The sequence below is a fragment of the Enoplosus armatus genome, chromosome 4 (assembly GCF_043641665.1).
Source record: "Enoplosus armatus isolate fEnoArm2 chromosome 4, fEnoArm2.hap1, whole genome shotgun sequence".
Classification (NCBI taxonomy): Eukaryota; Metazoa; Chordata; class Actinopteri; order Centrarchiformes; family Enoplosidae; genus Enoplosus; species Enoplosus armatus.
Window position 1 is genome coordinate 19,899,815 of NC_092183.1, and position 72,089 is coordinate 19,971,903.

The 72,089-nt window shown below is 42.2% G+C and overlaps 1 protein-coding gene across 7 annotated transcripts; it reads left to right on the forward strand.

The window, feature by feature from the left end:
- Nucleotides 1–1,363: 1,363 nt before the first annotated feature.
- pbx3b (pre-B-cell leukemia homeobox 3b) lies at nt 1,364–56,539 on the forward strand. Of its 7 annotated transcripts, none has more exons than XM_070903960.1 (10): nt 1,364–1,560; nt 2,205–2,278; nt 44,989–45,230; nt 46,241–46,431; nt 47,491–47,626; nt 48,435–48,464; nt 52,500–52,665; nt 53,787–53,899; nt 54,699–54,788; nt 56,447–56,539. In XM_070903960.1, exons 1-10 carry the CDS (start codon nt 1,364–1,366, stop codon nt 56,537–56,539), a joined length of 1,332 nt encoding a protein of 443 aa, XP_070760061.1. The 7 variants fall into 7 exon arrangements, with proteins under 7 accessions (XP_070760061.1, XP_070760062.1, XP_070760063.1 ...); XM_070903961.1 differs by lacking the exon at nt 48,435–48,464 and adding an exon at nt 55,731–55,739; XM_070903962.1 differs by lacking the exon at nt 48,435–48,464.
- The last annotated feature ends 15,550 nt before the right edge of the window (nt 56,540–72,089 follow it).

A 72,089-nucleotide genomic window follows, 5' to 3' on the forward strand; every position in this document is an offset into this window, starting at 1 on the left:
AAACTGTATAAAAACTCTCATTATGCATTTGCCTGTGTTGTCGCAGGGCTGACTCTTTATTGTTTGCTAGAGAATATGCACATAGCTGCACGTGCACGCGTGAGGAAACGAGGATACCGCCGCCGCCGCTGCGAGGAAGAGAGAGGGGACTCTGCCGCGCTTTCATCATTATAATCACCATCCGAAGTACTCGCTCTTAACATTTTGTTTTTCGGTGTTCAGGCGAGAAGTGACAAGAATATAGACCCCTCCTCTGCAGGGCGGAGCGTGCATTTTCATTTCGTATTTTGTATTTCTTTTTTTTTTTTTTTTTTTGTCTTCCTCTCTCCTACCCCCTGTTCCCTGCTCTGACACGTCTGCACTGAGTGAGTGGCATTGGCACACTGTCAATCGCTCACCACCGCTGCCATCAAACAACATAAAACACACACACAGGCAGAGGCTGGAGCTCATAAATTTCAGCAGGGGCAAAGATATTTATTTTTTTTGTTGCGCATCGCCTTTATACAGCGTTGTACGCTCATTAATTCTCTTCTCGCGGTCGCTTCTTCTTCTTCTTTTTTTTTTTTTTCTAAACAGAAATCTCCCAACTTTTTTTTTTTTTGTACATTTCATATTTAATTTTTTTTTTGTTTTTTTTTTACAGTCACATTTGGACACCTTATGCCGCAGATTTTTCTTCTTCTTCTAATGCTGTCAGTTGTAGCGGGAGTCATTTCTGCACATTTATAGTTGGCAACACCTGCAAGATTTCTCTTCTCTTTTTTTTTTGAATTTGTTTACACGTTTCCACATTGGATATTTTTTTTTGTTGCCGGTGCGTTCACGGGGAGGATTTTGGACATTCTTTTTTTTTTTTTTTTTTTTGGAGAGGAAATGCGCCGGGAATCCCACGAAGAGCGCTAATAAATGAGAGATCACCGAGGAGCGTTTCTGTCTACAGCACCCGTCAAACCCCAGAGAAAAAGACACACTGGCATGAGGATTCGTGCGGGAGACGATGGACCGTCAGTTTTGACCAAGAAGTGTTAAGAAGAAGATTTATGCATTTTTCTACAAACATAGTCACGCGTTTCGGCACTTTGGACCGCGCGTAAAAATAAAAAAAAAAGGCGAGAGGACAGCGAGAACTTGGACACAAGAATTTACGCAAAAACATCACCGCAAGGCTTTTTATTAAAGAAAAAAAAAAAGCGTGTGTGTGTGTGTGTGCGTGTGTGTTTGTGTGTGTGTGTGTGCTCCCCATCGCTGAAGAAACCACACAGACGTGCATCCCAGTTGTCTGCGGCACATGTTCTAGCCGATATCGTATATGAGTTTTTCAATTTGCGTGGCTCAGTGCACAGACTCTTTAGCGGCTACCATGGACGATCAAGCCCGGATCATGCAGTCCATCGGCGGTGTCAGTCTGGCCGGCCACTCGGTACAAGGAGGCATGGCACTGCCGCCTCCACATGGACACGACGGGACAGACGGGGACGGAAGAAAGCAAGACATTGGTGACATTCTCCATCAAATAATGACCATAACTGATCAAAGTCTGGACGAGGCGCAAGCAAAGTTGGTTGATTTATATGTTTTATTAACTTCGTCCCCGACCCCCCCCCCCCCCCCTCCCCTCCCCTCACCTCTAAACGCTGAACGCATCATTATTGAGATGTGGCCCGCTTAACTTAACTCCCCCATGCATAACAATAGGCTGGAGAGGCTTTAATGATAATCTTCCACTGAGGTGTATTTACTGCCTCGCAAAGCTTGAACACATGAGAAAGTTGTCACTGAGGGAACAACAACGTTTTTATATTTAAGCTGCTTGTGTGCCAACGTGACCCTGAATGAGCTGCTCAAAAAGTTTGAGTGCACACATGTCTTCTCGTGAATGTTCACATATCTGCAAAACTAGAAGTGGTGCTGAAAAATCCAATCCCTGTCATTATATACATGAGTTGTCATTGGCCATTGTATTCATAAAGGAGCATTATTGCAATTATCAGATACTTTTATTTAGTTTGTTTTCAACGAAATACTGTGGTAAAGTAGCAAATAATACATTTTGGGAAACGTGTGGATTTGGAACATTGCAAAGCATGACAGGGCGACAGCTAAACTTAAAATCTTCAATAATCTATTTACCTGTTAATATCTAACATGTGATTCATCAGTGAACTTATTTCAGTACTTTATCTTGTCTTATACTGAAACAGGAAACATGGACTGAACTGTCACAGAATGAAACCAGCACTCTTCAGCGTTCTCTGTGAAATCAAAGAAAAGACAGGTAAGATCTTTATCTAAAAAATATCATAGCATGAACTCAAAGAAAGAATAATAGCGGAGCCTCAACACAATAGCACACAGACATTTTCTTTTACCTCAGAGTGATCCGGTGGCAGCCTGCATCCAGGTTACAGGGGACCTCTGCCCACATGAATCAATCACTGTTTGTTTTTTTGTTTTTTTTTGAATATGTCATTGTGCCACACACAAAGAGTCCTGTTGTCACAGCAGATGTAGATTTCCGCTGAAGATGCTCCTCCAGCACTGGTTGCTTGGATTTAAACAGAAAGTGCGCTCCAGCTTTCACCCTGCACCAACCCTGGCACTGAACAGGATGGGGAAATCCCGCAGCATATGCTCCACATAGCTGAGATCACAATGAATTCACGCTTTCTAAACTGACAACAATAGTCACGTTTTCAACATATGAAGGCAACTACGCTCTCGATCAATAATTGTATTGCAGTTGCATGCAGGCTCCTGTCTCGCGAATGTGGACAGTCAGTCCAGGTTAAAAAGCAAATAATAGAATCATCTGGGGAGGAAATGATTGCAAAAAAAAGATATTTTGAAAAAGAAATTGAAAAAAATAGTTTTGTTGCATGTTGCTCTATTTAAGTCTGCAGATATCTACGACCAGGGTTGAAAACTTTCAGTGTGTGTGCGCACATATGCACACATATATGACAGACTGACTGAAATGATTGCTAATGTTTTGTTGTCTTATAACCGTTCTTACAGCTCAAACCTTTCTGTAGTATATTTTTTAAAAAGTCACCGTTGTACAAACACATTGCTGTTTTACACCTTTCCCCACAAAGTTTATGGGACATAATAAACTGCATCCCTTGAAATTCTTAAATGAAGACATAATTGTTGTATTTAGCGATAACAGCTTTTTACACACCATGTTTATTATGCCTTGCAATTATGTGATTGTTCTGCTCTTGAGTGTAGACGCAAAGTGAACAGATGCTTCAAATATTCAAACTGCTTTACATCACTATTTATTTCCCAAGTGATGCGTGTATCTCTCAGTCAAAGAACAAAAATAAGAATACAAAGAGAACAATGGTGTGGGTTTGCTGTAATTTAGCAGACCTGATGCCTTGTCAGATTTGTGACCTTTGCGCGGTTTATGAGGAAATTGGCTTGGGAGAGATCATAAAAGTTTATGAACTTCCCCAACACAGGTGGCGTCCACAGGGGCAGGCAGAGGGTCCACAGTCTAGCCGAGGTGCTCTGCCGTGTGTGTGTGTGTGTGTGTGTGTGTGCCTGTTGAGTTTAGACAATGAAAGAGAAAGAGCAAGAAACACAGAGGACGCAGATCACACATCACACAAGATGCCGGCTTTTATTTTGTGTGTTTTTCCAGTACAGAAGCATTGCTGCATCTGTAGACCTCAGAGGTAAAGACGATTGAAGACTGAAGTGATTTTATTTTCAAACTTAAGTCTTACTAAAACCCTGCTCCGATGCCAGGGTTGCTCTGCAAGTTACTTTATTCGGATGTTTCACCAGTTTGTTTGTTTGAACTTGTACGACGGCTCCGGTTGGAATGTTTCTGCTGTGAGCTGAGCTCTCAAGTTTCAAAAAAAAGACTCTCAACGTAGCATGAAAAAGACAAAAAAATGTAAATAAGTATATGTACATGTACATGTGAGAGAGAGAGAGAGTGTGTATTCGCACTGTGGACTAAGCGTGTGTGAGAAAGAGATGAGATAGAGGAGGAGAGGGAGAACAAGTGTGTGTGTGTGTGTGTGTGTGTGTGTGCATGGTTAACCTGTGGTTTAGAGTCACAGCCTCCCCCTCTTAGCCATTGACAGAGCTCAGCTGGTCCGGTGGCCTTGCTGACCGGCCTGTTTTTCCAGCACACAGTGAGCCTTTCACTGGCTTGCTGTAGCATCGTCCACAGGGCTTCCTTGGCCCTTTCATGTCCCTTCAGAGGGCACAGGGGCCGCTGTCTTTTAGCCATGGGATCCACCGTTGGCTGAAAATGACTTTTAATAATACATTTGAAAGCGGTCCAAGAATCATCGGTGTAATCACTGCGCGCATGTATCATGTTATTGGGACGCGTTGTCTAGTGTGCAGACGAGTAGTGAGTCCAGGGTTCAGCTTCAAAGCTTTCTGTTAGAAGGATTATTTTGTGATCAGAGGTGAGACAAAATCAAAGTGGTGAGAGCGATCTCGCTCTGGATTTTCTTCGTTTTTCCGTAGAGAAGAGGTGAAGAAGTGCATTTCCTAGTAATAGCCAGATATTTTGAAGACTTTTCTGGGTGTTTGGAAGTTTCTGGCACTCTTCTAACTGTTATTGTAGAGCTACAGCATATTTCTGCATTGCTAATGCCCTAGAAGTATTAATTCACTTTGATATGCTAATTAGAGAGCATTATGCAAGAAATGAGATTAAGTGGCAGCATGAAGTCATTTGCCTGTCACTAAATTGAGTGTTTTTAGCAGGAGGGTTCCCCCCCCCCACAAATTTTCTTGGTTTTGCATTTAGATAAGCTAAATGTGAGATTCAGTTGGCAAGTGGTGCTCTTTGTCCTTCAATGTGTGAAGTTTTTCTTTTGGTACGTACATAAAAAAAAAAATGGCAATTAAAATGTTTTATTCTCTCATGTTTCTAGCTGTTTCCGGACAAAGGATACGTTCAGATTGTACCTTTCCCCCCTGCAGGCTTGCATGACAAGACAATGAATGCATTGAGCGAAAATTGCCCGCGATTCAGATGAGTTTTGCAGTTATTCCTCTGTGCTGGGTTTGTTTTATCCTGCTGGCTACTCCCTTGTCTTGCTCTCATGCTCGGAAGAGAGGCTCACAGCAGCAGCAGCAGCGGGAGCGGCAAGAATAACAAAGGTGAAAGATTACCTCCATATGGTATTTCTGACCAGGAAAAGAGAGGTTCTGTAGCAAGACTCCTCTTTGATGTGAGGTTTAATCAATAGAAAGAGATTACAGAAAACTATTACAGGCTAAATCACGGAGTGCCACAGCGAGGCTTAGCCCTCTCCACAGCTCTCTCAGCTGCATGGCGCTTCTTTTGGCTGCGTATTGACTTGTTGTTTTCCTGACCTTTGACTCATCAGGTTCAGAAACAGGGGGTCTGGGAGAGGTAGCGGAGGGAGAGACAGAGAGAGAGAGAGAGAGAGAGAGAGAGAGAGTGTGGCAGATTCAGGCTGATAAATGCTCCGACCCAGTGTTTATAGCAGTGGATTAGGGAGGGACTACACTCGCAGTCCGAGCCAATGTCGGCGTTTTGCTGCACATGTTTGATTTGGCTTCTGAAAACCGCTAAACATGCTTTCATGTATGTTTATTGGTCTGTCTGCGACATATGTAATGTTCAGCTAGGAAAAGACTGTGTTAATTAAATACAGTTCAGGATGAGCCCGTAATTAACCACATGCAAGGCTGACTAAAAGCATTACCTGGAGTAAATAGAGTTAGGACTGAGGAGGTAAGCATTTCTGAAATCTACAGGGAACATTAATTTCAATGTTCCCTGACAAAGTTAATGACCCCTCTCATTCCAATTAGGTTATTATTATTAATTCCAATTTATTATTAGTATTATTATCATTATTATTGTTATTATTATTATTATTATTATTATTATTATAGCAGCTGCAGCTAAAATAAAAAACAACATCAACCTTACAAGCCAAGGAACAAAAATATATTTTGATTGACTTTATTTTTCTACCTTGTGGGTTTTCTTGGTGCTGAAAAAAGCGCCAGTAAATGCATGACAGAGAACAGAAAGCTATTCAGCAGGAGAGACAATTGACTTTGGCTGCTTTTTGTCTCAGAGAGCCCCAGTGATGCGGCTGCAGTGACTAGATAGTGTTGTGCCGAATAGCTCGCGCACAGCTGGGTTCCTGACTGGCTCAATGGCAGGGCCACTAGTGCTTCCTCCTCTAAAGCACGAGGGGGACCGGGGAAGATGTGGCTATTATCTAAGTAGCTCCCAAATACCCTCCATTTCCCCATCAGTAAAGATGAAAAGAAGGAGAGCCAGACAAAGAGGAAGGGGGGGGGGGGGGTAAAAAAACAAGAGTATACATATCAGTTTCATTTGGAAGGGGAAATGCTTTTGTGCTGTGAAGGGAGATGCCTCTGCTCCGGTGCTGCCTGGTATCTGCTCGCACGGCTCCTCAAATCTGTTTTTTTTTTCGTACGATGATTCAGTGCTGTCCCTCCATCTGCACACACGAGCACCCATCTTGCAAACGTCTCCCTCGTTCCCCCTCCATCGCTCCGAGCTCTTTCTGCGGGGGCTCCTGCGCGATCAACAGCTCATAATTGTTTTTTGCACATACGTTATGCAAATGAGTCTTTATGGCAACTGGCATAACAATTAGCATCCTCCAACAATATTTTAGTAGGTTAATTGCGAAATTTCTGAATTGTACATCTGAGTTGTTAATTAGGCATGACAGAGGTGGTGAAATAGTTATCTTCAGGCAGTGGCAGCCAGCAGAGGCTGCTTGGGATGCAAAAGGGAAGGATTGATTGAAATGAGTGTAGAGCAGTAGGAACGTGGTTGTTGGGAGACTCTCTGCACCCCTTTTGCTTTTTGAGGCATCTTTCTGTGGCTGAATGTACAAATATAAACCTGAAGCAAACTATAACCCCCTGCAGAAATACACTGCACTTTTGTCTCTTAAGTTAGGTAAATAGAGACGAGCTAGCGAGGATTGTTTTCATGCATCACTGGAGCTGCACTCCTGTCAAACCAGTGAGCGACCTTTGACCTGCAGGACACAGTTAAACCAAATGCTCCTTTTTTTTTTTTACAAGGTGCAATATGCAGTTTTCACTGCTTTAGATAAAGTTACTGCCAACAACACACACTTTTAATATTTCACACTTTCCATCTTATGAGGCATAATTAAAGTAATAATAGAAGTCAAATATGTGCTTCCTTATGACAGTAATGTTTAACATCAAAAAGCCGTCAACCTGTGTTAATGAAACAAAGTAAAAATAACTCTTTAATGTAAAAATGTATTTATGGTTACGATTAAGGTTAGGGCAGTGTGCATATACAGTCAGATATTACTTTTATTTATTTACAGCCAAAAAAAAAAAAAGGGAGAAAATCGCTTTTTTTCTTTTAACTTGAACTTTCCCCTGAGTCTCCTGTGTCATGACGTTGATTACAGTGTCACTGGATGGCCGAGTCTATGTAATGCCATAGAGCCGGTTATTAGTGTAAAAAGGGTTAGAGTGAAAGACTGGTGCAAAGCAAGTCCTCTCTCAGTAATGACTCTGCTATTTATAGGTCCCTATTTCATTAGCTCTAGTGTTTCAGGGAAGAGTTTTCCTCATGGGACAATAGACACCATGATGTTCATTTGCTCTGTACACATTACATGTGGACAACTAAATGACTTATCATGTGTGAGTGCAGGAACACGGAAAACAATCCTGCTTTTGTCACTTTTTTTGCATTTACTCAAGTAACCTTTTCTGTATTTAATCTTTTTGATAGATATGCTGTTACTTAAATTTGCCTCCTATATTTTAGACTGTTTTGTAATGTGTGTGTGTGTGTGTGTGTGTGTGTGGAGGTGCTTCTCCTACAGGTGATGGATTTCTGTAGATAAAGCGATAGAAGGAATTAGAGGCAGAAGTCAGTAAATGTACACACTTTAAAATATCATTTGTAATATTTTGACACTGCAGCTGTCTGTAGCTTGTTGCTTGACAAAAACAGAGTGATACATTGTTGTCACCTTTCTTTGCGTTACACAAGATTGTTTTCCAAAAACAGTAAAAAAAAAAGAAAAAAAAGAAAAAAAAAAAGGAGTCTGTGCTGTCTTTTCCTCATTTGCAAGCCTGAAAATGAAGCCCCTCTCCCCATTGTTCCATATGCCATTGTTCCACATGTTTCATACATTAGAATGATATATTGAAGGCAGAAATGGGAAAAAGACTGCAATGCAATGAAATTTTAATCAGCGTCTTCTGCTGCTTTAATAAGGCAAATAATTCTTATTGGCTGCTGTGTTAAGATTTCTAATATTTAATTCATAACAAACCTTGCATTATTCTGCTTTAGCCCTAAGACAAGCTCCACTCTGCTGCCTGCCAAAAGGCAACTATGGGGGGAAGAAAAAAGACATAAAGGGAACTGCACACTGAGCATTGTCCTCATCAGTTGTGGCATAATACTCTCACATTGTTTTGATATTGTTTGTGAATTTAAATGTATATTTAAAATCCTTTTCAATAATCCGGTTGCTGGAGCTAATGACAGAGAAAGTGAACCGCTTCTCCTGGTGATCAGCGCAAAGCACCTGAACATTTTCTAATTTTGTCAGCGGTCAGTAAAGTATGACCATTCGTTCCCATCCTTTTATTTTCTTAAGCCCTTGAAGTTCATTTCTGTGCCTGAAGTAATGGAAAGATGGCGAGGGGCCAGCAGCTAGGTGCTGGCTCATGTTACAGTGAAACGGCGGGCCCTGTTTTCGTCTCCCGGTGAAATGGCTTAATTGGTGTCAGAGCCCCAGGGATAAAGGCCTCTTGCTCTGAAACACAGCCACACAGGCCCTGTCTTCCCTCAAACCAGGAGGAACGGCCGGCGTCTGCTGGTGAATGAGGACTAAGCCGTGGCATAACAATACCAAATGATGTTTGGGATGACAGAAATTAATATGCGCTTGCTCCCAGAAAGCTATGATTAATGACGGCGAGCAGGGGAATGCTGTCCCTCCTTTTTGCTCCTCTTTGATGGGGACTGAAAAGCAAAAAAAAAAAAGAAAAAAAAAAGAAAAAGAAAGAAAAAAAGAAGCACACCCAAAAAAAGGCTGGTTTCTCCTCTCTTTAGAAAGTGGAGGTCATCCAAAGTACATTACTGCTATTCTTCTCTTGCTTTTTCCTCAAGCAGGAGGCAGGACAGGACTGAGCGCTTGTAATGAATTTTGGAATGATTCACTAACATTGTGAGCCAGTGCATTGTCCCGTGGCATGTGGCTCAAAGAGACACATACCTGTGTCATAACGGTAATAATTAACTGAATGTCACACTGATAATTACAGGTACGTATTTTTTCTCTCAAAAAGAAGCAGTTGTAATTCTAAGTTCACAACTAACTGATGCTCTTACGGCGTCTTCTTCTCATGTGGAATTTTAGACACACACATCGATTCAGAGCCAAATGTGTGAACAAAATGGTGGTGTGCTGTTGCCATGATAATGATCTGTATCTGTTGTGTCCTAGGAGGAGACACATGAATATTTAATTGTGTCTGCTAGAGAGATCCCCAGACCCTTCTGTTCATTTCTTACTTTCTCTAATGCGTTTCCACCCTCCCAGGTACTTCCTCTCTAAGTAATGGAGAATTAAAGCGTGCGTTAAAATGATATAAATTGCAATGTAAGGGATTTGTAAGGACATTTGTCTCCGCACAATATGGTTGAAAATTCAAATGGCAAGTTTTGACAACGGACATTCTGCTGACACGGCATGTTTGCCTCACGTTGGCTCCTCAAATAAGCATTTTCTCTGTCAGGGTGACTGATATATATTAAGCATGCACTTTTTACATCACTGTACTCTCTGGAAGATGATGTGGCTGCGAGGATATGAGTTTTAAACAGTGAACGAGTTCCCCTCATATTGATCTATTTGTGTTGCCGGAGTGGCAGGTGCTATACGAAGACTGTGTCAGCTTTGATTGTTTGTGTCAGTGATCCGAGCCGACACTGAGCTCTCTTACTGTTCGTCACTGCACTTGCTTCCTCTTGATGAATGGCAGCACGCTGCACAGATCCTCAGAAAAACTCATGTCTACGCTGCCTCACCAGCCCTGTGAATCAGCGTTGGTCTGCAGAGGTTATTTATCACTCATGTACTGAGATTTCTTAATGCTAAATTGTGGGACATACCCCATACCCAAGGAAATGTCCAGAGGGTTGTTTTCAGTCTTTTAATGCAATTATGTAAAAGCTCTCCATGTGAATGTGAACATCAGTTGTGGAGAGACAGGAGGTGTGGTTCCTCTCCTTCTCTAAATATTCAAGATTAGCTCTTAACCTGTGTGTGTGTGTGTTGGCAGGCCCGCTAGGTTGTGGCGTGAAGGTGAGGTGCGTGATGCTCGGAGCCTCTGTAAGTATGCAGAGCACGGCGGGCCTCTCGCGGGTGCTGAAGGAGAGCCTGGAGTGGCAGAGTTAATTTATTTAATGACTGAGCGTCTTATATCTCCCCAGCCCTGATTAGAATCCATGCTTGATGAGGGAAGCGATAGAGGGGTGTGCACTGCCCCTAGGCCCTAGCACGTACATTCATGGTTTTCTTTCTCCAGTGCTTTTTTTCCCTACCCCCCCCCCAATCCACTGGGTTTTGCAAAAAAAAGGAAAAGTGTACCATCGAATATGAAAATTTCCACTTCTGTCTGTTGCAATATTTTGTGCTTTTGTCTGAACGTGTGATCATTTTGTTGCACATTGACAGGAAATGCAGCTGTGAGGCTGATTAAATGTGTGTGTGTGTGTGTGTGTGTGTGCGTGTGTGTATGTGTGTCTTGCTCCGTGATAAAGACGAAGTGCTGTGGAGCTCTATGAACGTGGGAAAGCCAAACAGAGTGTGTCACTTTGGCAGCATCGGCTGTCAGCATTGGGGAGCTGCAGTTGTAAAAACCATGACCTTCCTCTTTGCCAGCATGTCTTTTGCAGAGCCAAAGCGCTGCCCTGTAGATCTGGGCTGGCTGTGGGAGGGAATACAAACACAGAGAAAGGACAGACAGTGGAAAAAAACGGTAAGAGCCATAATTGTGAAGAGGGGGTGTGTGTGTGTGTGTGGGGGGGGTGGTTGAAGTAATGAAATACTTCTTGGAGCTATCATGACTGAGAAGGTGAGGGAGGGAAAGCGAGAGGACTGGCGAAGAGGGAAAAAATACTCCTCGGCTTCTAACATTTCCATGAGCCATCATCAGTAATGCCGCAGCAGCCTCACAAACCAGAAATTATTTCTTCAGGCGTCGCTGTCAAGTGTTATTCAAATAACACCAGCCTCACATTTGAATAACAGCCGACATTTTGAATTAATTAATCAGACAAGATAGTCTGGGCCTTTTCTCATTAGTCTACAGGTCAGGCTGGGGAAGATATATGCGCTGGTGATGATATACTTGTCTTTAATAGTGATTTATGGAGATTTTGGATTGTACTCGATTTGTCAAAGGGCCTGGTAGCAGAAAAACAGGACAGTGCATATTTCATTACCTAATCTTTGATACGTTCCGTGATGCTAAAAGATACAATCCCGTTGTTTAGATGTGCAGGAAGCTCTTTTATGTTCACTCGTCTTGAGTGAAGAGGCGCACGCACACACACTCGTCTTCTTTTTTTCTTTTTTTTTTTGCATGCACGCACGCACACACACACACACACACACACGCACACACACACATTTAATCTCCTCTCATAGACCTCTCCCATTTTACTTTTCCTATGCAATTAAGCAAGGACTGTAAATTATAACTGTGTCGTACTTTAATTATCATGGTGTAAAAATAGAGTTCCTGTCTTTGAGAGGATTTCATTAACTTACTCAATATTCCATGTCAGCTCAGAGAATCACAGGATTGCAGTGAGGTTTGTGTTTAATATGCTTTGAATCAAGTGTGTTATTTATCGAGACGTTATTTAAACTTGGTAGGAAAGTATTAAAAGAATAGCAGGTTTACATAGAAATGTATACTTTATTTCTTCATTGGTGGATTCCCCTTACTATTGTTTACCAGCTGGTGTGACATTTTATTTTGAGTGCACATAGGGTAGTGTGTGTGGTCATGGAGGTGTAAATGAAGATGTATATTTTTAAAAGGATAATGAGTGCTAACAGTGTAGTGTCACCTGCTTTATTAGGTGTTAAATATTCATGAACACATACAGTTTACCAACTCTACCTATTTTTATTTTTATTATTTTACATGCACAGGTTTTTAATTATCCCGAGTTGACATGCAGCACATGCAGTATGCATCTGTGATTTTGTGCTAGTCCAGGTGTGTGTATGTGTGTGTGTGAGAGAGAGTGTATATGTGTATGTGTGCACAAGTGTCAGGAAGCTATGAGCTGTTGCCATTCCGGTGAGCAGCCCACACAAAATGCACCAACACCAGTGTGACAAAACATTCAAATAAATTGCTGTCAGGCTGCCGAAACACCAAGTGCAGCGATTTTTATCTGACATGTGGAAGACCCAGACATGCAGTCCTGACAAGTAGCGCCGGAGCACCTGTGAGAGACGGGCGATAAAAATCAGGATATGCCTGATCCTCGGCATAACAATACCTATCATTACTTGATATTATTACTCTTCTTTAAGAGAGAGCTCAAGATGGAAAGATACGCAATGAGCTGGCTTTTTTTAAAGTCTGGATAATAAATGATCTCAGGCCGTCGTTTGCGTAGACGCACTTAAAATTTGCAGTGAAATTGAATTATGCAGTCTGATGGCATATCAACAGGTACTGAACGGGCTTTTATGTGCATGCAGAATTGTTTATTACTTGGAGCAAACTGCCATGTTTTTTTTTTTTTTTTGTCTGCAGGCTCATTGTAAACAAAGTCCAAGGTTAGGACATTTATTTATTCTAGTCCAGCATTGTTGTTCACAGGTGTCTTATTTAGAGAACACAATCAAATTCATATGTGCAATAACTGTGTAGGATTTATGTATATTTTCTTTTCAAATGACACAACTTTTCATTTGTAATTTTTCCTGTACGTTGCACGGTTAAAAAAGCGGAAAACATATCATGATAAATTCAAATTTAGTCCAAAATCCTAACGGCAGATGACACTGATTGACTTTGTTTGACTTTTTAGAGGCACAAATAAATACTAAGAGAGCCTGTGTTGCTCCACTTATTTTCATTGAGTCTACAAAATTGACTCAGTAATTCTTAAATCCAATTGAGAAGCGTAAAAAAAATGCTTTTCAGAGACAAAGGACTCACTGTGGAATGCGCCATCCATTCTCTACAGTATTGTTATTTTCTCCGTTATAGGTTACTAATGAGGAATCGGCCCTCATTATGATTTTAAGGATGAGAGAGGAAAGCTTTTAATTAATGATATGTAAATGGTTCTGAATTGATTATGTTAGAATATCAAGAGAGATGGGTAGAAGCTGTGGTGTAATATATTTTAATTAAGAATTAATTAAAAATGATGGCAATTTTATAGAGGCTCACAGAAAATAGAAGAATTTATTCTCTGTCACAAGTAAATCCGCCCTTGATTAAATAAACAGACACATGCTGTATTCATTGAAGAGTTATATTTATACTTTGCCAGGAAGAATTATCCCGATTATTAAAAAAAAAGGATCAGTGCGGTGTGTCAGTGGTCGACCACAAGCTGGGTTCTCTGGGGTTAATGGTGATTTATCTCATTCCTAATTCATGAGATCCTCCTGGTCTGTGTTAGGTGGATCAATAAAGCTGTGTTTCCTTTTTGAATTCAGTGTCTACAATTAGATTTGCAACGTGGAACACAATTATAAGTAAGACATGAATGCGTGTTTTTATCACTTGTGGCAAGTGGATGTGCACCCCCCAAAAAGATATCAATCTGTTTATGAGGTAAAAAGATTTGTGTGAAAAAGATGAGTTGCGACGAGACGTGGACCCTAGTTAACCTTTTTAATTGCTATCTGCTTTCTTTCATTCATTCTTCAGGGCAGAGGGAAACAGAAGACGCTCGCTGCATTAACTGCGCGCTGCGCTATTAAAGGGAGAGAGGTCTTTGTTTTCTGCTAACGGTGGCATGCATGCTCTGTGCTAAACTCCGCGATCAATGGCAGAGAGGCTGCTATCACAGCACACGGAGCAGGCGTAGCTCAGGGGGGAGGGAAGGGGGGTCCCTGGTGGTTCATTTTGATTGGAGCGCAGAGTTTTGTGTTGAAAGGCGAGGGAGAGACAGGCTGTTGGAAGCAAATCCCCCTGGATCAGTTAGAGCTTTGCAACAAAAACACCTTGATATTCCTGGGAACATTTGCTTAGGAAAAAGAATGAATTTAAATAAACGGGCAACGAGAGAACGAAATGATCTAAAGCATTTCTGAAGGTTTGTGCGTTCAGAGAAAGCTTGTGTATCACAGGCTTAGAATTAATTTAGAAACCACATTTCAAATCACAGTAAATCGCTGCAGTGCAAAAAGGGGAAATCGATGTAACTGTGTTTTGTCAATATGTTGTTCCACCTTCCTTAAGAGCTTTTCTAAAATAATGAAAATATATGGTAGAAGATGGTGTGATGATACTATAGGTTGACTAGCAGACAGAGGCAGTGTGTGTGTGTGTGTGTGTGGCAGCGGATAGCCTTTATGAGCTAACCAATCTGTTATGGGCGTCAGGGAGGATGTGCTGCTTGAGATGGAGGGAGGGTTGAATGGATTATTAGTCCCGAGTCCCCCCATAGCAGGTCACATGTAAAGGCTTAGAGGCATCACAAACATGTGGGCACACACACACACACACATCAAATGTCTGCGTGCGCACACACCCATACACACACACGATGTGTAGAGGGACGCGCGATCAGAAAAACATGCAGGGGCACAGACGTGTGCATGCATGCATATATGCGGAGCATGTACGCCAATGGCTGGCAGAGCATCTTCTTTTTGACACCTGCAACTAGTTGCAATACATCACTGTCAGGATCGCTTTCTCCACCTATCCGCATTTGTGCGTTAGTTATCCGCGGAGGCCTTCGTCAAAAAGTTGAGCAGTCTTGACACCAGCTCCCTGGTGGGAACAGGAAAGGTGAAGTTGTGCTGGGAGGTGCCACGGTGGGCTCAGAGAGTGGGCTGTACTCTCCGCGCCCAACAGCATCCTAATGACAACTGAAGAGAGAGAGATGGTGGTTTAACATACAAATATTATGCCACAGTTAATCCTGTGATAATGTGCTGTATTTATGAAATGAAGGCCCAGAAATGATGTAATAAAAAACCAGGTTGAGGTTTGTTTTGTTTAGGGCCTCTTGTGGTGAATGTATGCGCTTGTGTAATCGACAGTGAGTGTGGCCGTTGAGGAGGAAGTGAGGGCACGGCGCCTCCTGTGTGAGCTCACTGTGGAGATGAGGGGAGTCTGCCAGTGGCACTGCTAGCGGTGAGCACCAACAGCTCCGGCCACGACAGAAGAGAGGAGGTGGGGAGTAAAGGGGGGAGGGGGTGTGTGGGGGGGGGGGTCAGTGTCTGAACTGGCTGATGGGAGCCAGAACATGAAACAATGCCGGGGGAACGTCTGGTGGGTTCGCTGCACAGAATTACAAGCGAGGGAGCAGGCCTGCTGAGGCAATTACAGCTTAATGGGGTCATTTGGAAGGCAATTGCCAGGGGTTAATGTAGTATGGAGAGATGAGGTGAGATTGAAGTGAAATTTTTTGGCTAGAAAATGTGTTCAAATGAAAAGAGAGCAGGCAGACAAGTTGTGCACTGATAGGGTGGGAGGTTGATTGGGGGAACAGGAATGCAGGCTTTCACTGCCACACAGATAGACGCGAGGCCTGGCCGCTCACTCGTCTGAACACCAGCGCAGGGTTAGAATGTCCACGAGCGTGTCCACACAGGTGCCCTTTCTCCTGTCTACGTCTTCAAGCCTGTGCACACTTTTCTGGCCTCTCCTCGCTGCCTAAACCACGAACAAGAGCCCCACTGTTCTACTCGTCCTGCTGAACACCGTCTGCTCTGCTCACAGACATGCCTCGCGGTGGTTTTTCTTTTGTCTTGAATTACCTGTGATATCATTTCCTGCGTTGGGAACAGCAACCAGCAGGACACGAAATAGGGAGCAAAGCTGTTTTTAAGTGATACAGAGAAAGATGTGTCGGAGAAACTACACGAGGCACCTCAGAGAACGAGGATAAAAAGGATAATTATGCGTTGTTACGTTAGCCAGTTCATTACCTTAATTGCCCAACATAATCCAGTGTTGGAAGGGTGCACTGGAGCTTTGGGAAGGAGTCTTTGCCAGGACCTCCTAGCCCAGGTCTCATCTGCCTGATCCCCTGATCTGTAGCAAGCAGGCCGATCGTGCTAAACTTTGATCAAAGCCAAACTTATTTAAGGTCAGCCATGTGAAATCCCCTGGGAGCCGCCGTGTTCACCGAAGCGGACTGCAGTATAGGAAGTAGTACAGCACCGTGCCTTGCTGCTGCTGCCTGTGACCGTGCTGGATCACTGGACAGCAATAGCATTATCATCAGCCCTTTCAAGTCTTCAGCATTTTTTCGCGATTATGCTCAACAGTGGAACTTAACATCATCCATGGGTGGAGATTCCTTGAGAGTCCGCTCTCTCTCTCTCTCTCTCTTACCCTTCTCTGTCTGTCTTTCTCTCCCTCTCCCTCTCTCACTTTCTGTCATCTCTGTGAAGTCTATGTCCCCCCTCCCCTTCCTCTCTGCACAGGGTTTTGGCCAAGAGCCGGCCACTTCACTGAGGCAGATTTTCCCAGGCTCCCCAAAGACTATTTTACCAGGATTCCCATTAGGTCTTTACCCATTACCAATGTTCCAAATCATTTACAGAAGAATCTATTTACTTTACGTGGCAATGGATTAATTTGACATGGCTTGCTCTATAGAAACTCAGCATTTAACATGCACTTTCCCCCAATTGAAGCTCTTACTGTATTTCCTATGTTTGGTGTATTTCTATCTGTTGCAGCGGCGATTGTCTCGCACGTGCCTTCTAATCGTCCACACACTATGCTTTCCATCACAGTACAATATTGCACAATGTGGAGGTGGTGGAGCATTGTGTCAGTGCTGCAGGAAAAACAAGTATGATGCAACTCTGTTGTCATTTAAGAGTGACAAATAGACAGTGGCAGACCATCAGAAAGGGGGAGAGAGTGGAATGGTGTCGCTGACAAACTGCTATGACCTTTGGGTCCTTTGGCCTCCAGAGTGCAAGGCACATACAGTGTTTACCTCCGGTCAGCAGCAGCGTGAACATGCCGGTCCCCCATGGAGGAAAGCCCGGCCTACTGCACTCATCACATTTGAATCGTCAAAATCAATAATCAGTCAGATAACCTTCAGTCAAATTGGACGCGTGTGTCTGGAATAAGATAAAAAAAAGGGGGCGGCAGAGTCTGTATGTCTTTTTACATTTTAAAATACTATTAGTTGGCCATGCTAAATCATACTTAATTCACAAACGGTCCATAAAGCAAAGCCTTTACAACAGCAAAAGAGAGCGCCTGAAGCTACTGCGCAGTTTTCCTTCCTCGATTCCATGTCACCAAAGCATCCCATCAAAGCCTGCCTCCTTCCTGTTGTAAGGTAGGAAAAAAAAAAAATCAATGCCGCAATCTTTTCTTTTTGCCTCCTCCAATCCGTAATTGAAATGGAAAATCAAATGAACGGCAAGCAGATAATTGTTTTATCAATATTCCCTGCCTGCCCTACAAGGGTCAGTGCAGAATGATCATGAGTCGGGGATATGACGAGGACAAAATGTGAAATTGAACAGCTAGGAGGCAATAAATCAGCCTTGACAACTAAGAGTGACCAGCATGTAGCTGCAGCAGGCAGCTCTCCCTTCAGAATTTGTCCTAAAGCTGTCTACACTAAATGGGGAATATTCATCTCATTATTGTTGCACTTAATATTGCTATCAAATATTATTCTTAGAGTCCAGACGGGAAGTCAAGGTCACTCGTGCTATTATTGTTGTCATTGTTAGTGTGTGATATTGAGGGTATAATAGAGGGCAAAGCCATATGGTCGGCTAGGCTTATGAAGAGGCAAAGACTAAATTTAGTCATTTGTTAAAGTTGAGGAAAGAAGTGGTTTGCTGCGTGGTTTCATTCTGACATGTGCGCGACTATTACTGCTGCTTATAAATAGCTATGAAATGCTGAAAACCAAGTCTTGTACAAAAACACTAAGAGCGTAACAATGGCATCAACAATTTTCTGACGGATAATGTACCAGTTTCTTACGTTGGCCACTTGTCAGGTTTCGCTGTCAAGCTGTTGATGTTTGCGATACTGTGTGTTAGCTTGAGCCGGGAAAATAAGAATGAATATTGGATTAATTCAACCATCAGTCCAAACGGTAACAGTGTGCAGAACACACAGTTTTTTGCGTTCATAAGCAGTAAATCAACATTCAATAAATGGTTTATTGCGCACTATAATGTTGTTGTAAGCAGATGATAAATGTTTATCAATGTATCTGTTATCAACTATAACTCCTGTGGGCACCCATAAGTGGATTCTGGTGTAAGACAGTGTAAGACACAGTTATAATAATATATGTCAACAATAACAATAATGTCGTTATTGGAGAAGTTATACTTGCTGAAAAATACTGTACATTAATGAACACCTCAAGCGTCCTTATATTTGCTTACAATTACATTTACCATTTATGGAATGTTTGTATACTGCTTATGAATGTGAAATTAAACTAAATTAAAAATTGTTACCGCCCAAACTCCAAAAATATTCAGTTTACTAAGCTACAAGCAGCAAGTCGTCATAGTTTACTAGCTGGAGCTGGATAATATTTGGCATTTATGCTTAAAAAATGACTGAAATTATAAATCGAATAGTGAAATAGTTGCGTTTTAGTTTTCTGTCCATCAATGAATGACTAATTGTTTCAGCTCCACCAGCTTATTCTTGCTTCTCCTCCATTATATGTCTTTAAATAAACCCATCGTGCCAGCTTTCCAAGTCTTGTAAAAACTGCAGATAAAACTGTTGCCAGGAAATCGACATCCTAAATCATGTGACGTCCCTTCCCATCTGGCTCATCCAGTTGCAAGGCATTGACAAAAATATGAAATTGATTTGGTTGAAGGGTGTTAAAGAGCCGACAGGAGAATGTCACAAACAATGAATGGTCACAGCTTGGAGGAAAATCAATGACAGAGGTTGAAGCCAGTCTAGAACGCTACTTGGCAGCGTTACACTCTTCCTGGAAAAGAGCTGTCTTCTGGCCTTGGTTGTCTGATCAAAAGGGAAACTTGATAGGTTTAATGAAGGAAGCTCCAATAAAACTGACAAATGAAATATAGACATTGCAGCAAAGATTGACTTCAGTGTAGGTGGCAGTTATGCGCACTGTTTGAAATTCATTTTTAATTTGCGTCTGTGGGATGACGTTCTACACCCATGCTTCATATACATATAGATAGATTATAATGCAGAATCACAGTGATGCCCTGGTAGCTTGTAGGGCAGTAGTTGTCACCTTGTAAAGCCTATATGTACTATAATGTACACATCGTCATAGTGTTTGCAGTACAATTTTACAATTCAGGGATATGTAACCGTATAAATCGTACTGGCCTAGAGTTAACAGATGAGAAAAATGTCTGCATTTTACACAAGTTATGTAAATTTTACTGTGTAGATTATGATCCTTGGAAGGAGTGGGAAAAAATGAATTGGCAGAGTGTCTTTCAAGTGGACAAAGTGATGAAAATCCCCCCTACTTTGTTGGGATTGCAGTTGTAAGCTTTGCACCATATGCTACTTTCCTCTTTAGCTGGGATTATGCCATCATTATTGCTGATAAAAGCTGTTTACTGCCTTGGCTCCAAATCGATGCTCGGGGCGCTCTGAAACTGGCATTCCCTCTCCAGAAGAGTTCATTCCATGCCAGCTGCTCAGGATTCAACCCCCTTTGTTTAAGATTTCACAGTTTTTGTAATGTTTATTTTCTATTTAGCTTCTACCCCCCCTTCCTTCACACATGAGGTTTTTCCCTGCATTAGCATATGTTTGCGACAATTTGACATTTACATTTGATTTGCTTACAGCAGATTGAAGGTGTCTGAGACATGGTTATACAATACTCTTGGAGCTACAGTGCTAGTTAACGCAGCAGAGGCTGGAAAATACAAATAATAAGGCCTGCTTTGAGATGTTTTCGGTACCAAAACGCAACCGTGGCATTGAAAAGGCTCTGAATTTGGAACAATATCCTAAAGGCTCCCTTCTCACAGTGCTACCAATCAATGGCATAATCAGTCAATGCAGATTCAGCCCGACAGCTGTGTTAAGATAACAACTGGTTCTCATGACTATAGCGGCCCCAATGACCTTGTGTGCCTCAAATTAATAATGTAAAATCAACACAAGACAACCACCCCCCTGGTTCCCATGCAGACAATGATGAACTACCTTTTCGCCTCACCATCAAAGGCCACTCAGACTAAGTCATGTTTCAAGGCACAGACCATAATGTCATGCTTTTTTTTTTTCAACTTAGGCTCCATGTCCCTTAAATAATGTCTCTCACTCTTCCTCTACAGCTCCCTAGTACCAAGGGAAATCATACTGATCAATATTTCCCATTTTAGAGGAACTGCAGCAAACATTCACACAGGATTTACTGTAGCCCGCTGTTAGACTTTAATCAAGCTATAATTTAGATCCAGCAAACAAAAGGTTGTGTTGAAAATAAATGAAAAGTCTATTCGATCTTACAGATTTAGTCTTTTATCTGGTTTATTACCTTAGCCCCTCCTAGCCTCACGGATGATGTTATATTTTATCTATCTATCTATCTATCTATCTATCTATCTATCTATCTATTTTTACATTTACTTATTTTCCAGCAACTGTGTGTGTTGGTGTTCATGCATGTGCTTGCATGCATTCATAATGTCTTCACAGGGCATAAATCAGAGCATGCTATCTCAGTACTTCTTTATATTGGTCAAGGGCCATTGAGCAAAACAGCTTAATGCGCCCTTAACCATTTCAGTCGTGGCAGGAAGTGGAAAGACTGCTGACTGGCTGACACTGGGGGCCAACACCCTCTGCAGTCTGTTTTTCGTTTAATAAAGTCTGTCGTATTTCTACTTTTGAAATATTGATATATTTGAAAATATTTTGCTGACAATATTTGACAACAATATAAAACTCCACTTATTGCCTTTCATCATATCAAGCTAAAGTGCTAAAGTTAAAACTGTCAAGGCTAGTCTTTAATTCACTGACCATGTTAAATGTCGATAAATTGTGGCTTGACCTGCAAAAAAGAAAAAAAACAAAAACATAACACAACCTAAAAAATGAGAGAACGCAACGATAAATGAAGTGTTTATCTGGTCCTCTAATGCTAAGGTTTTGGCAGTTGATATTCCTTTCATACCTCTTGGGTGTAGCAGCTCCTCGTTCATGCATGACTGTCGGCACACAAACTTAACCCGACCGAGGCAGCGCTCCCAGAGCTCGAGCAAAATGTGGAGGGCTGTGTGGAGCCGAGGCAAATCCATGAGGAACATGCAGTCACAATTTCAGTATGAATATGTACGGATACATTGGAGATACGTGCAGGAAGGAGGTTTGAGGAACAAAGCGCTCGATGTGTTGCACAGAGGAGCTACTGCTGTGTGTGACCACTGTGCATGTTGTTTAAAGATGTTTATGAGTGGAACAGAATACAAGACATGTGGCTCTCCTATGATATCTACTTGAACTTGATAACTGGAGGACCCGGGTGCAGACTGCTGTTGACGGTTCTCCATGGCAGGTGGTGACAGAGCATGTGTGGTCCCCATCACAGGTGTGTGCAATTAGCCTGACAGCTAGCCCTGGATTGCCGTGAAATAAGACCCTCAACTGTTTATGTGACCGTGTGTGTGTGTGTGTGTGTGTGTGTGTTTAGGGGGTCTGCTTTCGTGTGCGAATGTGTGCATGCTAGTTACCAGCAAATATAAACTGCTGCGCTTCCACAAGATCCATTAACAAAGCACTGTGGTGCAGCAGTGTTATATGATGTTATACAGTGCGCGATGTAGATCCAAACTGTCTGGTTCTTGTTGCGAGGTAGGAGAATCTGTGTGTCATTTATTCAGCCTCCTGTAATGGGGAATGAACTTGGAAGAGAAGAGAGGGTAATGTATTGGAAAATATCCCTTTCAGCACCTCAGCATTACTTGTCATAGGTCAGGCTTAAAACGTAGCTTGATACAGTTATTAACTCTAATCCGGGCATAAACACAAATCCTCAAGCACCAGTCCAATTAATAATTTGCATAATTAACATGCATTTTAAATAGAGGCTGGTCTTGTCGTTGCCAAAGCAAGGATGGGGGTAATTAGGGCTAACGGAGCAGTGCCTAGGGCCCTTACCCGCGGACGTGCTGCAGTCGTTTCCAGCGAAGGGATTGACAACTGCAAGACAAGCTCTCTCTCGGCTTAGAGCGAAACCCCCTTTGACAGAATTAATAGTTGACAAACTGCTCCTAAAGCCCTGGCATTGTTTCTGTCAGTTGTTTGGTTTGATGTCACTGTTAGACATTATAAATCAATAGTGTCAGGATTTAGTAATGTTTATCGCCATCCATGGTTTATTATTTCATGTGACTGTTATGGACAAATAGTATTTATCATAGCCGTCTATAAATTACCGCAGACAGACTGTTGGTTTACCCAAACCCACTCTGCTCTTACAGGGCCCATTCCAACGTCCGCTTACATATTTAGAGTAATTTATTTTCTCAGCCGTAGGCCCACATTAACCCTCTGCTTTCTCACACTCCTCTGAGACTTGATTGCTGCGCCTCCACTGACACATTAACACATCAAAAAAGCTGATCAAAGCTTGTTTAAAACTGCTTGTCGCATCTATTTCGAGCACATATTTTATCTGTGAGTTTGTTTTCAGGTCTTAAATTCTGATTAGCAAAAATTGACAGCCAGTTCTTTTCATGTTTTTACAGTAAATACTGTCACCGGCTCTTCTGTGTTATGCAGAAAATGCAGATTACATAGTGAGTTTATTCTGAAATAAGTCATTCTTAAGCGTTGAAGTGAGAAAGTCCGGCCGCGCTTCATCAGTGTCACACTTTTACGTTACAAATTTGATAACGCGTTCATTCAACCAGCCAACTTTCAACGTAACAAAATGGTCTTAACCTTTGCATCAGTGCCACACTCATCAAAAACAATTAGAATCATCAGTTTTAATGAGATGATTGATTTGTCAACTCTCGCAACACAGAGCAAGAACACAATCGTTGTATTCAGTGATTGATGCTATCAGGTAGCATTACTTACATTAACACATGGATTTGTCTTGTTTACATTCTCCATCATAATGAATACGCAACAATGAGACGCTATTGACCAATGGGCTTTTTGTTCAGCAGTCACCATTCAGGTGTATTGACGAGTTGCAGGCTTGTTTTTTTTTATTTAAATATTAGCACATGTGCCTCCTATGATAATCTGGATTCATTTTGAGTCAAACTGTCTTTAGTATCTTTTCTAAGGCTGGGAAAGGATTTCTGTGAAACCCAAAAAGAGAAAAGAGAGGGTAAGCTGAGCTGAAGCAGTGGTATTGATCAGCTGTGCCATGGATTATAAGGTCCACTTTCAGCAGGGAGGTCATTAGTTACTCCTGTGTGCTAATTCATCCCCGGGTTGAGGCGTATCCGTTAGAATGCTAATTCACTACTATGATCTGACAGCTGGGGTAAAGAAAGGGGCAAGCAGGCTGCCGCAGAGAGAGAAGAGGAGGGGGGGGGCTGCAGCGGCCTAGTGGTCTGGTCTTGTGTTTGGGTAAAGAGGAGGACTCCTGTACATGGGATGTGGCGGAGTGTGCACGACAAAAAGGGGTGCAGAACTGACCCCTGCTGTCTTTGCCCCCCAGCCGTAATGATGTAAAAGAAAGATGACATTTGGTGTCCACATTTAACTTGCATTTGCAGTCCACTTGAGAGGTCCAGTATGCGTGACCTACCTTGATTAAGCCCGGGGCTTCCTAGGACTGTACCCTTTAGACTGAAACAAAAAGTGGAAGCTCACAGGAGAAAGCTGAGCCTGTATAATTGGGCCAAGTAGAGCTGCGGGAGGCAGCCAGTCTCCGCTTTGCCTTTTGTATATTCATGACCCCCTCGACTTGATTGATGGAAGGATAGCATTTGGTGACACTGTCATTTGCAAGTTGAAAAGGTAGTGCAGTGGCTGGAGCGGTGCTGTGGCTGTGCCTTAGAAGGGGCATCGAGAGGAGGCTCATTTCTATGCTGATGATATCCAGCCCCCTCTCATTTTCTTTGTCTCCGCTAGAAGGACATCTGCTGACAACACGGAGTTTAAAAAGAACCAAGTTGAAAATGAAAAGAAACATGCATCTGTGTGTTTGCATGTGAAAAGCACACGGTTGAAGCACGATTTTAATCAGCGCAAAAGTTTGCTATTTGATATCTGCATAATTGCGTCTCACATTTCAGTGAAATGGAGCATTTTGAAGCAGGTGGCTTATGAAACATATTATATAGTAATGGGAAGACTCACACAGACTATTTTTTGATGTTTTGGCTTTGAACTTGTGTTATTTTAGCTGTCAAAGGATCTAATCACTAACCTTTAAGAACAGGTAGCTTTGATTTTGACAGATTAAAATCATATCTCAACAGTTTCTTTTCCAAGCAGCTACTGTACTCCACCCACATCTCCATATAAAGCCCTCTAAAGTTCTGTCTATTGTCCTGTTGTAAAGGCTGTTATACCATTAAGTTAATTTACTTGCACTGGGTTTTTTTTTGTCTTATCCAGAGTGACTTAGTGGTGTAAGTCACTATTCATGATTACTTGCACAATTTTGCCAGTAATACTGATGCACGAGCGATTACTCATTGTTAGTTTTACAGTGCGACTAGTTGCATGCGGATTGTATTTTCATTCCCTAACTATAAAATCAAATATAATTATCATTATGATTAAAGTCAGAGGTCACAGTCATCTTTAGTTCCGTTAGTCGTGGTCGTGTCATAATCTCAAGATATCTACAACACAAAAACAAAAGCCAGTTGTTGATATCTCATTTTCAGGTTTTCCTCTCAGCAATGCTGCAATAAATGTACATGTCTGGAGACTGGAGTTTGCTGTAATGTAACTGTAAGATAAACATAAAAGAGACAAACCAACCATTCCAAAGACAGTAAAGTATAACTCATCTACGGAAAAGAACCAGAAATCAAGTCACCACATTTCTGGTGTTATTTCAGGTGTTGCATGCTTCACGAGTAATTACATACTAAGCATTTCTAAATATACACATTGTAGTAATTGCAGATCTGATAGAAATGCAGAAACCATATATCTTCATCTAATCCAGAATGGAAACACTCTCATGTCTTGACAGTTAAGTTGACAGCTTGGTCTTGAAATAGTGGCATTTGACATCCAAAGGTAAATGAGACTTTTAAAGCCAGACCATGCCGAGATGTCTTAAGCTGTCCAAATATTTCGCGAGCTGTACTGCGCTTTGAATGTGTAAAGAAGGACGAGGGCTGGTGACAGAAATATCAGTTTCCTAGAGACACTTCTGCTATCCCCTCAGCACTACAACCCACACTTATCAGAGCCACAATTTATAGCTGCGGTGTGAAGTGTTCGCCTCCAACTCCCATCTTTGTATTTACACCAATTAGCACATAAACTCTAATTACCGAGATCAAGGCAGCCGGGAGTCCATAAATGCAAAGCGACACGGAGAACCAAGTCAGCTGACAGAGAGGGAAGGTGACGATAAATAGGGAAGTATCAATTAGGCATCAATGACGCGATGATGCATGTGCGTGCTGGGAGGTGTCACACCGAGGGAGGTGGGAGTGTGAAATGTGTGGGGGCGGCAGGGTCCACAGAAAGTTGCACAGGCTGTGGGGTCTTGTAACTCACAAGCTGACACGCGGCGCTGACACGTTGACTGTACAACACGTTTCCATATTAACACCACGGCACAATCAGGCACTTCTCTTTTGTCTCAGTGAAAAGTAGCATTTATCACAGCATTGTGCCGCTTATAAGGTAACAATTAGCACATGCTAATTTAAGGGGAAAATTCAAAAGGTATAAAAGTTAGGTCAAAAAAAAAGGAAGAAATGAATATGTCACCGCAAAGGGTCATTAAAGAACCGTCATAATTGGAGGACAGGTTTGACAGTTTAAACTTGTGTTTAATTATGAGGACTGGAAACTCAAACACAGCTGGAGAAAATAGAGGCTTCTCATAATTACTTGAAATGGATCATAGACCACGCTTGAACCTCAGGTTAATCCCAATAAATTGAACTTGATCAAAGACTATAGCAGTAAAAAAGTATGGCTCTGCACATTAATCTAACAAACACATAAAATGGGACTGGCTCAGCTCGATAAATTAAACTCTGGCTGTAATAATGCTGATCAGGGGAAATTCTGCCAGCATTGGCTCAAGCCTCCTCTGTATGTCTGAAGTCTTGTTATCCCCTTGTCTTGATGTGGAATGGTGTTATCCGTTCCCCTCTCCTTGTGCAGCTTGGGTTGGTTTTTTTTGCAGGATGGCCCAATGATGGATTTGCAAAGAGGCTGTTTACAAGAGAGTGTCGAGCATTAAAGAGCTGCCAGAAGGGCCATTAACATAAATGTTTAAATCAGATGCACAAACTTGCGCGCGCCCCAAAATGAAGATGTTTCCTGCATTAATCAGCCATGTCTGACTTTGGTCCAACAATTAGTCCCCTCTCGTCCCATCCAGCTCTGACTCAGTGACCAGTATTTATAGGAAAAAAGACATGGAGTGGCAGATATGTGGTCACTGCTGAGGCAAGCAGCTTCCCGAGACCCCACCAGGATTCAGAAAATAATTGTCAGTCTTGTATATTATGATGGTCTTTGTGGCGTTACCGTGAGGTCTTGCAGACCTGATGTGAAGCACCAGACAGTTTACTTCTTCTTTTTTTTCTCTCTCTATCAACACATGGCTCCACTGCTGATTTAAAGCCTTGTAAAAATGTCTCATTTTAAATACTGTTTGCATGCTGGAAGACATTTCATACTCAGCAGATTTACATTATAGCCATTATTATGATTTTATGACGCTGAAGCCTTAAAAACTATTTCCCCAAAAATGCTTGGGAACCGTCCGAGTATTGGCAAGTGTAAATATTTGCCTACGCTCCCACCAAAAGCCGGACTTAACCGGTCACTTTGTGTTCTTATTTTCAAAGAGATAAAAGGGGTTAAAGACATGTTTCTCCCAAAATCAATCTCTCAGGTTTAAGTGGACTTCCAAGAATTTAGAGAAACAATGAAAAATAAAGTGCCACGTGAATAGATTTCCTACCGGTTTTCAGGGAATGACCTTAATCATGACAGATTCTGCTAGAGTTCCTCACCTCGTTGCTGCTAACAGCAAGGATAAGATGACAGGAGTAGATTAAAGTAGAATTAGCCTTTACTTATCCTTATCCCTTCCATTATCTCGTGCATCGAGACATCGCACCCTTTTTATCATATTCCATGGACATTTTTCTCTGTCTGCTTCACGTCTTGGAGATCCTGGGAGCGCTATTGGACGCGACCGAATGTAGCTGAGACGAATAAAGCTTGTGAATTGATTCCTCCATCACCTGGATAGGCTGTTGATTTTGGGGAGAGTTATCGCTGTTTTCCTAAGTGTGGCGTGGAGATTTGCTGGAGGGCTGAGTGATCGATTCAGCAGCCTGGAGCATCCTAGTGTGTTTATACATGGCTTGTATGGCAGCTTTCATAAGACATTTACCCCATGATTTGCGATGAGCTTATGTGTGAATAATTAATGGCAATTAATCCTTAATTACAGTAATTAGGCAAGTCACAGGAAATTAGGCTGCAGCTGGAGAAGCCCGTGCCTAGGAAAGGGAGGACTGGGGCTGAGAGAACGTGCCATTTAGTGACAGTGGAGCTGTGGTACAATGATTGCGTGGCAGGCCTACACCCGTGTGCTCGCTTGCCAGCAGAGATAAGGGTGTAGGAAGACACAGATGCTGCCGGCCAGTGAGCCTTTCAGTGGTAATCCAGGCCTGGAAAGCAATCACAGGCACAGAGCACCAACACACCCAATAAAACCCAGCTATAAAAGCCTCAGCAAGGTGACCTCTGACCTCAACATCACTTAAATTTCTTTGTTTGCTCAAAATGACATGCTAAGAGGTAGCGAGCCACTTCAACAAGTGACTGATGAGCTATGAACTGTAATTGGTTAATGCTACAGATCCAGCTCCTTTTTTCTCACTTTTACACAACTAGATTTACCACTTATTGGGGCCCCCGAGGCTGCAGACGTTAGCACCCAATGTGCTGTTAACACCAACTTTATGAATCTGCTGTGGCTGGAAGGAGGGCCAGTCCAAGAAATATTTATTTGCGCCTCTAATAAAACAATTAGCCTGCTCAGAATTATTAAAGGAAACTACAGCAGGCAGAGTTGTTTTGTTGCTGATTTCATTGTTTGGTAATGGTCGGAGAGATTAGGTGGATCTGTTCTGGGCAAAGAGGGAGCAGAAGAATGGGAACGAGGCTCTCTGTGTCTCGCTCGGAACTCATTTGTGCTTTTCCATGCTTGCCTTGATGAATTTCCGCTTCTTTCTGCTCCTGTTGCTTTCAATTACACTCTTATTCACAATCCTAATTGATATGCCAGTCTCAGTAGATGAACCATGGACTTTTTACAGTCCATTTTTCTATTCTTAGACTAACGCTTTGCCATGACAAAATGGGACTATGGATATCACAGATGTGAATTTTTTTGCCTTTTGTTTTCTTCAAACGTTGTTTTACAACATTGCAATAATGTATTGCTTGATTGAAAACTTGAAACATTTAAATATTATTTGCTTTTAATCTGTCAGACTAATTCTCTTATGGGGCCCATGAAAGATTCTTTTTTGTTATTCATTTGTAACTTTTTCTGGGCCCTCTGCCGTTGTGGGCTCCCCACAATCGTCACCTCCTTTCATGCGTTGCATACTTCTTTTTTTTTTTTTTTTTTCTCCACAGAAGGACTTTTAAGCTAACAGGGAATGTAAGTGAGTTGAGGAGGCATCCAACTGTGATATTACATTAACCCATAGTGCTTGGCCATGTCTGTCAGTGACTGCAGAATAAAGAGAACATGCTCTGCTCTACTCTTTAGCCTTCAGAAGTGCTATTAGAAATAATGAGGATTTATAGTAAGATAAAAGACGCTCTCCTTGCTCCTGAATTCTGAATAGCCGGCCATATCCCACCACCGAAAACTAAGCAAGGCTCATTGGTGATGCATACACAAGCGTAGTAATATGATTAGTGTGCATTATATTATATATTGCATTGGCTCTCATGTCTCTTGTATTCAGAAACAAGCACATGTTGTGCTCAAAACCAGGTATCACCTTTTGCTATGATATGCACTCATGTAATAATATCTTTTCATCAGAGCTCAATGGGCATGTTATGTTGCTCAGCCGTTCAATAAGCAACTGTTCTGCTGTCACCCTCAGAGGCCCTTAGTTCCTCCTTTATGTATAACACGAGCAGGAAGCCACTGAGTGGTTGGGTAACAGCACCTGAACACCAGCAAGGCTCCTCACTAGCACGGGGAGATGCTGCTAACAGTGACAAGGTCAGCATGTTCTGCAGGCCTCGCACATACATTCCTCACTATAAGTAATATAAATGAGGCTGTGTTAACGGTAAACTCACAGCATGTTGCCTGTAAGCTAAAGGGTAACTGCGCAAGAGCAACGCCTCCAAATCTCCTCCTGAGCAGGTCTGCCTGTCCACAGGAGAGTGAAAGATAGAGCCACCTGCTCGAATCGCATGTCCTATTTGTGCAGAATCCAGCAAAATCACAGTCATTCCAAAGGCAAACATGGTCAAATTGCAGAGCTGAACTTAAACACAGAAGCTACTGCTAGAATTTCTTTCCACGATCAACGTGACAGAATACAGTTCATATGCAACATTAGCATGCATCTGGAAACTCATCCAAATGTGTTGAGTGTACAGCTTTAAGTGGGAGCAGCAGAGTTTGTGTTGTTAGGGGCATTCTTGTATCTACAGTGGTGTTTACTCACATTGGCAATTAAATATTAATGCAGAAGCACTGAGAGGTTACAGCGATATGGCGCTCAGGCTTTCCAAGCACTGTCTATATATGAACAGTCAACATAGTGAGAGCTTCAAAGGAGCCCTCTGAAATGTTTCAGACTCTCATGGAGAAAGCTTATTACTGTTGAAATGTTTTTCTAGGAGCCCCAGATATTCTTTGTGAATGCTGGAAAATATGGGGTATTTTTGTTTGTCTATATCAAGAGACGTGTGAACAAAGAGACAGTCAGCATTTGCAGCTTGGCGTGAGTATTGCAGTTCACAAGCGAGAACTTGTTTGTGCAAAAAAAGTGTGTGTGTGTGTGTGGGGGGGGGGGGGGGGGGGTTGGGGTTGTGAAAAACCGTAAGCATTTGACATAAAGCAAAGATGTAGGATTCCATTTACCAAGTCCAAGAATATATATATTTTCTAATACAACTCATCACACATGATGTGCACAGTGCAAGGCTAATCAATTTTTCCCATTAATTTCAGAGATCACATGTCCACGTGAGACGCAGGCTGTGAGGGTTTTAATAATGAGTCCAGAGATAAACATCAATTGGCAATCTGCTCTTTTTGAGGCGTCTTTGTTGCCTGCAGAGCGCTCCCGATGACACCTCTGTGGCTCTGCTAATGGAGGAGGACCTGTAAGGCTATCCCCTGGCCTTTGTCTGACCCCTTTGTGGAGCTGAATTCTTCAGATGTTTGCAGGATCAAGTCACTTAATCTGTAGCACAGACGAGGGCCAGAAAGAAAGAGGACAGGGAGAGCAGCATGGGGGGGGGGGGGGGTTAGCAGACAAGCGCCTCACTCTGTCTGAGGGCAGAGCATTCAGCGCGCTGGGTAAAGAACTGCAAATGTCTGCCTGTTCTGTTATGCACCATTGTTTCATACAGAGCTCGAAATAGACAGAAACAGTGTAGCAGGCGAGCTCTGGCAGGCGGCGCGTTTTATTACCGCTAGACCATAGACTTAGACATTAGTGAATATGGCTCATTAAATGGCATGGAATGTTACCATTTTACATAATTCCTCCTGTATCGTTGTTGTAAATGAAATTCTGTTTCTGTCTCTGACTGCACTCCAGTCACTCAACAGCCATTACAGCTTTCCCCATCAGACCCCAGCACTCCTTGAAAGCAGCTATCTATAATTTCAGGTCCGTGTCACACACAAAAAAAAGCGTCCTCTACGAGCCTAATGGTTTGCCGTGGTTGATGTGGAAAGGATACAGCGCAAATAGGAAATATTTGAGAATTAGGCAATGATGTATTCAGATGACTGGGGAGACTAGGGTGGGCGACAAATATAAATAATGTATGTGGCAGGGCCCCTAAACATAAGCTGGAATTTGCTGCCGCACTTTTTGTTCTCAATCACCTTGATGAAACAATCCCGGAGCAATGGCTGCGTGAATGAGACCACTGACAAGCTGATTTTCCACCCCTGGCATGAGGCTGCTTTCTCCACTTAATGTTCTCCGATAAAGTGTTGCACAGAAGTAAACTAGAAGAGCCTCCTCTCCTGACACATGTGACAGTATTTGCATCAATTATGCAGTCTGCGGCTGCGGCAGGAGGGAGTGGGGGAGGAGGGGGGGAGATAGGAGAGAAAAGGGTTTGTGACAAGATGCAGCGGCAGAAATGAGAATTTCTCTTTAAAATGCATTCTTTAGAAAATAACATTCAAGATCATTTACATGAAAGCGGCTGCAGCGGTGAACTCGACAAAGCAGCAACAAAAGTCTGTGGAGCGTTTTGACACTAAAGACTTTGGCAAACAGAGTACAGTATAATGGAGAGTTCTTTGTCTCCTCTGCATTCACTGTACGCTGAATATCTGCCCTGAAGAGTACTGGAGGAGACAGTGAAATGAGGAGAGAGACTGGGTTAGAGCTGAGAGGGAGGCTTGAGTCCCTTATTGCTAAATTCAACCAAAGGAGTTGGCTGTACAGGGCCAAATAAGCCAGATAAACAGTTCTCTGCAAGAGCTGGACTTGGACTGACTGAGAGAACACACACACACACACACACACACACACACACACACTCAGTGTAAAGACCTTCTTCAAACCAAGAATCCAAAAATAAGATGAGAAATAATGTGCCTGTTTAAGTAGTGTGCTTGGATTGCATTTGAAGTTATTGTTATTGTGCTGGCGAACAATTTTCAGAAACGTGTGGCGACAAACGATATTAGCAAATCGGTGAGTTTGCGATTACCTTAAAACCACAGCAGTAGAGGGAGAAGCCTGCTTATTGGCAGAGCATAACTTTTAAAGCGTGTCCCAGTTTCAACAGACTCCAGCGCAGCATTTTATGTCACTGTGTCCAACCCTATTTCACATCCTAGTTAAGTACACTTACAAATCTGCTGTGCCATGGTTTCTAACCTCTCATACACATGGGAATCCACACTACTACACACACACACACACACACACACACACACACACACACACAGTCACATCACTAGGCCTGTCACTGCCTTTTATCCATCGTCAACCTTCAGCTGTATGGTTTATCCGTAGTGACACTATAGCAAAGTGCTTGACTGCTTTTTGCCAACAGACTGCAACACTTTAACTGTACTTAGTCATGCATCATTATGGCAGACTCAAAGCGGTGTGTCTGGGAACGCCTGCAGATGGTGGAGGCTGAACCATTTGGAAAGGAAGCCTCTGTGACAATGATGCTTATTGCATGAGTAAGTGTGTATGGACACAGGAGTGTATCTGTGCTGAATAGAAAGAAAAAAAAAAAAAAAACACCCAGCAGTGTTAATAATAAAAGGGGCACTGCTGCTAATTCAACAGGCTTCAGAAAACATCCTCTGTTTGCGAGATATGATATATGAAATCTACATGTAAGTCTTTGTTAGGAGGATCCTTTTATGTGTGTATTGATCAGTCATTGTTTACTCCAATCGATGCTGACTTTGTGAAATGCTCCCTCCTCTCTGTTCTTTACAGAGATTTAACCCCCTTCGCGTTGCGTTCTCCCGCTTTGTTCTCCTCTTCAAACCTTCCTTCAGCCGAAAATGTGATAGCATTACTGTCACTTGTCACTTTCTCTTTATTTCAGCAGATGACAAAGCTTTTTACATTCAGTATTCCGCTCCACACATGGGTATTTTCAACAGATCTCGTCTGCTATTGAAAGATAAATGTTAACTTCATTCAATAGAAACCTCATTCAAGGTTCATTCAGAGCTGACTTCTTTATTCTTTAAGGAAATGAAGAAACCATTAGCGAAATATTCACTCACGGAGAAAGAGAATCTTATCTTTATTCCGCATGACCATGCAGAGCCATATTCCTTTTGACATCATTATGTAAAACCAATTTCTCTTTCATATCATTTCCGCTGTGCTGCATTACCACATCTATACACTCACTATTCTTTATTACAAAGTAGGTGGCCTAGAGGAAAATATATGCGTTTGTGCCCTATGGCATAAAATATGCATATAGGTGCCTCATTTCATCTCCAATCTGTGTTATTCCTTTAAAAATTCACCACTGCCTGCAGTCCCTCTTTAATATTTAATTTGACAACTTTTTAATCTGTCTTTATGCGATGATGAAGTAATCGTCATGCTGTCACGAGAATGATTGAATTCTACAATGGGTTTGAAGTGACTCATAGGTTGTAGGCTTCATTATTTGTTTTGCTTCAGCCGCAACGTGAGCTTGAGGGAAAGAATATCCTTTCACACACTAATTTATCTTCCATCTTTATTCATCTTTTCTCCCGGGCCCCCCACACAAAGCAGAACTATGTATAACATTCATGCATCATTCATACTTTGTTTACTAGCTTGTAGTTTGAAGCAGATCAACATACTGCAGCCAGTTGGTGGAGTATTTAAAAGACAGAGCATTTAATTGTGTATCCTTTTCCGAAGCCCTTCACTTATTAGTGGGAACCGCAGAGCAATGATAATTACTCCCAATCTTTTCTTAGCTCTTCTGATCTTTAATGATCACAGATTATCCATCACGCGAGCTAAATAATTAGCGGGGAACGTCTCATGAACAAGCCACCGACAGATGCTCCAACACCCACAAGGTGAACATGGGTGCACTGGTCTCCCCTGACCGGAAAAAAGAATCGTTTGGAAAACAAAACAAATAGATAATGGAGCCACTTAAATGAATGTTGCGGCAGATGAATGATCAGCTCCTGCTAACTCTGTAGCACCACCTCTGCCGGCCTCTCTGGCAATCTGGCCATGTTGGGCCCCCACTGTGGAACAGCATGGCACTGGGAGTTGTGGTAGCCAGTCCCCCCATAGCCCCAGGCTGCCTCTACCTTTGGTATGCTACTCAAGGTTAAAGGGATCCCAGTTGGGTGTTTAACAGTGTTGTGCTCGGATCCGAATGGCTTTTTTTTTTTTGACACTATCTGCACTGTGGAGAGTGAACCTGGAAAAACTACACAGAACTGCATATCTTTGGAGCCTTTCTACATCTACAATGTAGATCCTAGCTCACCCTACCCGCTGTATTATTTCTAAAGCAGACCTTTAAATCCCCACACCACTGTAATACTCTTATAAAGTAGCAGGGGTAAGTGATTTGAACCGTTTTACTGTGAAGATCTGCTGTTTGCCGTGCACGTGCAGCTTTTGCTGACATTCATTTTGAAACCACTCGGAGCACTTGCAACTCCGAGTAACAATGCTGAGGGAAAAGTGCCTGCTGAGCTCTACAGTGAATATACCTCTGACCCAGACCGAGGAAAGGGAGATTTATGAAATCCACATGTTTAATACATTTCATTTTGTCCAAGGGATTTGTATTGCTTACCACAGTATTTTAGGGGTTGAAACATTCTGTATAGTCACTGCTTGTATTGTCTGAGGAGAATAAACCCTGTCCGGTTCTGGCTGCTGAAGATTTGTTTTATTGCACCTCCTTTTTGCCTTACACATGTCAGCCATGCACCGTCTGAGGTATTGCATTTTGTTGTGCTGAGGTGTTAGGCATACACACCCTTAATCTTTAATGCATAATCCTTTGGAAATCCGCTACGTAAATGAAAAAGATAACCCTCATATCAGTGTGGTGACAGAAAATACGATAGCTGGGTAATTTAATAAAGGATTGACGCCGGCCCCGGTGTGATATGGTGTGTGACCTCTGTGTATTCATTGTGTAGCACGGAGCAGGTGAGCCACTGCTTGTAGAGGAGTAGTTTGTGCCAGTCTGAAAGCCCATCCTGGGAGTGTAACATCTGTGGTGACAAACAGAAAGCACCATATGGATTAAAGCACAAGGAGGGTAGTCACTGAAATATTTGCTTTCCCAAAGTGTTGACACAGTGTGGAAAAAAAGGGAGAACGTGGCTGCGCTTTGCCCGCTGTAATCAGGTAGCAGTTATCGCCGTGAAGTGTTTGCCTACATAATGGTGTTTCCATTTTGTGTGAGTCTGTGTCATCGGCTTCCCATTCGGAGCACGGGCAGGGAAGGATCTGCCCTCTCACAAAGTAAGTGCCGGCCCACCGAGGCTTAGCGTGCCAGTGTTTGTTCCGTCCGTGAGAATCAACAAAAAAAAGAACAAACTGATGAATCGAGTGAGAAAGAGAAAGAGTCACCCCACGTCATAACTGCGGTCAGCCACTGCTGTAGTTCATTTAGCAGCTGACCACGTCAGGTCATAAATACTCCTCCCGTGGAACTCTTGTTTTACATCTAAAATGCGCTTGAGTGTAATACTGACAGATATAGCTCGTGACGAGTGATAGTCAGAATGTATGAGCGCCCATTATGCCGCTGTCAACCTCTGGTGCCAGACTGAAAATAAGCAGTTCACCTCTGTTTTCATTCAGCAGAGTGCAGCAGACAGCACCGGCTTCTCCGCTGTATTTATTGACTTGTTTTACTAGCCTGAAACAGGGTGCTTTTATACGGGCCTGCTCAGTCTTAAGACTCTCCAGACATTTACATTATTCCTGACTGAGTTACACACACGTATAAAGGAGCACGTCCGCAGGCTAGGTTAGATATATGCTCTCTTTCCACCTCTCTTACATTCATACACACTCATGCACCATTTTACTACCCCACCATTTTAGATATTGTTACACTGTACTTTTCGTCTATTACTTATTTCACATTCCCAACATTGAATGATCTTTTTGGTTGTGCGAGTGTTTGTATTTAGGCTAATTAATTGGCTTTCTGCGTTTTAAATGTGTATAAAAACACACACTGGACGCTGTTTTTCAGGCTTGGTAAATTCTGTACATTTGAAAACTGCATAAAAAAAACAACATTTTTTTTTCTGTTTATGCAGAAGCCGATTCACTAACATAAAAGCGATAGATTTCACGAGGCTCTAAAAATCATCTTTCGCTGACTAATCTGCACAACTGCAGCGGAAGATAATGAATGCAACACCAAGAGTCACAGCCGACACTATGATCCCCCCCCCCACCCAGCCTAAACCTCCAGCAGTATTTAGATGATATTTCATTTTAGAATAAACCTCTTTTCTCTCCCACTGTGAAGATATTGAACTCTTTCACACAGATGTCATCTTAACCAAAGCTTATTAAAAAGATGGACATCAAAGTTGTGGGTGCCCATTTATCTTATAGCACTCTAATTGGCCACCACAGGCAAGAGAACAACTAACTCCAAAATAGGAGGCGTCGAGTGGTTGGGTTAAAGAAGAGGATGTCTAAAGACCTCTCAGTGGATTCATTGCCAATAAATCCTCTGGAATGAAAGCAGGGCTTTTCTAAGGGGGTATGGAATTTCACAAATACATTATGAAATGTGATACGCTGAATTAACTGAACACTTATGGCCACAGGGTTTGGTTTCTTTGTTCGGGTGTGTTTTTGTGGCTACGCTGTCCTGCGCCTGACCTGCAACTTAAAATGTGCGCTTGACGTCGACCATGAGGCAATACGCTGTGAAAAGGTCACACCGCGCAGTAGCCATGAGTGAACTGAGATTTGATTTTTGCAAACCCCCACGTAGTGTACTGCATTGTTTTGAATGAACCATTCGCTGCGGCGAATGATGCGGATTCTTTAGCCAGAGTCACTGCCACTCCGTCAAACGCCACACATGCAGGCCCGAGGTGAATAATGTATTATGTTTTCCACTCAAGTGGGCAATAAAAACACAAAAACAAAGTCATTAATTGCCCACATACAGTAACCAAATGCCATCAAGAGCCTGTGCTCTCATTAACCTGGCACCTAATTATCTGCCTCCAGTCTGAGTCCTGACAAGCCCCACCGTCTGAACCCTCAGCTCGGTTGTGTTGTGTTGTGTTGTGTCAGCACTCGCCAACCGCAGCCAAGGCACCATTAGGTACAGAGAAGACAAAAGCTTCTTGCAGCAAAGGTTCCCTCTGCACAATGTTCCTCCTGTTAATGCCTTCCCTTCCAATTAAATCTGCAACTGTTAATTATTGTAATTATGAGAGTATGCACCCCCCCCCCCCCCCCCCCGCCTTCCTCCAACCCCTCCCTCGCCGGTGTGCAGAGACGCTACGGGAGCTGTTGTGTTGCTTCAGTGGCGCCTCGTCTCTGCTCCAGTGAAGCCCTAGCAGGGAATTGGATGCGGAGGGGGACTTGGTACACATGACAGGGGTGACGTGAGGGAGATTGCACGGTTCATCTTGGATAACTGGGCGAGCAAGTCACAGCCAATGGCCATGCCTCCAGTTGAACTCATTAAATGGTGTGTAAAGTACATGCTGGGAATAATTAGCACCAAATAACCTTTTTTTTTTGCTACCTTGTTCGCAGGGTGTCGCACTACAAAAAAAAAAGGTGGAGTATCATCTGTAGGTGTGCAATAAAACGATTCAGCTGGTCAAATGAAATGAGGGGGATGATATTCTCCCAGCAATCATTCACCCATTTGCTTTGAAAACGCCACAGTTGTTTCACTCCTTTCTTATAGTAATGTGGAACTCTATTCTTGCCATGTTCTTTGAGAGACACTTGCGATGGATCCGAAGTGATGTGTTGAGTATAAGGAGAGCTGAAAAAGAGTGGATGGCAGGCCGGCTGCCTGTTAAGTCTCTGCGTGTCTCAACATCCTCTTTGGCCTGCTTCTGTCACAAGCTGTTGTTTGGCCTGGACCTGATCTGCCCAGCCACTCTTTGCATTGCACTCCGCAGACCTAGCAGTAACCTGCAACATCAGGCACAGGATGCATGCAGAGGCAGCGCTCTCGTTCAGATGCGTGCAACCTAAGACACTGGAGGTGGATGTGTTTTTGCGAGCTTCATCGGTCCTCACCGAGAGATGCTCTGAGAATCAGCACGTCAGGCGCAGTCTTATTGTGGCGCCATAACCTCAGTTGCCTCGTAGCAGCGTCCTCACACGCTAGCACAGCTAGCAAAGGATTCTGGCTTTATAATTTGGAGCTGAATTCTCTTCTATAAAAGACACTGAAGAAAAGAGCAGCTCCTTCTGCTTCAGGCAATGCAGCCTTTTCGTGGATACACTGCAAAATCTAAATGATGGACTGTCAACTCTCTTGCAGAAATGCCACTGCAAAGAATAATCTCTCTGGCAGTGGATCATGGTTGGCTGTATGCTACCAATGCCGTTTCTTTGTTTATGCGAGCATGTAGCCTTCACACGCACACATGCAGACATGAGCGTATGCACATGCACAGATACACACACACACACACACACACACACGTGCAACACACAAATACAGAACACGTACACAAAATGCTTCAAGCCTAAATCCTTTCTTTGGAAGCATACAGTGAAATATATGGGATTAATAACCTGAATAGCATTATTTTTTCACCTCTAGCCTTTAAAATAATGCATGCTTGGCTTGGTGTCTGGATGAAGTTTTGCCTGCGTATTTGCCTGGTTATCGGTGTGTACAAGACCTGCTGTGTGACCTGGTTTCATGCAATCTCCATCTTCTAATTAGGAGGCTGCAGAAAGGCTGGAACGAGAGGAGGAGTGATTAGTTGCCTTTGGGTATTTCATAAGTGGCTTTCAGTGCCACATTTGCATTATTTGCTTGGGGTCTGAATAACAAATCAGCCTACCTTTGCAGCAAATTGAGGCTAGCAGCTAGACCATCAATACATGAAATATAAAATGAAACTGAAGAGACGAAATAAGCAAAACATGCTAACACAATATAGGGCGATAAAATGATATATTGTAACACAGGACACAATAACTGTCTCGGACGACGTAAACTCCCAAGTCCTACAGCTACAGAGATTAAAATATCCTTTGACTATTCTATTACAGTATATTGTCCATTATTGTATATTGTTCATCTTAGATATGGGATGTCTGCCCGAATAACACACGAGGTGTCTCAGTGTTCGCGGCTCATTCTGTGACCAGCAGACCATGTGAGCCCTTACGTCGGAGCCCCATGCTGTATGTGTCCTGTAGGGTCAGTCAGTGTGCTGATCTGTAGCGGAGGTCCTGTCCACTCATTTGGCCAGTCTCCCCAACCGCTGCGTGCAGCCGCCACCGCCAGGCCTGGTCAGCCATCACTACACCACTTGGCCGTTTGCCCACATCGAGTCTTAGAGGGCAGGAAACAAAGCGGGCACTCACACGTCCACATATAAACACACACACACACACACACACACACACACACACATGATCAGAGCGAGTGACAGTGGCTCTTGTTTACCCAGCCCTCCCACCCTCCCTCACTCTCCTTTCATCCTCTCCCTCTAGTCTGTCATGTTGTGTGTCACTTCCCACAAATGTCAGTGCCACCATGGGACAGTGATTAATTTTGGTGTGCTTGGCAAAATGTCTTCAAGATGTTTGTTTGGGTTGTCTTTTCCCACCCCCTTGCCCACCCCCGCTTCCCCGCATGTCTTGGGAGTCGTGGGTCGAGAGTGGCAAGCCCCCGCCCCCCTCCTCCCCTCACGCCCCCGCTGTCACAGCCTCCTCCTCCTTTTTTGGGGGAGGGGGAGGCTCATCATCATCGAGGGACAAAGGCTACCTGAACTGACAGAGATCTTCTTTTCTGACCGGAGCCACTTTTTCTCACCCCCCCACCACCACCTCCATGCGCTGTCTGTTTAGTGTGTGCTGGTGGTGTATGATGGGAGAAGTCTTGACCCAGCACTGAGGGGCTGTAACACTTCACTGTCAGCGCGGCTGATTAGCTTATCACTCACCGCACTGGGAGGAAATACATCATCATTCTAGACAGGGATTCCCCAGTTTAGGGCCCATTCCCTGCCTCCTTTTACTCCGCATTTAATCACCAGACTCTCTGTCCCCTCCAGTATTTCAGCCTCACCTCTAAAGCCAATCCTTAGTCGTTTACATGAGAACTTTCCTCCTCTCAGGTGTTTGTAGTAAAATCGGAAACGGCTACATCGTGTGTGTCAAAGTGCTTCTCACTTTTAGGGTTAGATCCTCTTCATTGCAGACAGCATCTCCCCTAATTATGCCTTTTCAGCCTGCTCAACAAAGAAAGTGAAACACAAAGTGGCAAATGGTGCTTTGGCTTCCCCACTATGTGGTATCAGGTATGGTAATTACTCTGCCATTAACATTGGGAATAGTTAATGTGTATTAATGTGTTAATGGCATGTTAATTACTGTACATGCAAGAGAGAGCCCGCAGGCATTCTCTCAGATTCTTTGTGCCATGTGGATGTAGGCCAAGCTTAAAAAAGCCTTTAAGAACATCGATGAAAGAGGATCCTTATGTTTCATTTGTCAGAACAAAAGATTTTCAATGGTAATTTGATCCAGCTCCCCGCTTCTGGAGCTGAAAGTCACTGATCCAGGCGCCACGACAAAGGAGATGATATGAAGTCAAAGGAGACGTGGAACGCGGCTGTAGCGACACTGGCCTCTTTGTGAAATGGATACTCTAAGCCCTCTGTAGTCTCTAGTGTGTTGCTTTGGCAGCGGGTTTTAATAACACGGTGGATTAGAAGCCTTGGATCCTGAGTGCCAAGCCAGAGTTAAAGCTCACCTTGGACGAGCCTCAGTAACAGGCTAGATGCCACAGTCCTCCTCCTCCTCCTCCTCCTCCTCCTCCTCCTCCTGCGAGCCGCCTCTCTGCTCACACACACCGTCTACCGTCTACTCCAGGCTTTAAGAGAGATGACCTTTGCAAATATTGACAGAAAATAAATTCTGTTTCGATTAGTTAGCTTTGGGAGACCTTTGCGGATCAATGCAATTAGATGAACAGAGTGTCGATACGTGGCCGGAGCTGTCCACCGGAGGCACTGGGGTAGGAGAGGGTCTGTGGGAGGTCAGGGTTACTTGTAATGAACAGGATGTTTTGGAAACACTGGTGCAAGTAACGGAGTCACAGTGTGTATCGTCAAAGACAGTTAAACACGCAGGCAGGACCACTTTACTGAGATGCACATTCTGCAAGCAGCACGGAACATTTTACCGTCTCAGAAAAACGTTGAGTTATGGCAAAAGAAATATGACAAAAAAGAAAAATCTGCAAGAAGCGCTCCTCTTCGAGTCCATTGTCATGCGTCTGACAGTGCAGTCAGTGCCGCAGAATGAGACGGAGAAGCCCAGAGCCACCCCTTCCCTCTTCAGCAGGCCACATTAACCCAGCAGGGCTCTGCCTTTATGGCTCTCCTGCTCACACTTCAGTGATGAGAGTAAACAAGCAGCGGGCCAAAGGTCAGCTAAGCCCACAGAATAAAAGAGGGCACAGGGGGAAAAGAGGTGGGAGGAAAGGAGATCGGCCCGAGGCAGTGCTCAGATCACTGTCAGGGCTTCAAGCAGGGAATGATGTACGAGACAACGGCCCAGAACCGGAAATGATTATAAACAGAGAACAGGGGAGAGTATATGAGAGAAAAGGGCTGCATTGTCTTTATCTGTCAAATTTGTTACTTCCTGGGATCTGATAGCGACTGTGAAACCTGTAAAAAATGAAAAGGAGAACCACCCCTGACTGATAGGGATGGATTAATCACAGTGTCTCCTTTTGTCTCAGTCACAGAGGAGAAATGAGGAACAATCATACAGGCAAGTGCTTTTTCCCCAGCTACTCCACCTGTATTGTTGAATGACAAATGAGGCAGATTAAGGACATGTTACATTATTATAACAATTTTAGATTTTTCTTTTTTCTTCCTTCTACATCATTAAATTGGTTCTGGTAATTAAGTGAGCCAGCATCATCAGAGTCATGTGGAACAACTAGACCATATATAGATTTTTCATTCTTAAGTTCCCATTGCTCGCAGGCTTTACCAAGGTGACACGACTCCCGCACTTTCCCTTTGCACTGAGATTAATCCCACTTTGACTGTGGAGGTGGATTAGAGCTAAACTCGGGTGCCCAAACTTGTTTTAATACCCATATCATCAGACAAAAACAGGATAAGGATTTTAGCAGGCAAGCGGCATTGCACTGCTAGAATGTGACTGTGGCCGTGCAAGTTACCGCACAGATTTGTCAACCACGCAGCAAATTAAAGATATTATCTCGCTCGAGCCTATTTTGTGGAAGTTGTGCGATGATGTTGAGCTTAGACAGTGAATCCGCAATCTTTAGCTCTTCCAACAAAGGGACAGCGAGACACAGATACATTGCACCTGGTTTTAAAATAGTGTTAAAATATCTTTTTTCTGCGGGCTATGTTTTCTTTTCTTTTTCTTTTTTAGTATTTATATGCTTGAGACAGACGCATCATCCCTCCCAACATGTTGTGTTATGAATGGCCAGCCGTAGCTGCTGTGGCACAAATACACCCTGGTGGACTTCCTGCAGGGCCGTCTGCGTCTAGGGGCAGCACCGTAATCATTTTTATCCTGCTGATTTCCCAAATAGAAATGGACACGTATGATAAAAATGTCATGGCCACTCCACATGTCAGTGGACTAACAGGATTACATGTCACTTCCTAATGTCTCGCTCTGTTTTCCTTTGCCGTGAATGACCACATTATTGCACACAGGAACCTTGTGGTAATATATGGTAAGAGACTAGTAGCTGTTTATGGCCTGTGATTATTTAGTTTGAATGAAACCAGTGATTTATGCCCATTTAGCTGAAAAGCCTTGTAAATTCCCTCAGCTGCATTTCCCCTGGATATAGAGTGAGTGGAGTGAAAGTGACAACTGGGTTTGGTGTGGAAATGTTCGCTGCGTCCCAGAGTTATATTTAATATACCTGACATGAAAAACATGCCTACCTACTTACCACCACCCGCAGCACAAAGGAAAGTGCAGCCTGCTGAGCTTGTGTTGAATCGGAGTGGGAGTAAATACTGAATTAGGAAAATATGAACTGTAGTGGCAGACAAACCACCAGCTATTAGAGCATGTTGAGCTATGTAGCCAGGCATCTGGTCAGTCAACATTTGAATCATGTGCCATTTTGTTTTCATGCTGCACAAACTGGAATAGAAACAGCCGAGCCTGTCCAGAACGAGGGCTTTGGGTGGAGCTGTGCAGATGCAGTGTGATGTGGACGAGGGTTAGTGGAGCAGCGGCATATTGTCCACATGGATGGCTTGGCTCTGCAAGCCTGATGGAGCCTTGTCCAGCATCTCAATGTCTCCAACACAAATAGCCACATTCATCCTCTCCTCTCACACCATTACACCTAAAAGACTCAAAGCCAGCCGATCCATAAATAGAGGCAAATTTGTTTTTCCAGTGGCACTGCAGTCGAACGAAACACCAACAGAGATGAAAACATCAAGAGGAGTGGCTACAATAATTTCTCTTTTTTTTTTTTTTTTTTATTCAGGGATGTGTTTATGTGTGTTTCCTCTCTAGCGGTTACTCCTGTGGATGGTGTGCAGGGTCAGTCGGTCAAAGCGTGGTAAAAGGGCTCCTCTGATTGCATGCCCACTGGCTGACACAATAGAGCCACTAATCTTCTTATTTAGAATCCAGAGGCTGGCCATATCTTAATGAAGCTGTAATGAGCTGTTGAAAATCCCTGAATTGCGGGAGGGATTATTGAATTGAAACAACTCTGGTAATCATAACGTTCGAGTAGCCACTCAGTATTTACTGCCCATTGAGCCACATTTTTATCCACTTACTAGAGTGGATTGCTCGAGCTTGTTTTTTGTTGTAATTCTGACCCGCAGTGTTTTTTGTTGGGTTTGTTTATTCTTTGCAAAGCCTGGCATTGCGGTTGCATTGCCAATGCATCAAGGTGTGCATGTACGCTATCTGCTGGGTGATTACGACTTGCTGACAGACTGGCGAGACAGAAAACCAGTGGAAATAAACAGCAGGGTCTCAGAACACAATTCATGAATGAGCACTTAGCATAAAATTGACTCTCATTCTGCAGTATGTAGACTTTTATTTTAACCACCATTGCTTCTGAGAATATCGCAAAATCAGGATTGTAAAATGATACAAGATTCAAACCTTACAAGCAAATAGAAAGCAGGGAAACAGTAGTTACTTTTTGCAGTTCCCAGCATTCACTGTGTCAAAGACAGAGACACTCACTAGAGGTATAGTTTTCTGTTTAGCATCCTTTCACAGAGTAGAAGTGCCACTTCACCATTGAGCATTTGTCAGTTTATGGATGTTGCTGTCATGTCAGCCTTCCCGTACACACAGTGTGCAGCGCAGTGTGTAAATAAAGGAGAACAGGCATAGACATGGGCGACAGTAACACAGCACATACTCAGGAGGCACCCAGTTCATACCTGCAGGGGAAACATCACACTATACCAGACTGCGCAGACATAATGCTTTTAATTGCACTTAACAATTCAATCTGGGCCTATTTGATCTGTTTTTCATTGTTAGTATTATTATTTTTACAGTCTAAAACGCATCTCTGGATGGCATTAGCTGAACCTCTGCCCCTGTTTGTGTGTTGCTTTAGGTCTCAGCATCCGCGGTGCCCAGGAGGAGGACCCCCCAGACCCCCAGCTCATGCGTTTAGACAACATGCTGCTGGCAGAGGGCGTGGCGGGACCGGAGAAAGGTGGCGGATCCGCTGCCGCCGCCGCAGCAGCCGCGGCCTCCGGCGGGGCGGGCGACAACTCCATCGAACATTCCGACTACAGAGCCAAACTCACCCAGATCAGACAGATCTATCACACAGAGCTGGAGAAGTACGAGCAGGTAAGGCGTCTCTGCAATCCCAAGGTTAAGATTTCCCAGGGAGAAGGAGATGTTTGTCATGCACTTTTGCTCTACATCCAAGAAAGGCAGAATAACATGAATTTTGTTCTTTTTTCACCATCCACATATTTGAATAACTATGTGACTGCCAGCTATTTGAAAGTTCAATTTGTGTTCAAATGGACCTATTGAGTTTTTGACTCCATACACATCCCCTCAGAACAGCCAGCGCGGCTTATTCCCTGCATTAGCAAGAAAATTGCAGAGCATATGCATGATGAGGGGAGAGCGTGTTATCAGCTTGGAAAAAGATTGCAGTATTATTCACTGTGTTGTAGCTGATTATAGAGATCCAAAGGAGTGCCTCAGTCATCTGTGTTAAATGAAAGTTTGATCAGCTCCTTCACCTTGCACTTTGAGCCTGCCATTAAACACAGAGGCATTATGGGTGAAAATAGAAGGTGTAACAGTGATGCCTCAGCAAGCCAGAGAGGTAAATTAGACTAATTTACTCCGTGCTCTCTGAGAGAGGAGGTGGGTATGCGGGGGCACACAACACTTCGCCTGAAGTAAATGCATCTTTCTTAAGGGTGTTTCCAGGTTTTAATTATCTAAATGTAAATACTTAACGAATTTTACTCAGAGTAATGAGCTAAAGTGTGCACTACGTAAATGAGTTATTCTAATTAATCATGTATGAACTACTGGTTTAAGGAAAAGCTGTTTAAATTCGCTCTGCATTAGGGCCAAGCCAAATTGCAAATCTGCATTTATATTCAAAGATGACTTCACCTATTATGTCATCAAAGTAATGTATAAACAGTGCACTCTGTTGAAGCTTTTAACAACAACAAAAAAGCGCGCATGTAATCAACTCATTTCCTATATGAAAAATGGACACAAGTTTAGAATCAGTCAGTCAAAGAGCTTTTGTACGTTGGGGAAAGCTGTGACTTGGGACGTTTGCAGAACTCACTTTGGCTGTTTCTGTCCCTCCGTCACTTTGGCAGGCATGTAACGAATTCACTACCCATGTGATGAACCTGCTGAGGGAACAGTCTCGCACGCGGCCCATCTCCCCCAAAGAGATTGAGCGCATGGTGGGAATCATCCACCGTAAGTTCAGCTCCATCCAGATGCAACTGAAACAGAGCACCTGTGAGGCTGTCATGATCCTGCGCTCCAGATTCCTTGATGCCAGGTCAGTGGATCGTGTAGTGCATATATGTGTGTGTGTGTGTGTGTGCGTGCGTGCGAGTGTGTGTGTGTTTGGTATCTGTAAACCTATATCCCTTCCGTATGACCCATATAAGCACATCCAGTGGGCGAGGTCATTTTTAGACTGTGTGCAGGTCTAAAGTTTGTTTTTTTTTCCTCTGGCTTTTTCTGGCACAGCACACAGTATGAGCACTGCAGAGATGCATGATTTTAATTGTGTCCGTGTTCCATGCATTATCCATTTCCAAGACAATCATGCCCCCGCACCTGAGAGCAGTTAAGACCAAATGAAATGGGGGCCGAGTCATGTGTAATGGATGGAGGGGAGGTCATCAGCAGGTGTTGTGGATTACTCTAATCACTAGCAGTGTGGCGCAGTGTGGAGCTCTGCGGAGAGCGGCACAAGTTCGGGCCAAACAAGCCAAGTGGAAGCACATTTGCTGCCCGTTGCCTGTGTGAAGCGCAGTAAACAAGGCAAAATAAGCAAATGCTCAACAACATGATAAGTAGTGCCCTTGGGAGGGAAGGGGACCCAGATCTAGTTAGAGTTTGCTTGTTTCTACTGGAGACCCCTGGGGCTGTGGCACTTCAGGAACAATGCTCAACTGTGCATGCCGTGATTTCTATAATGTACCGAGATGCACTCCGACTGGGCTTTGCGCTCCATCACAAAGCCCACCCATCCGCTGCACTAAACTCTACACATTACACGCTTGGACTGGAGATTGCAGACCAACAGACCAAATTAAACATTGTATGTGTTTTGTGACTGTGTGTGTGTGTTTGTTTTTGTGTGTGTGTGTGTGTGTGTGTGTGCGCTTGTCAGTTTGTTGGTTGGAGTCTGGTCCTCTGTGTGTTGACGAGACTCTTGGAGCAGGACACGATATTCTGCTCCTGAGGGCCCTTAGAGCCCATTCCTCATTATTTTCACCATTTATGTGTGAGATTGATTGTGCAATTTGTGCGATCCAAATGGATGAGTTAATGCTGGTCCCCACTAATAGGCTTGCCCTGCCTTTCTCTCGTTTTGCTCCCCACTCAGGCGGAAAAGGAGAAACTTCAGCAAGCAGGCGACGGAAATTTTGAACGAATACTTCTACTCGCACCTCAGCAACCCATATCCAAGCGAGGAGGCTAAAGAGGAGCTGGCCAAGAAGTGCAGCATCACAGTTTCCCAGGTGGGTAGTGCTCCTCTAACAGTAGCTGGTGGGTAATCAGGGTGGGAAAGCCTGAGGCCTAGAGGGATAGTTACCGTAGGTCACAACACCAAGACACAATGTCCTTAGCTAACCTTGACATTGTGGCTGCCTAATGATGCTTCAGTCAAGGCTGGTCCCAGTCAGTCAGAGCAGGGCCACAGGGAGGGGAGGCCTATATCATCTTGGCCTCAATCAAAGCACTATGCTGTCCTTCCTTAGCCGCCCCAGCGCTGGGTCCCCTGCCATTTTCCCCTCTCATTCCCATCCACCATGTGTGCTCTCTCTGTTGCCTGGTCAGTCGCTCAGGTCATAAGCAGGGAAGAAAAAAAAAAAAATGGCATCATCCATTACTTTAAGAAAAGCAGTTAAAGTCTGGTGCTTCAGAGCACTGGATGATACTGGGTATTTATTTGTATGTTTGCTGTTCAAGTGACCTTGCTGGACTCTTGTTAATTCACAGCTATATTTTAGAGTTAAAGATGCAACTTTCCCACTTTATATATAGTATATAGCTCCTTGTCGGGTAAACCTGAAGGCAATATCTCTCACACCTAACCCCCACATCCAAAGTATTATCATCCTGTGCTCCCTTTTTCTGCTATGATTGTGACTACTATTTAGATTTTTTTTGATACTCTATTGTTCTATGGTTGTCCGCATGAGACACAAGAATCTATACAATAATCTGCAGTGTTTTTTTCTGTGTGGGGAGGGGGTGTTGAGGGGTATATTGAGTGTAGTCATGAAGAGTCAGATACTGTAAAAGCCCATTCTTTTTTGCCTTCAGGGGGTGGGAAGCACCATCACAGTATCACAGGTATGTCATAACTTCTCCTGATCCACTGTTTTTCATTTTTTGTACCTCCTTTGTTTATGTATGTAATAGCCTCACAGTTTTCCACTGCACAGAACGTCCCTCCCTCACACTACTGGACCAATGCTAATGTTATCATAAATGACAAGTGTTTCAAGTTGGAATTGGCATTTTCAAAAAGAGTGGATAAGAATTTTTTTCAGCATTTTACATCCCACCTTTAAGTCACAAGAACACACAAGACTATTTTTGATTGATTTATGTTTTTTAAATTACACCCATGTTATCACCATATTATGTGTGTACAAATGTGTCACATGAAATTTTACTTTTTGGCTATTGTTTACCACATTCTTTTTTTTTTTTTGTTTGTTGTAGAGCGTCGACTAATTGTGTGGTCTTTTGAATCTTCAAACTGCGCTCTGAGTTTATTCACCTCCCCCATCACTACGTGCTTTATAGCGTTTAAAGAAATGGCCACCGACCCTCACAAATGGAGCTCCACTCTGTTTTCTGAGTGCCTCGCAAAAACATGCCACTGTACCAGTTCCCATGAGAACAAATCAGTCTGTGCAGAAATTAGAAGGCTTTTAAAAATTCACTTGAACTCATCTCAGGCCCCATTAGTGGCGTACTCCTCGACAAGCGGAGGCCACGGCAGACATTCTTATTGACTTATTCTTAGTGCTTTGGCTCATTTTAAGTGAGTAACAAAGTCGGAGGCTCGACATGATGCCGAGTGCAGTGTAAGTGTGTTATCCCTCACCGTGCCACAAGCCGCTCGCTGTGGCTGCGCTGAGGGCTCGGCTCAGTCATCTTTCAAACACCCCACAAAATACTTTTTTTGTGGGCTTTGTTGATTGCGCAAGCAGTTCCATAAGTAAAAACCATCCGTCGTGAGCGGTGTGCCAATATCAGTCCGCAGCGTTGCTCAATGCATCGTTGCTGACGAAACACCCTGCATCATTTTAGCGGGGATCATTTAAAATGCACGTGATGCTCATCTGATGTCATCTTCCCTGAGAGCCCAAAGCCTCTTTATTCAAACCCGGTGTTTTATTTCTATTTAAATGCCGCTGTGATAATCTTAAAAATGAACAAAATACATTATCTGACCATGCCAATGTGTCTGATTTGATTAATACTGAATCCTGCCTGTTTATAGAAATCAGTTTAAGTGCAATGAGCTATTGACGTTGTTGCGATTACCTAAGTGGCTCTCTAAACGCAGGACGCCGTCTTATTCCCTCTGTCACTGCATGTGCTGGGCTCCTGAATGAAGGCATGGGATTGGATGGCTGTGGTTTGTTACGGAGGCCATATTTGGTATAATCTGTGTCAGTGGTTCAGCAAGGCAAAGATTTGTTTATAGCAATTACATCTTTCTTCAGAGTGACACGTTTCAATATTTCAGATCATAGTGAATTTCGAGAAGCTAACACTTGAGTTCCTATTCATTATTAATGCGGCCTGTATAATTAATGGTATCACAGCCAGTGACACCACCTTTGTATTTGTATTTAAGGCTCAGGGCATTGTAACCTCACATATATTGAGATCATAGACACATCGTGCATTGCCTTACATTGACTAGCGAGGAGTATTGACCTGAAATAGGGTGAAATAGTTTGAATTATTAACCACGGCTCCACGGCCTCTCTAGTGGGCAACAATGAAGGCAGCGATATCGTGTTCTTGCAAGGAGTCTGCATGGTCATTATACGATCGCTGCCTTTGAGGCTGCTGATGTCAGGTAATTCAATCTCACAACCTGGTTCTCGCCACACATAGGAGTCAATTGAATGCATGGCCTGCCACAAGATAAAAGGGGAATTAGTTCTGTAGATTGGGTTGTGCTCCACACCTTACAGTGCCGTGCATTTGTTCAATATTTAGCTGAACCTGAGAATCACTAAAGCCAGAGGTCAGCGGGCAGGAGAGAAATGTGTGTGTGTGTGTGTGTGTGGGTGGGTGTGAGAGGGTGTGGGTGTAGAACGGAGAAGGGTGGTGTAGCATAAGAGGATTTGATGCCAACACTGCTGAGTGTGTCCAGGCTTGTAACACCATATAGTGGTAGAATACAGACATGACACACTCCATCATAAAGGACAAAAGCAGAGTAAAGTGATTAAAGTTTACGTTTCAACTGTTACTAACTTGTGAAATAATCGCATTTGAATATAAAACTGTAGAATTAGCGTGCATCACTGCCATACTGGTGAATGGTAAAAAGTAAGCTGGTGTAAATCCACCACTGTCAACTTTCAGACTTAATGATACAAATATGTCTTCATGTGCAAACACCACAGCTGACATTTTAATGAATGTAGTTCCGTTTAAGACACTGTTTGCATGAAGATTTTGTTAAATTAAACAGACTGATGAGCTTTAGAAAACGTTTTTTCGATGATTTCCAGGGGTTTGTGGGCATTTTTGTGAGCTGTCTAAAAGAGCGAGAATATTGCATCGTCTTTGGCTCTACAATCCACCATAAGCAGGTTAAGTAAAAAGGATGATGGCCAGGGCTTTCATTGCTTCCAATTAAACCTTGCTTGTTAGTTTAACCTCTAGGTAAACCCATCAAACAATTGATGTCAAGGAAACCCTGCCAACAGTGGGCCTCGCCTGAATGGTCATTAATTTTAATTGCCTAGATATTAAAGATTTAGAGCACAGAGACGTGCAGGATAGAAATGATCTGATGTCCTGCAAATCCAGTCAGTTTTTACGCCACAGCATTGGCGGGCTGCTGGGGATATTAAAATTTAAGCACATGGGTGGAAATTAAATAAAGCGTCATTAGGGGCAGCTGCTCTTTGGCTGGTCCAGCCGTGGGCTGCAGGGCCTGAGAGGGGGGCAGCAGCAGCGCAGAGACAAGACACTCTAATTTATAGAACCATTAAAAACAAGCATCATCTCATTATTATTCCACTGTTATTGCACAGCCAGCGTTCACACATAAGGTTCGCCCCTCATACAACTTTTCAGTGTCTGACTGATGTTGGACGTCATTCCAATTCAACAAAATTAGCATTTCCAACTGCTCTAAATCTGAATATACCCAGTTTCCATTTTATTTGGACTCAATGCTTCCTCGTGCCTTTAGAGTTCCATTTTACTTCGGTAAAATATTCCTTTCCTTTTTTCTCTCTTTTTTTTTTAACACATCAATTAACACTGACTGCCCCGATAATCTGTGTTTACTGCTTCACATGTCTGCAGGTCTTTACCCTCTAACTCTTGTTTTTGATAATTACAAACAAAAGTTGCTTCCAGAATCACTGAGCACACACACACACACACACACACACACACACACACACACAAATGTATCATTGCTGTATTAATGTTTTGTTGTTTTCAAAATTAAAGCACTCGAGTACAGCTACAAAGGCCAACCATTAATTAAGGGTTACAGTTTATTAGAGTATGAGGTGCTATGCATGCTTTAATAATATGAACATTTAACACAGATATACAATGTTTTCAATTCTTCTGTTTATGTCTCACGCAGATTTGACATGCAGCCTTAAATATAATGAGCAAATTACGGCTGCATTTACTTGGCTTATAATATTTAATCACTTAAGTTAACTAATTGTGTGCCTGTATTTACATGAGGTGTCAATCACCTAGACTCACTGATCTGGAATCAGTGAGCGTTCTTTTGAGGGTAAAATATGAACATTCATACATTTCACTGAGGGATTTGTATCTTTAACAATCAGCCCTGCTATGAGAAATATATATAATACATTGACTTTAGTGTCTGTGCAATAGGAGCCCCTTGTGTTTTAGTTTTGTCAGGAGACAGATCTGAGAGCATGTCATGCTCCCATCCATGAGAAGACACAAGTGGCTCCTGATTATGGCTTAATTAGCTTGTGTACCCGGCGGACATTACTGCAGGGGCCGGGGATTGGGTACTTGATGGACCCAAACATGACATCTTGAAACAATCACACTGCTCAGTGCACGGTGCTGTGGTTGCTTGACGTCTGACTCCTCTGCTCCTCCTCCTTCTGCTCTCCCACACAGGTATCCAACTGGTTTGGCAACAAAAGGATCCGGTACAAGAAAAATATCGGCAAGTTTCAGGAAGAAGCCAACCTGTATGCCGCCAAGACTGCTGTCAATGCAGCACACGCTGTAGCCGCTGCAGTGCAGAACAGCCAGGCCAACTCCCCTACCACACCGAACTCCGGTAGGCACTCCTGCATATAGACAAAAAAAAAAAAAAAAAAAAGATCTGCCCTCTACCTCAGCCCTTAACCTGCTGCCTACCTGCCTCACTCACTCATGCACGATTCAAGAGTGACAGGCTCTGCTCCCAGCTTGGGGATCACAGTGTCTCCTGTCTATAAGACAGTTGATGCCAAGCAAACTCATGCATAAAGAGAGCGTTCCTGACTTGTGAACCGAGAACACATGTATTTTTGGCAAAATAGAAAAAAAAAAAATTCAGAAGGATGCCATGGGATTTGTTTTCCCTTGACTTTCTGTCAACTTCCTGTCATTTGTAATGTAATGGTATGTAATCCCACTGAATGGTAGTGCTTTTTTAAAAAAAAATAAATAAAATGAAAGATAATTGCTGGGCGCATTTTATCTACAGTAATGGTATTATATCAAAATGGCATTATGTGCAGTTTATATTGAAGTCAAATAAAAACATGAAGCCTAAAAAAGGGCATGCTTAGTCCGGTTTAATGAGTAATGTAATGCTGAGTTTGGACTAGGTTGACCTGCGTCGGGATGTGGTAAGCTTATGAAGTGGTCCCTTTTTCTTGCACCCAGGATTCCAGATGAAAGATGAAGAGTTTCAGCTGGATTCTGCAGAGAGCAAAAACACTCTTTTAACCAACATGTTTACTGGTACTGGTCTTTTCATAAGCTTCTTATTGTCCTTGTCATTTACCATGTGATACCTCCCTGCCAACGTTAGATTGGAAGTAGGTGATGTGGAACAATTGGGAGCTTAAGCGACCAACCGCATATAGAACCGGCCCCCTTGTGTCATGTGATTTTCATTTCATTTGTGTCCACCGCATTCGTGAAAAAGACCCTCTTGAGTCCCTCTGCACACCGTCCTCTTCTGTTTGTTTCTTTGCTTCCCTCCCTTCACCCTTATAGTTGCTTGCTTTATGGGAGTCTTTCTTCAGTGTATTATCCTGCTTGAGTTGGGTCTGTGTATGCAGACACGTGCGTGGTATATGTGTGTGTGTGTGTGTCTGCGTTATTTGTGCGTGTGTGTGTGTGTGTGCGTCTGTGCTTTCCCTTTATAGCCTTATCATGTATTCAGCTACTTACATCCTCCCTTTCCAGGTTCTTCAGGTTCTTTTAACCTCCCAAACTCTGGGGACATGTTCTTGAGCATGCAGAGTCTGAATGGGGATTCTTACCAAGGGGCACAAGTCGGAGCCAATGTACAGTCACAGGTAGGATCAACAATCAGGGACAGTTCCTGACTACCAGTGCAGAGAGCTGTCCTTGTCTTGCCTGTGTACTGAGCCATCCACAGTGCAGTCTGAAGCACGTTTAAACCAGAAATAGAAAATAAGAAAAACACGCTGCTCATGCGAGGGGCAGTTCAAAATACCTGAAACCTCCAATTGACTAAAGTGTTTACTGACTATTTCGCTTTGGATGGAATATTTTGGCAACCAAAATATGATCCCACCCCACTGCTACCATGCCACAAAGCAATTTACTGGTTACTATTCCAAACAGCTTAAGTTTTGTGAATGCATTTGGCTTTGACTTGAACTCTTGGGTTGGTATTGGGTTTTTGGTACCGTGTTTCCCCCCTTTTTTTCTGTACTCTGTATTGCTATCTTCCTGTCTCATCTTGTTATTGTGTGTTGTTGATGTCTTCCATTTTGTTTAACGCAGCTACACACGCATTTATGAAAACAAATCTATGCTTATTCACGATTAAAGTAAAACTAAAAGCAGCCATAGTGTATTTGTTACATTATTGCCACTTGTGCATTTGTTTATTATTCTATAGCCACTGTAGAACATGTAATAGATTTGAGCATGCTAGTAATGTCAGTATGCCTCTTCTTTTTTTTTCTTCATTAGAAAATCTGGTTAGTACATTTGCTGTCTCAGGAGCCCCTTTGTGATTTCACACTAGTCAGTATCTGCTGCTTCACCGAGCATGTTTTACAGTTAGTGTTGGCCTGATTTGAGACACTGAGTTGACCAGCGTGTCCACCTTGTCTGTCCCCTCAGGTGGATACCCTGCGCCATGTTATCAGTCAGACGGCAGGATACAATGATGCTCTTGGGGGAAACACTATGTATAGTCCACATGGCTTGAATGTAAGTGGAGGTTTTATTGGCTACACGTGTTGATTGTTGTTTTTCGTCATCAAAATGTGCTGCACGGATTAATTTTGATTATATCTAATGCAGGTGCTGCACATTTTAGCTTCCCTAAGCATGTGCCTTACAATGTTAGACATCTTGTCACTTTGTCACCTGATATGAATAAAAGTTGCAGTTAATAAAAACACATTACACAGCAGGGGAAATAGAATCTCCAGCTTCACTTTAATAAACATCTTTTAATACTTTGTTCGACTCAAACCCTAAAATGAGATGAAAAAAAGGGCTTTTTTTTTTCTCGCCGCACGGTATCTGTTGCATTTAGCTGTTTTTGAAATGCTTCACAGAATTTTCCATAGCCTTATCTTCATGATAAAATATGAACATGTGATCGCCCGCAGCCCTTTTCCAGACGTGAATTCCATCTTCCTTGATGAGGTTTGATATGGCGCCTTTTTGTAAAGCAGCGCATAATCTGAAGCTATCAGAGTAAAGATTAATTTTGTTGATGAGGGAGGATGAAGAGAGAGGGAGAGAGAGAGAGAAATAGCACCAGACAGCTCTCTCTCTCTCCCTCTGCCTCTCTCTCTCTCTGCACTATATCAGAACCTCAGTATTTGCTCTTTATATTGTTATGCCTGTTGGGTAAAATGTGCGCATATTCACAGTCTAATATTATTTAAAGCTTAAGCATCAAAAAAAAAAATAAGGCATTAGATTTACAGCAGTGTTGGAAATTAAAAGATGATTTCTGTGAAGAGAAATTAACACATTTCATGTAAACAAATGGTGGGGGCTGTTTGCCAGCACTCAATGCTTTTGGTGTCATTTTGGCTTTGCTGGAGCCCTATTGCTATAAGCTCTTCAGACATGTCAACTCCTACCAGGATCAAGTGTTTTTCACTTTCTCACAAGGTTTCTCACTTCCATGCACAGTGTAGACCTGTGCCTACTGGCTCACCAGAGCTCAGCATGATCCCTACTAAAGCAGCGACTGACGGCACGAAACAACCTTAACACATGAAAAGAGAGCATCGGAGGAAAAGAGTAATACAGTCATAAAATATTTGGAATGAGTCAGAATTGCGGCATAGCTCCGATTTTGCAGCAACAACTCTAAAACTGCCTTATAGATATATTAGCATAGACTAACCTTTAGCTTTGTTGGTGGTGACGTAGAAGGATCCAGTAAAGGCTAGGTCATGCCTGGAGCAAAGCAAAGTCAGGCTGGCTAAGACTGGCTCTCTTGGAGAGGCCCTGCCCTGTCACTTTCACTCAGCTCTCCCCACCTCACCCGGCCCGAGCCCTCCCTCTTCTTGACTGACAGGAGAATATGTAGCGACAAGCTGTCGGCCACTGCTGAAATCTGCTTAGACACTGATTTCAGGGGCTGCTTCCATTGGTCGGGACACGGGACAAATTTGTTTCCAAGAGTCTCTTTGCTGATGCTACTGTAATGCAAAGGATGCTGGACTAATCACACGGCATCACTGTGTGCACAACACTTTAACATCAGCTGACACAACCAGAATCTCACAAAGCCTCATCTCCATTTTTAGAGTGCTGAGTTACATTTTAGGAATAAGAAATGTACCAAGCTCATGTTGCAGAGAGTGTGATGGTAATCGCAACCTTTCCTGTGTGTGTCCCAGGCTAATGGGGGATGGCAAGATGCAGCGACTCCGTCTTCTGTGATATCTCCGACAGAAGGACCTGGAAGTGTGCACTCCGATACCTCGAATTGATCCGCTATTAATGCATCTTCGCCTCAAGCTGGGCATGGACTCTTTTAACTGGCTGACCAACTGCAGAGGATATACAAAAAAAACTTTTCACCACAGATTTGTTTTTTCCTGTACCTTCGAATTTCCAACAACCATGCCACACACACACACACACACACACACACACACACACACACACACATTTAACACCCAGTGTTTCCTGATCGTTTGGCGTTTTCTTTCTGTCTTCATAAATCCACTTTAATCACCTCGCTCTTCTTTGTTTGTCGTAGGGGTAAGCACACACATGTACAAATACAAAACAGCCCTCTGATGATACTCTTAACTTTCAGGATCGGAACTTAAAACACTCTACTTAACGTTTTTACGACATTTTAATCGGCCATTTGTTTGATTCTTGATTTAATTACTACTTTCCATTTTGATAATTGGGTTCTCTTTCAGTTCATACAACACATAGATTAAAGCAGCTGTTTCTTTGACTGTAATGTGCTTGCAATCTTGTCCAGCAACGCAACAATGCTACAGTTGACAGCTCAATGGCAGCTTTGTAGTTACTTCCAAGATTTATTTTTGCCTTACAGCTGTATACATTAGTAGAAGGAAACGACTATTCAAACTCTGGAACATAAAGAAGTGTAATTGATTGCTTGACTATAACATGACACCATTCCATATTTTATAATTTGATGTTTAGTATGTACATATGTAAACATTTTTATTTTTTTTGTACTGCTTATCAACAAATCCCCCACAGTAGATCATTCCTTCATGGCACACAGGAGCAGGCCCCACTACACAGGAAAAGTTGTACATAATATAGCTTAAGAGTAATTATACATCCCAACAATCAATACACAGCTTTATTACCTCATTCAAATTCATACAAACCAATAATTTCCACCATTTCTGTAGCTTAGAGTGCTCACTTACTACCTCTAAACAATATCACCACCATCACGTTTCTTTTTTCCCCCCTTATTTAATGTTTTTATGTACTTCTTTTGATTACATCGTGTAACACTAAACTCTTCATTCTCTATGTAATCTAATGTATATTTTAATCTTTTAATAAAACGCCGTTGCTGTACTGCAACTTAAAAAAAGACAAAAACAAAAAATGAAAATGATAACAATATTAATGCCATGAAAAATAGACTGGGAGGGGTGAAGGGGGGGGGGGTGGGTGGGGTGGGGTGGAGAAGTTGTTGGTCTGTGGCTTTTACGAGGGGGGTGCGATGAACATTGTTGATAAATTAACACCAAACAGTGAAACTGTTGTAAATACTGAGAAAAAAAAACATTTTGAATGTTGCTCATCTTGTTACTAAATCATGCGGGAAAAAAGGAAAAAAAAATCACTATAAAAACTGTAATGCATAGAGGTTTCAGTATTCAGAACTGTACATTTTCAGCCCTGTTCAACAGGGTTCAAGACTTCTTTTCTCTTTTTTCTATTGTATGTGATTCTGAAACTGAAAAGTCATGACAAATGATTTGTGGCAGTGATTCTAATGTATTAAAGATGTTTAGTGTTACTTTCTAACCAGACTACACCCTGGACTGAAAAGTCTTCCTTGTGGTAGTTGTGTGATTTCAAACATGAATAAACCTTTTGCTTTCATGACAGCAAGGCGTGCTTTCTTTCACGTTTGTTGAGTCGGTAGTGATGAAGCTAATCAAATATACCGGTCAAATATAAATGCACATTAATATATCAAGCAGTTTCTACATCATTTGCATGCAGTGAACCCTGCACATGTAAGCTCTGAACAAGGCCTTGGCTCCTGTTTCATATGGTGGGTGGAAGGTAAACACTTAACCTGGTTTGCAGCTACTGTGGAGCTGACATGGTTAGTGCAATTAACTGAAATGTCAGGCACTTCTAATTCAGGCTATTTTGTCTGTCTGTTGTGGAAAGGCTGCCTTAATGGATCATTGGTTACCAATTCCACATGGAGATTGACGTCCATTTATCTTCATTTTCTCAGCAAAGTTCTTCATTCCTGTCTTCCCCCTCGTGCTTGTGTCCAGTGTTTGCGTCTCTCAGTCACGGACCCTCCTGGATTTCTGGCAGTGTTGATGACACTGAAACGCAGTGTGCAGCAAACAGAGAAGATCCCCACTCATTGTGTGCAGCTAATTTGATGTTTTGTGTGCGTGCGTGCGTGCATGCAAGTGTGCACATTTAGTATTTGTTTTAGACAGGAGAAAGAGGAAAGAGATGTAACAGCATCGCACGGGTTTAATTCAACCGCAAAGCACAGACGGTTTCCCGGGAGAGCATATTTGTCCACTCAACCAGTGCAGAACTTCAATGAACACCTTTCTCTGGAAATCATATCTTTATCTTGATATTACACACCCATGCCAAAGATTTTCCAAATGCATGGAGATACTTTTTTTTTTACAGCAATTTATTGTGTTTCAAAGTAGTGTTTCCTTTGAGGTAAATCAAAAAAGAAACGTAATGTATTAAACTACCACTCATTTTTGTTCTAATTATTAATGATGATTGAATTCTGCTTGAGGGAGATTTTGCAATATTTCATTGTTGTTTTAATTAACATTTAGTGTTTCCGCGCAAGCTGTTTGAGACCATTCTTTTCTAATAAAATGGAGTGTGCATATGCACACAGTACATATTTCCTCTCACAGGAATTATGAGAGCATTTGGAGTTAGAAGTCCAGTCCTGCTGCACCCTGGATTACAATCTATTTGCTCATTCTACCTTTACAAATAGATACATTTGCTTCCTCAAGACTTCAACTATTGGATTTTAAGTACTGCACTCAGCAAAATTGGCCTCAGAACCTTTTAAATAAAGAACTTACATTTTCGGAGATTATGCCTATTAGAGATTTTTCTAAGGTTCATTAAAGACGACATTTTCTAAGTAAAATTCACCATGAAACGCATGCATCATTAAATATGGAAATCCAGAGTTATATTAGCAATATGCACATAGCTAGTGCCAATTAAATTAGAGAAAGATATCATTTATATTATTATGGTAGAGTTCATATTAGATTAAATATAAAATGTAATTTTTTTTTCACGGTTTGATTTATAGCTTATGGTGCATTGTTCACAGACCCATGTTATACTGTATTTCAACAGAGATATTGTTTATATTAAAATGTAAAAAGCTGTAATTGGATCACACTATTGTTAAATTAAATTAGTTGGAGGTTCAAACAGAAATTCATAAGCTGGCACGTATCTATTTTTCATTCTTAAATGTGACTCTATATGCACAGCGGTGTACACACACACAAAGCCCTTAAAGCATCATTAGTGTCTGCAGCTACTTTGTTCTTCACTTTAGATTTGATTTGAATAATTACTCCTTTCTGAAAGCTTCAGGAATGTCATATCAGAATGAAATAAGTCTGTCTGAGTGGAGTCCAAGACAACAGGCAATATGCTGTCGCTGTGATCCTTGATCAAAGATTGGGACACACACAGTGTGTGGAAACATAGAAACCTAACAGATCTTAATTCATTAGAAAGCAGTTTGGGGGATGTTCCAGAAAGCAGGTTATCGTTTCCCAACTTAACAGCCAGCATGATTAGGCTAAGTCAACAAGCAAAACACTCAATGCATCTGACTTTAAAAACGTATCCAAGATGCCAAGCACACGTCACACCAATACCTAATTGAGAAGATTTTAAGAGACAGATGCAACATTCAAAGCCGCACAGAACCACATATAGTGCCTGAATGAAGAAGCAAAAACTGCAGTCTGCAGTTTTGACCAAATGAACTCACTCAGTTCTCAACAGAACTCATGCAGACATGGGGTCATCAGAATCAGAATCAGAATCAGAAATACTTTATTGATCCCCGGGGGGGAAATTGTACAGTGCCTTGTTACGTACATGTGTTGATCTTAAAATCTTGCTTTTATCACTAGCATGGATCTTTTGCGCGTGGTGTGTTTTAGAAGTGACAGGATTTAACTTACAGGTATATTAAAAGCATAGCCTTTTACTGTAACCCGCGCCTATTTAGCATTTATGCGTTTAATAAACACACCATAATTACTTAGATATATATAAGGACATTTTTAAGCGTCTATCAACAAATGCATCTTCTCCTGAGACATACTGAATATTATTACAACTGTGTTTTACAATATTATCATTAATTATTTGTTCATACATTAGCCTCCACTGACTGTACGGGTGCCCACAGGAGGAGTTATACCTATGACAAATACATTAATAAACATGTATATCTGCTTGCAATCATATAGTGCAACTATATACTGTATACTTTGAAGCAACAACTTATATATAATAAAAATAGTTGAACAGAATGTGACTATGTAAGCATACCAGTGCTTTATGATTTATGTAAACTACCAGTGCCACAGCAGTGGAAATGAATCAACTAAACCCTTTACATTGGTTGTCTTGCTGCTATTAAAATGTGGTGCTGATCTAAAATCATATCATGCTTTATTTTAATTGTAAATCTATGTAACACAAGTACAAACATGCAGGGTACCCTGTTTCAGAGGCTTCTGGTTAACTTGCTGTTTCATTTCTTCTGGAGTATCCCCTTCAGATAATGGTTCGGCTTTGTTAGAGCTGGCTTCATGAGATGCTCATAAAGCCAGAGACGTGAGCCTGAGAGTAGTGTACAGTACAGTAGTTTGATTTACCGAGCAGGAGTATAATGGACCAGAGACTTCCTGCACTGATCTCTTCAGCAGCTCTGGCTTCTATTAAGAGATGAGTCCTGAGTGGCCTTTGAGCTTTAAAACAGTGGAGTTAATTAACATTTGATCTTACCTCCCCTTACATCTTTAGAAGTTCATTTTCAATTCCATTTCGACCCATTCACCCATTTTGGTGCTCGAAGATTGCTTTTTACGATCACACGTAGCCTCGTCTCACGAACTGATGGTGGCTTATCATAGCTTGTTGGGCAAAAGCAGGCATGTGAAGGCTTGTGACAGGAGACAGATGTTTGCCTTACCTCTTAGCAGACGCGTGTCAGCAAGCAAGGGCTGCCTTTGTGCTGCTCAAATATACTGACACCAAGTCACAAAAAAAACCAAAACAGAAAACAGCACAAAAAAAAAACAGGACCTGCGTCTGTCTTTCTCTGTTTCTCTGTGTCTGTCGCTCTCTCACACATACAAACAATTGCACAGAAAAGATTCAATAATTATATCATGTAACTTTATTAAATCAATGGCCGCACTTATTTAAGGTTTGGACCTTTCTAATTTGGCTTCATAAAGACTTCATTACTGAGCGCGTCACCATTCGCTTTACTGGTGCAAGTCACCCAGGCAGATGATAGATGTAACCTACAGTATGGAGCACGCTTTCACATAAAGCCACAAAAAGGTTCAAGTACCTTAATATAAACCTGATTGTGGTGACAGCTCTTAAATTCATTTGATCTACAGAGGTGCAGCATCTGCTTTGGATTAAATCTGGTCCTTCGTGGCCTTCATTCATCCTCACTGTTTTTAAGAAACATATTTGTTAATACGTGCGTCATTTCTATAAATAAACAAATAATAGAAGATGTGTTTCAGAGGCAGGGATATCATACACTGACACAACATAAACATGGCACGTGGCATGCTGAAAACATGCCGCAGTACTTGAAAGTGGTTCATGTGCCAGTTACACTGAACACTCAAACTAGTGTTGCCATCACGCTGTGACTGGGACAACTGGGAAGCTTACCACATAAAGCTGAATTCAACGCATTGTGTTTTCAGTGAATGCTCAATAACTAAATGTAACGCGTGAAAGTGAACCACAATAATTACCCACAAATCTTTGCATAAAAAGTTTAGGGGTTCATATTTCAGAAACATAGAAACAGAAATTTGTACATGTATGAGATAAAAAGCTTTCATTGTAAAAACAACAAACAAACAAGAAACAAGTAACACTGATGATATGGTAGAGAATACCAACACCTCGAAACAAAAATCCTGTTTATTTATAATATCAAGGAAATCATATTGAGACTGCTGCTACTTAAAGGTACCCTGTGGAGTTTTTGACCACTAATAGTGCTATGGAGCATATCCACAATGAATCAAAAACCATACATTGTTACACAAAAGATTACTGGTATTAGAGAATGATCCTGACATAAGACTGGGACACCCAGATATCTGTAGGTTGAAGGTGCTGATACTGGAAAAAAAAACCAATACCATTGGAAATAGGTGCTCTGGGAATTTGGCGTCTCCTGTCTTGATATTTTTTCCTCCTTCATGACTTTTACAGGATACGCATAGCATGTGTACAGGATACAAAATACAGTAACTGGTGGAATATAGTGATAAAATGTTGCACTCTGTGTGGCTTAAAGATCTAAAGTATAATTCAATGTACTGTGTTCAAATACTTTTGCCTCATGTCTTCTTCCTCTCCCTCCCAGCGTGTCTCGCCTCTGTCTCCCTGCCTTCTCTTGGATATATATCCTGACATCCAAAAACAAATGATCCTGTTGTCAACTTCTGGAAGAAAGATAAAGCGGCTGAACCAATTTGTTATCCAAGATTGGGCAAGTGGGTCATTGAATAAGTATACCAGACAACAGACTAAATTCATTTACAAGCTTTAAAAAAAGGTATAAAGTGACAACTCCACCTAAAGTGACAACATGTTTGTGACTGGGGGCCTCTGATGTTTTTTTTTTACTCCAAAGCATAAAATGTTTGTTAAATATCCTTTGCTACGTTTCCTCATGCTGAAGGCGGCGTGATTCAAAGAAGGATGACAACCTGCTGAGAGAGATTATCAAAAGCTTCCGCAAGAGAAGTTTTGAGCTACTGAAGGAGCTCTACAGTCAGAGTTATGTTTGAGCTTTACAACCTGGGCGAAACCTATTGTCCACCCTCATCACTGTTTGCTGCTGCAGTTGTTTCAGCAAAAGGTCTCTCCAAGAGTCTACGGAGAGCTTGCTCTTTGTGCCGCTACACTCTGAAATGAGCACACGACGGAGTTGCACCTAACCTATTGTCTCAGTGCTCCTTTCCAGCAGCACAGACACAGATCATTGCTTACAGTGTAGTAAGATGCTTCTGCATGTGTTCTCCTGTGTCTCTTTGTCTGTGTGAGCCATGTACTGGTTGTGTTTTGTTTTTTTGGGTTTTTTTTTTTTTGCTGTAGTGTGTCAGCTGTCGAGGCTTCATGAGGTCATAGTGTTTCCAGTATTCATGCTAAGCTAAGCTAACCTGCTGCTGGCTGTAGTTTTATATTTAGAGGACGGACGTGAGGGGCGGTATTGATCTCCTCATTCATGTCTCAGCAAGAAAGCGAATGAGAGCATTTCGCTAAATATTGGTTCAACTGCTTCAACTGTGATGCCTTCACTGAGACTCTCTGTCTTGTCTTTGTTCAGTAGGATTAGTCAGAGCACGCAACACTGTTTAAAAATACATGATGAAACTGATACACTGCACACAACAGCAAGTCATCAATACAAATGTTAATTTTACTGAAATATCTCCCAACCTGGAATCCAGCTCCTTTGATTCTGGTAATTATGTGAAATAACAACACATTTTTGCAACACATTTTCCCTCCTCCGTGCATTATCGAGTGCAGTGTGGCTATAGGCTACATTGTGTAATGGGAAGTCATTAGCTTTTGGTCTGATGCAGTTTGTTCTCAGTCCCTCGCTGCTACATTTATATTTCATATCTTATGTTTCACACTGTATTAACAGCTGTGGCTTGTTTTTGCCATCTGCAGACAATTACTTTAGTTTACTTGGCTTTGTAATAATAACATGTTTTCTTCTTGCAACTCTCTCAATAGACAACGTACTGCAAATTCTTGACAGGTGCTGAGGCATTTGCTCGGGAGACATGGTGAGGAGGATTATTACTGCATTATTTAGTTCTCCTGAAATAAACAAACACGTTCCCTTCCTGGCATCATGTGCGACTACCAAGTCAGCGTTGTGTTGTGTTGCATCGCTCCAGCTCGGAGCAGCCAATTATGATTTACGTCGACGACCGAGAACCTCAGTGCCCCTTTTCACTACCAACAAGACCCACTTAGTGTCGAATATTTTCCCTTCCATACCCTCTCATTTGCTCAGGATCTCCTCCTCTTATGACCTTTTTACATTCACCTTGCCTTGTTTCACCTACTTGCTATCACCACAGTGGCTCAGGTTCTGCTCCACAGTCTAGTTTCAGTATAATAACTTGACACTTCACATTGCATTAGTCTTAGTCCCGACAACAAGGTTATGTGACCTATAGTGTCAGAGAGCATACACCATACTTGCCTGGAGTAGCTATTTATCAAGACAGCTTTGGGCCACCTATGATTCAGAGCAGAACAAATACAGATGTGAGGCGGTTATACCGAGGACATATTTGTCCAGCAACCAGAGTTTTAGCTAGCAAGCGACATCAAGTTTTCTTTCACAGAGACTTGAATGGGACATTTAATCCTATATGAGTCACCAGGAAGCATGTCATTATTATTATTACATAATAAAAGCAAAAACGTATATATATATTTTTAAATAACTTAATGTGGGTTGAACTATAGAATGTAAAGAGGAATCTTACTTTACAAATGTATGCATCTTGTTTTTTATTCTCAGCTACTGATTGAAAGCTAAGTGTTGAGGGCCGTCCACTGGAGGATGGGGAGACTCTGGGCTGCAGAGAAGGAGGCCGGCTCTGAACCCCGAGGAAGTCATTAGGAGACCAGTGACCTCACTGGTGCAGCGCTAAGAAAAAGCTGCCCACTGGCGTGATGTCATATTTTACATGCCATCAGTCATTCTGCCACCCGTGGCCATCAAGCCTGACGAACATACAGATATTGACCACTTGAGATCATGAAGAGGAAACGTGCTAAAGGGAGCTCGCATTTATGTGGACATTTTTGTTACAACATATTTCCGATCATGACTTTTAGGATTCTTGTCACTTTAATCCAGTGATGTGCAAAAATCAGCCCTTGGGAAACATCCTCCACCGCACTCCTTAGAGCACATCCGGCTCTCATAACCATCTCTCAGATTATAAGTGAATATACAGGCTGTATGCATTAAATACTATCATTAAGCTTTCTGAGAACTTTGACCACCCCTAAAACATGTGTTTGCTTTGGGTTTAAAAAGTGTATGATTTAACATTAAACCATGTTGCTCTACTACATGTTGACTACATGATAAAGGTGGATTGAATTTGTCTCCGCCTATTTGTAACCATCTTGGGTTCTTGATGTAGGTGTGGCGGGCAGGTAAGGAAAACGTTATAAAGACAACATACTGTAGACCTATTAAAGGGGCACTTCACTGATTATACACATGAAGTTCAGTTCACTCCCCATGACGAGTAGTAACCGGTTTTATTTGTCTCCGGACGGATCTGTCTGACCCTGATGATGTCACGTTGTCATGTGCTGTTCATATTTGCGTTACGGGTGTTATGTGATATGAAAAAAAATGAGACTGGGATTCAACCATCTAGATCTGGGACACTACATGCTTGGAACACTATCTAATAAAAAATAATTAATATATATTTAATATAACAATATATATTGATATTTTCTTATTTACAGAAGAATCGTGAAAAAGTCTATATATACACATTTTATGGATTGTACATTTTGTATTTTTTATTCAGTAAGCATTTCTCTGTGCATTGGTCCTTACAACACGACATAAAGAGTCATCGAGCAATCCTTGATTAAACCTCATTTACAGCCGCAGACAGCAGCTGTACGTTGTGGACATCAGTTCATAGCAAGAGAGCATCCTCTTGACAAACTGACAGTAACATGATTTAACCAGAGAAAGACTGATTGTAAGCTTACTGGTAAACCAGGCAGTGGCATTCAAACAACACTGTTTACATTTGCATTCATCAAAACCCTTTGAGACTTTTCACATTTCTCTGCATTAAGCTTCAGTGTGCTTTAAGAATCACCTCAGAGGGCAGTGTAACCAGTGTGGCTACCATGTTGATCTGTGCTACAATCTGCACCACTGTGCTGCATAATTTATTTTATTGCACAAGGAGTAAACCCCTATCACTCTTCCACACAATCCCAGCCTTAGTAAATGTGTTTATCTTGTTTACCCCCCCCCCCCCCCCCCCCCCTCTCTCTCTCTCTCTGTCCCTCTCTCTCTCTGTCTCTCTCTCTCTCTCCGGGTCTCTGGGGTCTGTGCGGCCCCTGTCTGCTTCCTGGTGGTGTCTGGGAGCCCAGGTCTATGAGGCACCAGGATCATTTTCCCTCTGTAGCTGTTGTCACTAGCATGGACCCAGCTAATTCATCTTGCTAATGGCAGGTGGGTCAGTTGAGCGCTATAATTGTGATTTCCCGTTTTTTTTTTTCCCCCTCTTTTTTTTTTGTGGCTGTATTTCCTTTATCTAATAAAAATAGCAGAGCCAGCTTTAAAAGAAGACAGCTCTCCACATGTTCACTCTCTTGTTTTACCATATCATTAGCAAAGATATGCAAATCCAATTGTGTTTTCAGTTGAAAGCAAAGAATCACAAATTGTCAAGATTCAGTGTTTTCAAATGCCACACACATTTGGTTGAACTGGTTATTTGATTGTCCATAAAGACTCTTATTCCAAACTGAAATACACATTTTGTTTTTAAGAAAGGGAAGCTGTACCAAATTAGGGTGTGATTTTAGGCAATTTAAGCCCTTAAGTGGCACTCACATTGTATGAATCAGTATGCTACAGAACCAACTATACTAACCTTTTTTTTTTTCCAGAATGGGCATAATGAACTGTATGCTTTTTAAAGAGTTAACAGATTTTTTTCAGAGCTACCAGAATGAAGTCAGCCGTCAGTTGGAGTCACTGGGGCATGAATCTCCAGAGAGCGGTGGACATGGAATGAGCTCGGGCTGATTTCAGTCAGGAGGAAGGTCGTCACCACACAAATGAAAAACATGAGAAGTGGTTCAAGGTCTAATCAAGTCCTGAGACTGCACTCACTGGGAGCAATTAAGTTCTTCCCTCTCCCTCAACATAGGTAACCAGATCCTCCTATTGACATTCTCAATAAAAGGTCATTTATTGTATGGATAAAATGATCAGCCTCCGTTGCCTGAACCTTATAGCATAAAATGAACTTGAATGTTGTGGTCAGAGCTGCGACCAAAAAATAGTGCGTTATTTACAAAATTGACAGGGACATAAAATCGAAGAAATAATTCACATAAAAGAACAAGAGGAATACACCTAATGCAATAAATGCTTGCGCTGTGTATTTGGAATCCACATGCAGGATCTTCACTGCATGAATTTCAAGACCTTGGCACCAAGTCTAACCCAACCGCAGGAATTCATTACCATCATTGCTAGTCTGACACAAATTAAGTCCCGGTACTTTCTGTCTTGCCTCTCAGACCACAATACTTCATCATAAGTCATTCTTAATTTGTATGGTTGTCGCAGGCACTTGTTGTCAAGTCTGTTAGCTTGCAGCTCCCTTTGTCAAAGCTTGTCAGGACTGCACAGACTGGCAGGGAGAAAGCGACGCGATTTTCACACTCTGATCCCACCTAGAATGCCTAGAAAACTCTTGTTTGCCTCTGAGCCAAAATGTAAAATATACTCCTTGCAAGGGCTTGTTGTACTGTCTCCCTTCATATGAATTTTTCAGGAAGTGTGAATCATGTATTAGTGGAAAGACTATATATGATACCACTATAGACAGAATTCTACACAGTCCAAACTGTAAGATGATGCCGTTTTGGCTTTAAAAGCCTATTTCAAAGCAGGATTTTACTGATGGTGAGAGCATGTTTCCCTTCTCCATATTTCACCCCCCAGGAGGAATCAACCTGTCTCTGTTTCTTCTCTGAGCATCTGGCTTTTTACAAACATCGCTGTTCAAATTAAATGCACCTTTGATTCTTATCAAGTGAAATTGAATACAGGGTGAAAATGCTAAATGACAAAAATGGCAGGTTTTAGCTGCAGAAAATACACAGATTTAGGTGTGACTTATGAGTCAGACTCTGTCTTTTCCTTTTGCCAGGGTAATAATGAGCGATATAAATTCTCGTAAGCGTGTCTAGATCATCCTAAGCCTTAACACGGTGAAACAGAGTAACACATAATATGGTGCTTCTTGTGGGCAGCTCTTGAGGGTTAACAGCCTTATGTCCCCAGTCAAGCACACATAATGGAAATGGGATGAGAGGGTTGCAAAATCATCCCCCACTGCATTCTGACCAAAGAACTGACACAGTCAACTCTTAACATCTGAGAGCATTAAAAGGAGAGTCCTGTGGAATCTAAAAAACACTCTTCACACCAGGACCACATTTAGAGGAAAAAATAAAATGATGAAAAATAATGATAATAATAAGAGGAAAAATTGTCTGATAGTGGGGAGTCAGCCGTCATTTCCCTTGAAATTCTTTTGATGCCACCCCTCCATCTCTGTTAATTACTTCCGCAGCAATACCAATTCCCCTGGGCTCTTCACCAAAAAGCAATAAACATTGTACCACACTGACTCACCAATTGGCAAACAACTACAAAAGAAACAAGAATAAAAGTAACCAATTTAACAGAAAACCCGTTTGCCCTGATTGGTAACACTTTTAACTTTTCAGAATCAGACACAGGTTTACTGCCAAGTACGTTTTCACATACGAGGAATTTGCCTCGGTGTCAACGGTCAAAATAAACAAAGTCAGAGAAAATAAAAACAAGCACTGTGCAAGTCGAAGGTCATGAATATAAAATAGGAATGTGCAGTTAAAATACGTAAACTATATATTCTAAAATGAAGAACAGTACAGTGTTTAAAATGAAGAGGATGGATTGCCTTTGTGCTTAGCTACATCTAAGCTAATTGGCCGTAGCCTTCGACTGAACATAGATACATGTGAGAGTGGCATTGATCTTCTCATCGAACTATCAGCAAGACAACTATTGACGTGTATAACATCTGCATTGTGTGTTCATTATGACGTGGTAGAGTAACATAGAGGAGAACTCTACTGACACTGAATAAGAACTTTTAAGTTTATTCTCAGTGTAAAGGCTGTTCCCTCCCTTGCTATGGCTGTGTTCTCTTTAGCAACATATTAGCAATCTGAAGCTTAGGCATGTAACCAAATCTAAATTCTGTAGAGGACAATTACCCTGTTTCCTATAAAGACTTTCCTCCACCTCTATTTTTAGATTGTTCAGTTTCTTCACATTTCATGGTTGCTGTTTTGTCTTAGATTTAGCTAATTTAATACAGAGGCAATAGAAAAAACATGAGATTCATTTTTTTTACAAAGCATTACACTTTTTGGCACTCAGACTCTATTGCAATGTGCAAGATCTCACGAAGCATTTATTACATTAAAGGGAAAATGGTTTCCGGAGCAATAAAACAAATTCAGTGTTGCATCCGCCTTCACGAGTTGCATGATTGTTTTTATGTTATTGGGAAATAGTTCATCATTTGCTAATTTTTACGACAAATTCACCTGCACACATGCATGCTTCATTTCACCAACTAGATGAAGCGGAAAAGCTGCCACGTGAAATGAGAGCACAAAGACCTGCATTGTGGCAGCAAGTAAATGGCTGATTTTCTTCTTTGTTTTCTATCATTTCAAAACACAACCGGCAGCCCAGCAGGCAGTGTTGGGACTACAGAGAATATTGTGTACTTTTGGTCTGTGAGGGAATTTGTTCCAACTTCGACGTGCAACACGCCATGCTCTGGCTGGGTTTTCGGTGGTAACACTGTAGCAGTGAAATAAATGCCAAGTTGTCTGTTTACTAGTTAGCACTCTTGTGTTCCTCACATTTGCAGTCTTTCCAGTTTAATCGGCATTTACAAGCATGATGATTGTGTGTGAGGGTTGTGGAGGCAGACAGGTCACGATGGTGTCATAAGGACCATAATCTCACCCCTAAAATGGTGTTTAGTTAATGTAAAGCTTTACCAAACATTTTCCTAAGCAAGTCTTTCAGACATTTTTAATGAAGCTACTACTTCATTAAAGGAATAGTTCAATATTTGGGAAATACACTTATTTGCTTTCTTGCTGAGAGTTAGATGAGAAGATTGATACCACTCTTTTGTATTAAAAATATGTAGCTGGAGCTAGCAAGACAGTTAGCTTAGCACAAAGACTGACAGGATGAAACAGAAAGCCTGGCTCTGTTCAAAGGTCAAAGATCAAAATCTGCCTATATGCACCTCTAAATGAACTCACACGAGATATAACGTGGTCACTAATGAACACGTTATATCCTGTTTGTTTAACCCTTACAAAAATTACAGCGTAAAAAATGTTCCAGTTTTACAGGAGATTAGACTATTTCTTGGCAGGATTTCTTTTCTTACCTTCAGGCAGAGCCAGGCCAGCTGTTTCACACTCTTTCCATTCCTTATATTAAGCTAAGCTAAGCTAAACTAGCTAAGGCCATAAGTTTAGCAGACAGATATGAGAGCGGTACTGTTCTTCTCATCTAACACAGAATGTGAATAAGCGTATTTCACATTTTTGAAGCTATTACTTCATTTAACGTGATTTATAAGTATTACCACAATGTCTGTGATATTCAGAAGAGGAAACAATGCAGCTGAGTCTCCTGAATAAGTAAAGAGACACTATTACTAACACATTCATGTTGGCACTATCAGCAATGAATCATGGACGCAGCAAAGGGCTGTATTTATCTGAGAACAGGACAGGGACTTAAGAGGGTTATCAACAGTTTCACACATCCACTGATTTCCTCTGAAGTGAGATGCACCATTAAGACATAAGACCAGGACCAGCAACCAGCAAGAAATGTTGGCAAAATCGTCGTCCTGTAATTATTCACGGTGGAGAGCATTTAAAGTAATTACTTAGGTGTTCCCACAAACAAGCCAGGCTGTGAGGTCTTTATATTTTTATTGTACATGTCAACTGGTTTGTTCTGAATGGCTTTAATGGAAAATCACATTTCAGCAAAAGGTGTCACACCCATACATCTTGTTATGTGGTCATAGTGCTTACTTGCAAAGTGCCACTCTCATTCATGTCTGAGTGGGCATATGCCACACAAAGGACACAGAAGGGATTCAAGTCACTGCGAGCGTGCACGGTAAGTAGAAGTGGTTGCACTGATGCATCGACATGACATCAAAGCAAACCTCAACATCAACACATGGCTGGCTATCTTTGGAAAGTGATGATGATCTTAGCTGTGCTTCTCATCAACAGTGAGAAAGATTGCAACGTACAGCTTGTCTGCGTGCTACATCCATTTGACATGTTGACACAGTAGGTCCTTAAAAGTGCATGTGTCAGGAACTCGGAACTAATAGCGCAATGTCTAACTTCAGAAGATTAGCCAAGCAATGACATAAGCTGCGGCTGCTCTGGTGTTTAGAAGCTGTTTTTTTGAAAAATGTGTGTGGCGCTCGTACGTGAGGAGGGAGAAATGAAGGCGATGGGGAAAGGCTCCGCAAGAGTGGAAAATAAGTGAAATGTAAGTCATAGGTAGCAATATTTTGATAAAGTAATCATGCTTCAGGAGCAAAGCTTGGACTCCGATAT

Excerpts from the sequence above, each read along its gene's own strand:
- pbx3b (XM_070903960.1), top strand. The coding sequence starts at position 1,364 with ATGGACGATCAAGCCCGGATCATGCAGTCCATCGGCGGTGTCAGTCTG. Across the intron at positions 47,627-48,434 it reads GCAGCATCACAGTTTCCCAG|GGGGTGGGAAGCACCATCAC; the intron begins GTGGGTAGTGCT and ends TTTTGCCTTCAG. Across the intron at positions 48,465-52,499 it reads GCACCATCACAGTATCACAG|GTATCCAACTGGTTTGGCAA; the intron begins GTATGTCATAAC and ends TCTCCCACACAG.